General features: G+C 48.0%; 6 protein-coding genes across 10 annotated transcripts; 3 read left to right on the forward strand and 3 right to left on the reverse strand.

Annotated features, from left to right (window-relative positions):
- The first annotated feature begins 372 nt into the window (after positions 1-372).
- Positions 373-4038, forward strand: LAMTOR4 (late endosomal/lysosomal adaptor, MAPK and MTOR activator 4). 2 transcript variants are annotated; one of them, XM_081089138.1, is made up of 4 exons: positions 373-491; positions 1423-1503; positions 3243-3360; positions 3708-4038. In XM_081089138.1, the coding sequence occupies exons 1-4, from the start codon at positions 489-491 to the stop codon at positions 3752-3754; spliced, it is 249 nt and encodes an 82-aa protein (XP_080945264.1). In that variant the 5' UTR covers positions 373-488; the 3' UTR covers positions 3755-4038. The 2 variants fall into 2 exon arrangements, with proteins under 2 accessions (XP_080945264.1, XP_080945263.1); XM_081089137.1 differs by having other exon boundaries at positions 3725-4038.
- A 249-nt stretch (positions 4039-4287) lies between these two features.
- Positions 4288-8824, reverse strand: TRAPPC14 (trafficking protein particle complex subunit 14; the record flags this gene model as incomplete). The annotated part of the gene is made up of 11 exons (XM_081089136.1): positions 4288-5015; positions 5128-5321; positions 5567-5721; positions 6246-6409; positions 6499-6581; positions 7183-7330; positions 7436-7556; positions 7710-7796; positions 7924-8053; positions 8159-8254; positions 8432-8824. 11 exons carry the CDS (start codon positions 8822-8824, stop codon positions 4862-4864), a joined length of 1725 nt encoding a protein of 574 aa, XP_080945262.1. The 3' UTR covers positions 4288-4861.
- A 369-nt stretch (positions 8825-9193) lies between these two features.
- On the reverse strand, positions 9194-13475 carry GAL3ST4 (galactose-3-O-sulfotransferase 4; the record flags this gene model as incomplete). Its single annotated transcript, XM_081089909.1, has 3 exons — positions 9194-10645; positions 12859-13162; positions 13351-13475. The coding sequence occupies 3 exons, from the start codon at positions 13473-13475 to the stop codon at positions 9614-9616; spliced, it is 1461 nt and encodes a 486-aa protein (XP_080946035.1). The 3' UTR covers positions 9194-9613.
- A 2567-nt stretch (positions 13476-16042) lies between these two features.
- On the reverse strand, positions 16043-21802 carry GPC2 (glypican 2; the record flags this gene model as incomplete). Its single annotated transcript, XM_081089911.1, has 10 exons — positions 21616-21802; positions 20806-20964; positions 20170-20492; positions 19060-19140; positions 18203-18365; positions 17831-17961; positions 17444-17596; positions 17202-17341; positions 16930-17105; positions 16043-16275 (listed from the first exon to the last, which is right to left on the reverse strand). The coding sequence occupies exons 1-10, from the start codon at positions 21779-21781 to the stop codon at positions 16043-16045; spliced, it is 1725 nt and encodes a 574-aa protein (XP_080946037.1). The 5' UTR covers positions 21782-21802.
- Positions 21803-23421: 1619 nt separating this feature from the next.
- Positions 23422-49173, forward strand: STAG3 (STAG3 cohesin complex component; the record flags this gene model as incomplete). Its single annotated transcript, XM_081089910.1, has 33 exons — positions 23422-23594; positions 24920-25022; positions 25618-25734; positions 30750-30846; positions 31783-31859; positions 32382-32586; positions 33012-33163; positions 35768-35841; positions 36660-36783; positions 37262-37360; positions 37567-37646; positions 37974-38081; positions 38343-38457; positions 38611-38716; positions 38907-39010; positions 39255-39347; positions 39473-39562; positions 39815-40015; positions 40137-40207; positions 40311-40398; positions 40906-40986; positions 41069-41161; positions 41304-41472; positions 41596-41732; positions 42472-42573; positions 43282-43430; positions 43677-43805; positions 43905-44062; positions 46413-46587; positions 46861-46962; positions 47272-47356; positions 48457-48516; positions 48759-49173. The coding sequence occupies 33 exons, from the start codon at positions 23422-23424 to the stop codon at positions 48765-48767; spliced, it is 3726 nt and encodes a 1241-aa protein (XP_080946036.1). The 3' UTR covers positions 48768-49173.
- Positions 49174-56543: 7370 nt separating this feature from the next.
- Positions 56544-58235, forward strand: PVRIG (PVR related immunoglobulin domain containing). 4 transcript variants are annotated; one of them, XM_081090232.1, is made up of 6 exons: positions 56578-56779; positions 56860-56963; positions 57057-57207; positions 57291-57414; positions 57506-57563; positions 57665-58229. In XM_081090232.1, the coding sequence occupies exons 1-6, from the start codon at positions 56719-56721 to the stop codon at positions 57977-57979; spliced, it is 813 nt and encodes a 270-aa protein (XP_080946358.1). In that variant the 5' UTR covers positions 56578-56718; the 3' UTR covers positions 57980-58229. The 4 variants fall into 4 exon arrangements, with proteins under 4 accessions (XP_080946356.1, XP_080946357.1, XP_080946359.1 ...); XM_081090231.1 differs by having other exon boundaries at positions 56572-56779; positions 56860-57207; positions 57665-58235; XM_081090230.1 differs by having other exon boundaries at positions 56544-56779; positions 56860-57414.
- The last annotated feature ends 10671 nt before the right edge of the window (positions 58236-68906 follow it).

Below are 68906 nucleotides of genomic sequence, written 5' to 3' on the forward strand. Positions count from 1 at the left end.
AACAGTTTTGGGAACAAATCCTTGTATTAAACAGAGAGCTGTCTGGAGTAAGGGTAAGGGTAGTAGTTGAATAGCTTTTCACATGCATGTCACGTCCTTTCACTTTATTCTCTTGCTGTGGTCACCCTCGTGGACAGTCTAGCGAGGGCAAAATATCTCTAACGCTCAGCACACCGGGTCCCATTCTCCTCCCTCCGGCCCCGCCCCTCCAGGTCCACTCCTTCGCCAACACTTCACCCTCCTACTCGCGCTCAGGATCAGAGGGGCGGGGACATGGGTGTTAAAGGGGCTCTGCGACCAATCCGCGTGCGTCTGGGACAGCCCGATGACGTAGCCAAGCTCCAATCCGCATTCTGGGGGTGGGGCTGAAGTCCGACGGGCGCCACGCAAGGCAGGAGGAGGAGACACCCTGGTGGAAGCACGTGACCTGGGTCTGGAGCCGGAAGCTTCCTATCTGGTAGGGAGCGCCCCCATCACCTAAGGCAGCGATGGTGAGTGAGGGCGCATGCGCCGGAGGACGCGCTGGGGGCTCCTTGTCCCTGTCCCCCAGTCTCTTTAGTTGCCCCTTCCTTGGCCGGCAGTCTGTCGTCACCTCCTCTTTGCCCCTGGACGGAGAGGGATTGTTGAGGGCTGAGGAGGGATCTGTGGGAGGTTGTGGTCTGCGGAGGAGGAGCTGGCCACATGGCGAATTGGAAAGGGGGCAGGAGAGAGAGGCCAGTGGGGCTGCGAACGCGTCGGGGGTAGCAAACGGTGGGATGTGAAAGAACAAGGGAGCCCAAGAGCAGGGGTGAGGACACATCGAGGTTCAAGATCAGTGCTGCCCTACCTGGTCTGGCTCAGTGGATAGAGTGTAGGCCCGCGGACTGAAGGGTCCTAGGTTCGGTTGGGGTCGCGGGCACATGCCCGGGTTGCGGGTTGCGGGCCGGAGCCCCAGTAGGGGGCGTGCAGGAGGCAGCCAATCAATGATTCTCTCTCAGCATGGATGTTTCTATCGCTCCCTCTCCCTTCCTCTCTGAAATCAATAAAAACATATTTTTAAAAAGAAAAAATGCCATTCTTTTAAAATATATATATATTTATTGATTTCAGAGCGGAAGGGAGAGAAATATCCATGATGAGAGAACCATTGGTTCAGGCATGTGCCCTTGACCGAAGTCGAACCTGGGACCCTTCAGTCTGCAGGCAGACGCTCTATCCATTGAACCAAACCAGCTAGGGCAAGAAAATACCATTCTTTAAAAATATAAAAAAAAAAAAAAATCCGTGTTGAAGGCCATGTAAAGGGAATGGGAAAAGGGTCTGGAATGGCCCTGGCCTGGGAAAAAGAACGTCTCGGGCAGGTCATGAGAGACTTGGGTTGCAAGTGAAGAGAATCGAGGCCATCCTCCTAGCAGTGCTTCTGATTGCATCTTTCCCCACTAGACTTCTGCCCTGACCCACGGGCTGGAGCGAATTCCTGATCAGCTCGGCTACCTGGTGCTGAGCGAAGGCGCAGTGCTGGCGGTGCGTTCTGGGCAAAAGGGGTGGGGGTGGGGGAGTCCCCCCAAGTACACATGGCCGGGTGATTCCTTCTAACATTGCCCAGTTGAGACTAATTTCCCGTTATTCTTGGTCATAATTGGTATAGTAAGTTTTTAATAATTAAATCTCTGGAATCTCAGTATGGTAGTTATTCTGAGGTAAAAGGGTTTTACCAACTTTACCAAAGTCAGACAACCAGTTACAGGTTTGTTGATAACTTGTATTACCCAAGTATTTATTGAGGAGGCTTTGTATTTTGTTCCATAGTACAATGTAGTGTTAGCTCGCTAGAAGTTTTCAGTCTAGCTAGAGAGACAGGCTTAAGGTCAAAAGCTTAAAGCAATGCCAGTGGTCAAGACAACTGAAAGAGTTCAGAAAATGAAGGATTCAACCCTTAAGGTTATAACTTGTGTTGTGACAAGGAGTCCTTGAAGGACAAAAAATTCAGCTGGGCTTAACGGAAGAATGGTGTGAACAGGCAGAAAAGGAGATGGCTGAGATGGATATATTTGCAGGAGTGATGCCTGTTTTGATAGTGGGTTTATGTTGAAAAGTTTGGAAAGGTTTGGGGTAAGAAAAGGATGTGTAAGAAAAGATCTGATTGTGGAGGCCTTTCAAGACTGGGGCAATAGGAGCTTTGAAGGGTTTTTTAACAGAAACATGAGCTGATAAAATAGTTGAGCCAGACTGTTCTATTAGGTGTGAAGGTGGACTGGAAGGGGAGGAATCCAGAAGCAGGAAGGCTGTTGCAGAAGGAAATCTGTGTATGAGTATGGACTGGTGGCACTGAGAAGGAGCAAGGAGAGAAGAGAATTTAAAGGAAGAATCAATATATCTTCATAATGACTAGAGATAGGTAACAGAGGAGATACTTCTCTATTTAGTCTGACTTTGAACTCAAGCTAACAATGATGGTTCCTTTAACAGGAAATTACTAAAGGAAGTTTACTGAGGAATGGGAGCGGTAAGGGGAATTTTGATGGCTTAACTTTAGACTTCGAGTTTGACATAAAACAACAGCAGTTAATATGTATTGCTAAGAGCTGTTTTAAGCACCTCACCAATATTATCTCACATAACCCTCAAGAGCCCATATGATAGATGCTGTTGTCTCTAATTTACTGATAAGGAAACTGAGGTACAGAGTGTCTAAGAGAGCAAAGGGCACTGAACTTAACCTAGTGGGAGGCTCATCTCAAGGAGGTAAAGAGAAGTTGTGACAGCCACCTGAAAAGAGGAAGCGCAGGCCACTGTGATATGATTACCCAAGGGCAATGTAATGGGGGGCGGGGGGGGATGTGTTTGTGTCAAGGACAAAAGGGATATTTGTTTCAGATTCTGCAGACAATGCAACAAGTGGGAAGCCAGGAAAAGATAGAGCCTTGAAAGTCAGTGATGTTTGAGAATGTGGTTTTATCAAATAAATGGCAACAGGGAGAGAAATCAAATTTCAAGGGATTAAAAAAGAATGGGCAGTAAAGAAATGGATGAGTCACAGCTTACCGGGGGAAGCCCAGTATAAGCATGAGAACCAGTATGACATCTAGAAGGGCAACAACATCACAGGAAAGTTTTAGGTTTGTTTCCAAAACGGCTGACCTCGAGGGTACTAGGAAATGGAGAGGAAGAGGGTACCAATGCCAAAGCCAAAGTGGTTCCTGAAATTCTTTCCCAATTCTGTTCCCTAATTTCTGCCATCCTCCCTCCCCGTCTGCATGCAGTCATCTGGGGATCTAGAGAATGATGAGCAGGCAGCCAGCGCCATCTCTGAGCTGGTCAGCACAGCCTGCGGTTTCCGGCTACACCACGGCATGAACATACCCTTCAAGCGCCTGTCGGGTGAGCCCCATCCCCTGCCCCTACTGGTGGTGATAGGAAGTAGGGTGCTCCCAGAGGTGGGGTGCTGTCCTCAGGGAAAAAGCACTGGTCTCCTATCAACCTCCCACCATCTCCCCCTGGGGTCCCTGGTTCTGGCCACTTTCTTCTCTTTGGGATTCACCCCTGCATTAGAAGTATGAGAAAGTAAGAGAAGGGTACTGAATGCAGACGTCCCATCTTCAGATCTCTGAGTGTCAAACCATCTCATTTCTTTGGCTCTTGATCCCAGCCAGTTTGTGTATGACCCCGTGGAGGCCATTACACCCCACTAACTCTGTCTTCCCTTCCCTCTCCCGGGGTTTGGGAAGGTGTGTCTCCCCTCCAGTGGTCTTTGGAGAACACACGCTGCTGGTGACCGTGTCAGGACAGAGGGTGTTTGTGGTGAAGAGGCAGAACCGAGGCCGGGAGCCCATTGATGTCTGAGCCTGCCAAGGGTGATTGGGTCCGTGAACCTCTGTGATGAGGAAGATGCAACCTCCTCTTTCTCGGCCTGAGGCCAGACCTAAGGCTTTCTGCTCACCCTCTCCCCACACCCCATCACCTGAAAGGGCAGAGGCTTGGTGACTCTGTGCTGTGTTAAGAAGAGGGAGGACAAGGGGGCCTCCCTCTCTCCTAATAAACATGTCTGATGTTCCCAGACCCAGGGATGTGTGTATGGGGGTTGGGAGGTGCTACACCCATGTCTTCTGCCTTTTAAGAGGAAAGTCATGTAATTCAGCCCAAACTGGTGGAGCTAGGCTATCTCTGAGCATATCAAACTGAGAATCAAAAGAAAAAAAATGGGGGAAGGGAGCAGACAGGAGCTATTTGGTATGCATGCTGAAGGGAATCATTCTGAGCTCTGGGCTCTGCTCCTTCCACCAACACACAAACAACAGTCATTCTCCCTCCTGAACAGGCATTTAATAGACTTATTTCAGTTGGAAGCAGTAGTTGGAGAATAAGTTACAGGGACAGACAAAAAACAAAAACAAAACCCACACAACTTAAAGTGCTTCAGGCTGCAAACGTAAACATGAGGGGCAGGAGGAGGCCACCTAGCTATCTCCCCTCCCCTCTGAGACAGGAGGGTCATTGTCTGGGTCCCTTTACCATCACCACCCTCTAATCTCAGCCCTCAGGACGGGGGAGGGGGGATTTCAGAGGCAGGAAAGACAACTTAATAGGAATGAGAAAACACTTTGTAAACTTAGAACCAGGGAGCAAGGTGGGGAATCAAGGGAGCTCTTGGAACCCTTGCCCTGACCAAGGGGTGGGACCAGCCCTCCCAGGAAGTCAGGGAAATACTGTTGGTTTAGTGCTGCAGCCATACCCGCCCATTTCACAGCTTTTCCCTCAGCAGACACAGACAGGCTGCGGCCTCCTCACCCACAGTGGGAGGCATCCCTAAGGAGGCACAGTCTGGAACAAGGACCCCCTCCAGAGGCATTCGATTTCTGGGAGTAGAAGAGCCGCCAAAGTGCTACTTTACAGGCTCCACCACCAGGACTTTGCACTCGCGCTTGGCAATCTTGTCCAGAGAGAGCACGGCCTTTTCTGGGGGCAGGTAGAGGGGGCGGCCGACTGGGGAGGCCACAGGGGGTGTGATGGCCCTGCGCTCCATCACACTGCCGGACCTGGAGGAAGGCAGAGAACGTGGGCTCCAGTTAGACCTCAGGACCGCTTCCTGCTCCCGCTCCAGTGCCGGCCTCTACTGAGTCCAGTGGCTCCCCTCCCTCGGTTCCATACCTCATGAGGTGGCTGCGGGAAGGCTGTTGGTGAGAGAAGGACTGAGAGCGGCCCAGGCTAGCCTGGTGCCTCTCCACCAAGTCGCGGACAGCTGGGCTGCTGGGACTGCTCTTTCGAGAGAGGGGCCGGGCCTCGGGTGGAGGGTGGGACACACTCGCAGTGAACTGTAGCTTCAGTTTCATGTGCTGGCTCAGCTGGGGTGGAAAGACACAGATCAGCATTCCCACTTGGCTTCCAGGCCCCAGACCTCCTTTCAAATCACCTTTCCCCTTGGCAGACCAATATTGGATCTAAATCCCACCTTCCTTTGGCCTGGCTTTAGTGCCATCCATTGTATTTCCTCTCCAGCAGCTAGCAGCCCTGATGCCTCCTATCCCAACATTCTGCATCACCCACCACACCGTCCACCCCGTCTCCAGTGGGCACCTCCCCAACCCACCTCAAAGAGCCCTGTCCTTAGAGCCTGGAAGGCTACACTGAAGGTGAGGGCACTGCCCTTCCGGGAAAAGCCAAGGTTGTTGAGGGGCGTGTGGCAGACAATGGAGTCTAGGGCAGCCTGCATGGCCCGCCGGTCCTCCTCACACAGCTGCTTTCCTGGGGGGCAGAAACAGCGACCAGTAAACATCTGTATAATGTTCCTCAGCAAGGGGCTTCCATGAGCACCGTCTTGATTGATCTTCAAAGTCACCCTGTGGAGTAAACTGAGTATATCTTTTGCCAAATGTTATAAATAACAGCTGATATTTATTGTGTGCTGAGGTCTATTCTAACCACTTCATATTCATTAACTCTTTAAAAATCACCATAACATCCTCATGGTGGGGGAGGGGGGAAGAGCAGTATTATTTTCTCCTTTTTAGGGATGAGGGAGCTGAGGTTCAGAGAGGGTAAGTAACCACCCAGGGTCACACAGCTTGTAAATGACGGAGGTAGAAATCAAACATACCAGGGAGCTAGCATCGGTGCCAGTGCTCTTAAATCATCCTGCCTCGCTGCCTCTCTCAATTTTCTGTCTGTGACACGAGCCAGAGCAGCCTGCCACATGTCACCCACCTCCATGGCTTCTTCCTTTCCCCTCCCCTCCTTCGGGACAAAGGCCCAGCCTGGCGGCACCCTACCAGCCTGTGCGTGCTCCGGGGTCCACACGAGCCTCACAGCAAGGAAGTCTTGGAGATTGTTGAGCAGCGTGTAAGTCACCGTGAAACGCTCATAGGTCCGAACTGGGGACTCACAAGAAGCAGTCATCACAAAGCACGGGCGGTCCAGGCGAATGCTGGGCAGGCTGGAAGCGGTGAGAGAGGAAAGCAGGATGTATGTGTTTTGAAACAAAGATGAACAGGGTGGTCCCACCAAAGGTTCCCACACACTCACCGGTAGTGGGTGTAGATGCTCTGGGTGAAGGGCAGCTTTGGGGTGGACCACTGAACCACAGCAATCAAGGGGACTTCTAGGCCCTGTGGGAGGAGCAGAGGGAAGCATCATGGGTAACAGAGATCCCCTCTCATCTCAGGTAACACCCTGGCCTTTCCCTCACACTGCTTTTTCATTTTTTTGTTAATCCTCGCCCGAGGATATTTTCCCATTAATTTTTAGAGAGACTGGAAGGGAGGGGGAAAGAGAGAGAGAAACATCGATGTGGGCTGTTTCCCATATGAGCCCTGACCAGGGCCAGGGATTGAGCCTGCAAACCAAGTATGTGCCCTTGCCCGGAATCAAACTCAGGACCCGTCAGTCCACCAGGCTAAACCAGCTAGGACCCACTGCTTTTTCTTTTTCTTTTTCTTTTTTTAAATATATTTTATTGATTTTTCACAGAGAGGAAGGGAGAGGGATACAGAGCCAGAAACATCAATGAGAGAAAAACATCGATTCAGCTGCCTCCTGCACGCCCCCCACTGGGGATGCGCCCGCAACCCAGGTACATGCCCTTGACCGGAATCGAGCCTGGGACCCTTCAGTCCGCAGGCCGACGCTCCATCCGCTGAGCCAAACCGGTCAGGGCCCACTGCTTTTTCTTAACCTGTTTCCTTGAAATCACCAGCCCCTTATACTCACCTCCTTGGCCCCTGGAGGTGGCTGCTCACCCACTCGCAGCTGAAACAGGAAGTTGTGTTCCTCTAGGGCACTGAGTGGGCAGGGGAAGCAGCCAGAGGTACCAGGAAGCCGACAGAAGGAGCCCATGGAGACCTCCCCAGATTGGTGACTAGTTCAGAAGAAAGGGGACAGAGCTGGGTCTTTCCAGGCCAGATCTCTCAGCCCTGCCCTCAGCCCCACCACTTTGCAGCCCTGCCCCTTCCCAGGACCTCACCAGACATTGTCCACCAGCAGCACAGAGCCATCGGGCATGACAGGTAGATAACTGGCATTGAAGTTTGGGAGAATACGAATATCCCAGATGGAAATTTCCTCTTGGGAAGAGCTGTTCAGCACTGTCGAAGGTAACCAGCACAGTGATTATCTGGACCCCTCAGATCCCACCTTAATCCCCCAAAATGAACCTTTCCCCCAAGTCTGCACAGGGTATCTGCCACCCAGTCATTGCCCTTGCTGCTACCCAAGACCTTAGCCACCAATCTGCTCACCCTTGAGAACAGTCAAGTGTTTTCCAGCCACAGTGAACTGCCGGCATTTCAGAACTGGAGGGGGCAGCAGAGTCAGCAGGGTACTCACTGCGGGAGAGGGCAGGGGCAAGAGCAAGAATTGATGGGCTGGGCCTGGGCACAGACCTCACCTCCAACCCAGTTCTAACATTTCTCTTAATGCCGCTCCAGCATTTTCTCCCTGCGTTCTCCCCACCTTGGGCCTTGAAAGCACTCTGCTCTCCCCGGAAGGTCTCCCCAGGAAATCGGGTCTGCAGCAAGCGCAGGTAGCCTTGGTCTCTGACCTCTGGTGCCTCCACCTCCCGCTTCCACACAGTCACTACAATCTGAGCAAAAGGGACACAGGGCCACCATCAAGAGGAGAGGTAGCCAGCCAGCCTTAGAGAGGACATCTGGAGGAGGAGAAGGGCTTCACCCCTTGCCAATCTTACCTTGGCCTTAGGTGTCCCGGGGGGCAGTCTATCCAGTGAAACAGTGAGTGGGAAGATGACCTCATCTGTGGACACAATTGGCTCTTCCACAGGCAGCTAGGGGTGTGAAAGGGGTGGAGAGGTCAGCAGAGGGGCAGTTCCCCTTAAGAGGTGCCCAGTTCCCTCCTCATCCATCATCTGCCCCCAGCTTCCCCCCGATGTCCCCCTCCTCTCCGGTCTCTGGAGCCCAGCAAATCACCCCTGGTCCTGTGCCGTGTCACCCCGGGTCCTCACCGTGGTCACTCCCCCTGAGGTAGCAGGGCCCGGGCCGTGGGTGAGAAGGGGGCTGCAGCCTCGAAACAGCCCCCCACCGCCCGGATCCCCGCCCCCTGGGGGTTCGGGATCCTGGTCGCCGGGGCCGCCGCCGGCGCTGACCGAGGCCAGGGCTGCCAGGGCGGTGGCCAGTTCTGCCCAGGCCCCTCGGGAGCCCAAGCCCGGGCCGCCCCCGGCGCCGGAGCCCGCGCCCCCCCGGCAGCGAAGCACCAGCAGGAAGCGGACAGTCTCCCCCAGGTAGAGGTGGTTGCGCCGGGGCAGCGCCCGGTACCGGCCCGGGTCCCCCGCCAGCTCCGCGCGCGGCGGCAGCGGCACGGCCGGGAAGTACATCGAGTAGTCGCACTGGGACTCCATGGGGGCGAGGGCTGCACGGCCGGCGGGGAGGACCGGCACCCGCCGGCCCAGAGACCCCCCGGGGCCGGGAACCGGGACCACGAACCCGGAACCGAGACCCCGCGGGGCCGGAGCCGGGCGCCCTGAGAATGACTGGAGAAAAGCCGGAAGCGGAAGGGAGGGGGCGTGGCCTGAGGCCCCGGAATCGGTGAGTGACGGGACCCTGGAGGAGAGGGGCGGGGTGCGGCGGCGGCTAGATTGCAGCAAGAAGGATTCGGGAGAGACTCTAGACGGGCTTTTTGGAGAATATGAAAAAGAACCCTCTCCACCCCCGCGTCTCGCATGAAGATGCAGCATCCCCTTCCCTTTCTGCTCTACATAAAGCAAGTCCAAGTTTCAAATTATTTATTCATTCAACAAACATTTCATAGTGAAATGAGCGTAGCTCAGTAACAAACATTTCATAGAGACATGGACGGATTATTCCAGTCCACCGTGTCCCGACCGTCCTCTGGCTTAAATCATGGTTTGCTCCTCCAGGGAGCCTTTGAGTGCTACATGGACCTGCCAGGGGGCTGGACAGGGGAAGGGGCGAAGGGGGATGGAGGGGTGCTGCTGGGAGCTGAACAGCTGGAGTCCTTGGCACAGCCTGGAGGACTCTGGGCCCACACCCATGCCAGGTTCCAGTCGTCCTGCAGGGAGCAGACTTGCTTTCTCAGGGAAGCAGAAATGTCCTCTGGCTGTCCCACACTGGTCACATGTGTCCTGTAGCTTAGCTGCTGTTTAACCTAAGACTCAGTGGTCTAACGCCTAGGGGGCGAGTAGCTTTGAAGTCTTGAAGGGCAGAGAGACTTTTGGAGGGAACTGCTTGGCATCTAGCTTGTCCTTGTACTGTAGCTCTGGGGTAGCCAGGCGCTCACACTCCTCCTGGTCTTGGAGGCTCAGTCCGCTCCGAAGTGCATAGCCCAAAACCTTACCTGACCCAAACTGGAAAGGGCGGAACCGACGGTCAGTGATGTACTTGGGGTCTAAAGCCTCACCACCCAGCAGACAATGTTTAGCCAGGGCCTCTCGGCGAGCCCTGAGCTCTGCCACTGCACTCTCCAGCCGACCCTGGCCGTATTGTTTTATTCGTGTCCACAGACTGCGGTTGAAGTGAACATAAAGAGCCCAGTCCAGATTGTTCCAGACTCGAGCCCGTGCAGTTAGTTGCCTGTCCTCAGTGGTCAGTCCACCATTGCTGACAGCATTTCCGCCCTGTTCACTTCCAGCCTGGGCATTGTGCATGAAGCCCACCACATCATCTAGACCCCAGCACAGGGCATCTGCCAGCAGAACCAATGACTCATCAAAGTACTCGGCCACCAAGACCAAGTCAAAGACAGAGTCCAACCAGGCCAGACTCCACTGGACGAAGGATGAAGACCCCAAATCTAAAGCAGCGGGGCTGGACGTCTGGCTGTGACCATCAGCAGTGGTGGGAGCAGGATGGAAGAGAGCATTGGGATCCAGGGTGTGGGCTCGAGAGCCGGTACCAGAAGGCAGGACGTGCAGCTCTGGGGGGTTGGGGTCTCTGGGGAGATGAGGATATCCTCTCTTGGTCCTCATCTCTGGGGGGAATGGGAGGCCAAAGTCAAACCATAGCAAGTTGCGCGCATAATGGTCTCCACGGGCCCCAGGTCGGTAGAAGGCTCGAGGATTAGCTAGGAAGGCAGCCAAGGAAGGTGCCTTGCGGAAGGCTGATGAGGTGGATTTATAGTAGGAGAAGGCAGAGCGGGCCAGAGCCGCTGGGTCTCGGACAATGGAAAAGAAGAAGCTGTCAGAAGGCATGACCTGAAGTACCTGCAGAGGAGAGAAAACAGTCATGGGGAGAAAGAAGTGGACCAGGAAGAAAAGAAGTGTAAGCCCAATGCCCGAAGATCTCCCAGCCTCCTGACAGCTCTAATAGGAACCCCCAACTTTTTTCACTAGCTGACAGATCTTGGGCAAGTTACTAATGTCTCTGAGACTCAATTTGCTCATCTACAAAATGGGGATACTTCTATCTTCCTTCCAAGCTCATTATGGATTAAAGAATATGAAGGAACCTGGAACGTGGGAAGCTCCTGGAGAACATGTATTTTCTTTGGCATTACTGTCTTCCTTGGTCAGTAAAATCTCTAAGAAGCAAACTTTGTGTTCACTTCTCCAACAAAAAAACTATTAAGAGTCTACCCTGGGACTCTTGGTCCCTGCTCCAAAAAAGAAACCGGGCTCAGGCCTCTTCAGTGGGGGTGGGGATCACTGGCAGCAAAGGGAAGAAAGGGGCAACCATAATGCTGTCTCAGGTATAGGTGTCAGGTGGGCAGACAAGCCCAGGATGGCTGAAGGACAGGGCACTTCTGGGGCTCCTGGGCATCTTGGAGAGCAAAAGACACTTCTGGACTGGACACCGGGGAGCCATGGTCACCTCGTAGGGAGTTGCCCTGAGGCCTGGAACATTGGATTTCACTTCTCAGCAAGAAGGAAGGTGGGAAACAGGTTGAGCCAGGCAGGTGCACATTAGAAACCAGCTCCCGGGCTCCCTGAAGGGTTTCTGCCTCTGAATGTGACTGTCATTGAACCTGACTCTCTGACATGATATCCTCCAATCTGCTCTGCTATTATGGTCAAGTCTGCAGGGCAGAGCCAATGAACTGTGTCTCTTTGAAGGAAGAAGAGAACAGTGCAGAGAATAATCTGTGGCATCAGGTGGACCTAGAATAAAATCCCAATTCAGCCATTTACCAGTTAGGTAACTTTGGGCAGTTTATTGAACTTCCGCCATCTATAAATTGGGGTTAACACTTACCTTGAAGAATGTGGAAATACATGGAACGCGATAGGTATTCAGATGAATGATGGTGACAATGAAGAGCCTCATCCTAATCTTTGGAAAAACCTGCCTCAAAGGTCATTGTCATTGCCTCACTCCCAGTAACGGGCCCTCCTTGCCCATTCGATCACACTCATGTTCCTCAGCTGCTTTCTCGAGCTCCTACTTAATCAGCAGTGGGTCTGCAACCCCCACTGAAGTTCTACCACACACACACACACACACACACACACACACACACACACCTTACACACACATCCACACCACCACGTCTTTGCTGATATTTTACTCCCTCTAAGAATGCCTAGTGTTCTTCTTACTACAAAATCATGTCCATCCTTTCCTTTAAAACCTGCCTCTCCAGAAATCCCCACCTCTTTCTGATGAATATTCTCACAATTCCAAATACAAACATGTATATGCACATATGTCACGGAAGGCACTTTGACTTTGGAGCAGATGGGCCTGGGTTCAAATCTGGCTAAGAGATCAATCACTTAGCTTCTCAGAATCTCGACCCCCTCTTCTGTATAATGGAGGCACTCATAATGTCTTCCTGGCAAGGCGATGATAAGATTAGTACCCAGAATTCAGGAAGTATTCAATAAAAGTTAGTCCCTTCCCTTACGTTTTCATTTGCACATTGACTTTCTTCCTCCAAGAACTCTCAGGTTTCTGTGTGTTCAGATGAACACGTGAGTCCATGTACCTGTCTCCCCCTTTAGAACTGAGGCTGAGGGTGTCAGGGCTGGGCTATGGCTTGGCATATACCCGATTCTCAAAATCTGGCAGACATGGTGAGGGGAGTGAGAGGAAGATAGGTCAGAGGGCAGTGGCTAAGCAGAGGTCCTGGTGGTATCAATGGAAGGGGCTAAGAAGGGAAAGGGGCACCTAGAGGGAGAGTTTGGGGGTGGGATTCAGACTTGGCAGAGTGCTGACACCAGCTAGATAAATTGGTCAAGGAGGGAGACTGGAGTATGCACCAGATGGGAGGGGGCAGGACTTCAGCTCTCAGAAACTACTGGGGAAGGGATAGCTGAGGGGAGAATAGGAAACTTCACCTTTGTGGCCCCCTGTCCACCTTCTGGGTGAGGTGACTCCTGGGGGCCCCCCATGCCTAGGGCCTTCTCCACTGATGGTCTTGGCCACAGGCCTGACCCCATCTCTCTCCAGTCCCACCCACACCCTCGACACCTCTCACCTCTTTCAGGTTGAACCTCATGTGATGACAGAGGATGTGGAAGGGGGACTGGGTGCCTCCACCCTGAGGGTGGTAGCCTTTGACCCAAGAGGCCTGGAAAAGCCTTGGGTAGCCAAACTGGTAGCGGGCAGGGAGGGCGAAGCGCAGCCCACGTTGGTCCCCGTAGCGGTGAAGCAGGCTTAGCACAGAGCTGCTCCCAGATTTATGCGTCTTCAGGAATACTAGTCGTTGCCGGGGAGGACAGGTTGGAACAGCCGGTCCTGGGGATGGGGCCCAGGGCTGTCGGAGCTGCAGCCCAGGTAACCTGGGGAGAGACGGGAGGGAAAGTACCCTGTCCCTCACCAGCAGGTGGATGGGCGTCTTGTGGGGCAAGGACAGAGGGTGCAGAGCCTCCTCCAAGTTCCCAGGAGTCACAGCCCCAGATAGAATTGGGAGGAGCAAGTGGGGGGGGGGCGGGGGATCTATCAGGCATTGGGACAAGATGAAACTCACCTCCTTTGGAAGGGCCCACCCCAGAGCTGGAGGGCAAATCCGATGGTCATGAAGACTCCCAAAGCCACCCCCAGGCTCCGAGGCCCCCAGAGGCGCATGGTCCTGGTAGGAGACAGAGGGCCCATGTGGCACAGGGAAGGGTGACAGAGCGAGGGCCAGGCAAAGAGGCAGAGACAGCTGTGCAGCCACAGAAGGTGCAGATTCGAGATTGGGGGTCATTCCCCAGGCCTGTTTGCAGCCCTGGTTGAGTCTGCCCCCTGAGTTAGCAGATTTTTGCCTCTGTCAGCGTCTAGAAGGGAAATGAGGGGAAGGAGGGAGTCTAAGGAGAGGGTAGAGCCTTCTCTCCTGCTGTTACAGCGAGGACTAATTCAGAGGAGGGTGTTGGTGAGGGTGTGTGCTCTCTACACCCAGATCTAGGTGGCCCCACAACTACTCCTCTGCCGTCTGCCTCCAGCTTCTCCAACCGCCTATAGTTTCTCCCCGAGCCTCCGGGATTTGGAAGGAAAGGAGGGAAAGAGAGAGACCCTGCAAGAAAGATCAGACCAATCTGTTCAGGACAGTGAGGTGGACATTGCCAGGCCCTGGCTCCTTCCTGAGCTTCTGTCGGGATGAAGAGTCCCATTTGGAGGCTGAGAGGGAAAGCCATAAGGAGGGAATGTGGGTCAGGCAGATGAACCCAGAGAGGTGAGGCCACAGGAGTGACTTTGTAATGAGTAAGAGTCAGTCATCTGGTCTAAATTCAAGCATCTCTTTTCCCTCTCAGCACAGGGCCCACCCCAGTGTGGGAGGGGCTGGGGGAGATGTAGGGTTATTTACAAAACCCAGATCCCCAGACACCCCCCCCCCCCACACACACACACACAACCCACCCACCCCAATCCCATCCCCACTTTCAACCTCATCGGTGCACCCAGAGGAGACTGAGTGGGTGGGGCTGGAGAAGGAGATAAAGATACTGATAGATGAGCATTCAGTTTGGAATTGCTTCCCAGGCCCCAGTTCCCTAATCAGCTGGGAGTCGGACCCACCCCTTCAGATTACAACCCACAACCACGGGCCACAGCCCTTCCAACAAGCCCGGACAGCCCCCTTCCAGGACAGCCAGGAGTAACTCCAGACAGAGAAACCCATATTTGCTACTTAAAGACCTGCCCCCTCTGGCATCCTTCCCCCAACACAGCCCCCAGGATCTAGCCTTGCACTGGGTTTCTGTGTCCAGATTCCTTCTATCCCTTCCACCCATCCCTGTCTCCTCCTATTACCCTCAATTCCAGCCCTCTGTCCCCTCCAGCTTTGGTGATAACCCCCCTCCCCCAAGACTCCTCCCATAAATTCTGGAGTCCTTCCCCTGGCTGCAGCCTCGATGTCACTTGCCCACTCACCAAGCCTCCTGAGGAGCAGCAGGGTAATCAGGATCGGGCCTTCCCCAGCCACCGCCCGGTTCCTCACTCTGCTAAACTTTCCCCATAAACTTTCTCAGCGCCCAAGCTCCTCCCCTCTCCCTCCCTTTGTCTGGCCAGTCCCGGCAGCTGCTTCAACTTTGATCAAGTCTCTGGGTCTCTCCCTCCCTGCATCTTTTTTTTTTTTTTGGGTCAGGGCACATAGCCTGCCCTTGGAAGACACAATTTCTGCCCTCCTTTCACACTTAAGAATCATTTATACCTTTTCTTTCTCTGCTTTCTGCAGAACAAACTACTCATTCAGAAGACAGAAAGGAGAAAGTAACAGACAAGAGCTGAAAGCAGACATTGGCAAGAACTTGTGACAAGGCAGCCAGAGGCTGACGCGGGCGGAGAACAGGAGCCCCGTTCTGAAGGCAGGGGGCAGCAGTGTGGTTGGTCTATTAATGATGCTTCGTTTTCCAGGAATTTTGCCCGTAACAAGGTGCTTCCTCACACAGCTCCTATCTGGTCCTCACGTTCCTCCCCACCTTACAAAGGAAGGTTCTCAGATCCAGAGGGTGAAGCACTTGCCCAAATTCAGTATCGGGGACGGGATCCAAGAGAGGCGAGAACAAGCAGAAACGAGCCCTTAGAGAGGCTCTGGCGCCTCTGCAAGGAGCCAGGGCTCGGGGAGGGCGGCTGGAGTTACAGAAAGTCACACTCAGGGTCCAATAAATTAGTTGTTTATTTGTAAAATGCAAAACTTGTGAAGGATGTGGATGGCAGAGGGGTCATGATTTTTTTTTTTTTTTTTGCGTTTTAGTTTAAGAAATTGGTACTGAAAAAAAACACATAGAACTAAGGACCAGAGATCCTGATACACATACCCAAGTTCCCTGCCCTGCCCCCTATCAGCACCCAGCTTTGTCCATTCCAGAGACCAGGTGAACCCACCTCTCCCCACTTCCAACTTCCTTCAAACCCTACCCCCCAACCGTCACTCTAAAAATCTTCCCTTTCTCCTCCTTGGGGCTGACCACCAGAGCCCAAACTTAGAGGCTCAGTTGGAGAGACCACAGCCTAAATAAATACCCCCCGCCTCCCGACCCGGATACCAAACGAAAAAATAAACATGTGAACACCCACCCAATCCCAATGGGAATCTCCTGGATTTGGGGCCCTAGCCATTCACCCAAAAAGTCCCTTCTCAACCCTCTCTGCAGCCCCCTTCAATTCCTCCCCAGATCCAGCTGAGAGGGGAGGAGAGAAAGGGCCATGAGCCCCTCTGATGCCAGGGCACCCTTCCCCTGTTATCGAGGTTCAAGCAGGGCCAGGGCTGAGAGGAAGAGAATGAGAACGGGTTGGGTGTGAAAACCAACAGATGTCCCCCCAGTCCTGCTCCTGCCCTGGTTTTGGCGGACGATGAAACCTCCTTTGCGGCCAGGAGGACGAGGAGGCCGGGCTGGGGGGCCCACAGCTGCTGCCCCGGCCATCCAGTCATCTGCATAGTGCGGTCCTTCTCCAGAGCCACTGGCATCCTCATCTGCGGGGTGGGGGTGGGGGGGTGGGGGGTCAGAGCCAGACAGGGATGGGTAAAAGGGGCAGTATGAAACAGACACAAAGAGGGAGGAGAGAGATATAGGTAGGTAGATAGGAGGAGGGAAACAGACAGTGACAGGAAGGCGAGGATAGAGAAGTCAGGTAGACATGAGAATGAGGAAAGGCAATGGGAGACAGAAAAGACAATGAGACAGAAAAGAGAGACAGGCAGATGGGAGGAGAGAAAATTAATGTTCTTGCCTTGCTTCTCTGGCAAATTCTACTTTGGGAAGCCACCCAACCCTGCTTCCTGGGGAGGGGGGGGCGGGGGGGGGGGGGTACCTACCCTCCCCAATCTCCCACAGTCCTTTGCCCACTGTTCTGTAAGAATGTTTTGGAGACTCTTCAACTGGAATATGAACTCACAGACAGAGACCTTCTCTCATACTGGTCTTCTATCCCTAACCTTTGAGGTAAGGGTTCCATACGTGATTGTAAAATGAATGCGTGAATGAATGATAAGATGGGAGGGGAGGGACTCAGAAAGCAGTGGGCGGGTCCAAGGTCCAATCCCAAGCAGCCAGAGGAGGGAGCCCATCAGCGCCCTCCTCCCCACCCCCCACCCCCCACCCCCCATCCCCGGGGTATCAGGTCTCACCCCAGTCCTCCAGATCTAGGTCGCGTCCCTGGGCGGCTGCCCTCATCCTCACTGTAGCTGACCGGAGTTGCAGCCGCTGCATCCGAGTCCGGAGGTCGGGGTTTGAGGTTTCCGCATCCAGCTCGGGATTGTTGAGCTGCTGGGTCAGGGGGCCTCCGACTACCGGCAACAAGTACCTGCGAGCAGAGCAGCCCTAAAGGCTCCCGCCGGCCCTGTGGGTCCGCCCCCGCCCCCGGATTTGGGCTTTGGCCCGCCCACCAAACCGCTCTCACCGGCCCCGCCCGGTTCCGGTCCAGCAGGGCGCTGCTTCCTGGGTGATGTCCAATGCCATGCGGGGGTCCCCGCACACCGCCAGGGGCAGCCCGGCCCAGAAGCCCCGGGCCCGGTCCAGCCGCTCGCGGAGCTCCCACACCTGGGCGTGCAGGGAGAGCAGGTGGAGCTGCCGCGCGTGCCCACCCACCCACCCCACACCCACACGCCTGTCCACCCACCCACCCCACACCCCCCAGCTCACCATCCGGGGCAGGCTGTTGCCCGCAGCTGTCGTGGGCTGCTCCTCCTCCGCCCCTGCAGCCCCGGTCCAGCGCCGGCCCACTTCTTCCATGGGTGCCAGGGCTCGGTGGGCACGGGCCATCGCCTTCGGGGGGACCCCACATTCCTGAAACACCTGTGGCACAGGGATGCCCCACAGGATGAAACCGGCACTGAATCTCCATTCCAACACCTAAATCTCCCAATAGCCCTGTTTCCACCTACAGTGCCTCTCTGACCCCCAACCCTGTCTCACAACCCCAGGCCACTGCCTCCATCCATCCTTCTTCCCCCTGTACTAGAGCTGACCCCCATACCACCCCTGCCAGCCCCCAGGCGGACACTCCCACGCTCCTCGAGTTTCCTGTACCTGGGTGGACACCCCTACACTGTTTTCCTGCAGGTACATCAAACCTTCTGAGATCTTCACCCCAATGGCCTGAGCTGCCAGCTCAAAGGAAAAGGGGCCCTGGATCTTCTCAGCCAGGAACAGGAGACCATCTTGAAGGAGGGGGAGAAAGCCAAGGGTGAAATGGGGGGGGGGGAAGGGGGTGGAACAGCAGGGAGGTACTCATTAAACTAGGAAGTTCCCACAAATCCTGACCCAGACAGCAAAGTGTTAGATGGGGAGACTCAAGATCTCTACCACTCCCTCCCCCCTCAATATGGCTTAAAAACCCCTCCCAGTCCATCCCACTCACCCTTACAGGGACCAGCTTCTCAGGCTTTCCTGAGTCCTCACCCAGATAGGCCCCCCAGTCAGGGTCCAGTCCCCGGCTGCTGAGGCAGCCATGGGCCACGTTGAGGCAGAAGCCCCGGCAAGGCGGCAGCAGGGGGACCCCGCGACAAAAGGGGCAGCCGGTCAGACGCATTACAGCCCGCCTACAGCCTTCGGACATGGGGACCTGGGGGCAGAGAGCTGGGCTATGTGACCCACAGACACCGAGGCTGCCCTCAGCCACACTTAGTGCTGCGCGGGGAGAAACCAGACACCCCACCCTCCCTTCCCATGCCCCGTATGGAGGACCGCTGTGAATGGCTACGGTCGGTGGCCCCATGTAGCAGCAGGGGAGACCCCAAAAGACTGTGGAGGGGAGTTCCTCGGGGCCAGGTTGTAGATACTTCTTTTTGGGAAGGATGGGACAGTGGGGTCTGAGAAAAGGTTTAAGGACAAGACTGGGGAAGGATGAAACTGAGGATGGAAGAGGTAAGGCTGGAGGTCAGGGAGAGAAGGGGTGGTAGAAAGAGAGCAGGAAAGGAAGAGCCAGATGAGTCATCACTGAGGCATCTGGAGGAAACTGGGGGGACCAGTACTCCCATTGCAGAATGTTATGGAGATGAGCAGAACCCCAGAGGCTGACAGGAATATGAGTCATCAGAGGGCAGGAGAGGGTCAGAGGTGAGAGCAGATCATGAATCATGACACCAGGGAGACTTCCCTCTGGCCCACCTCCTTCCTGGTTCACCCTGGGGTTCCAGGGCCTCAAGGCTAATGTGGGAAAGCTCCACGTCTCTCCTGCCAGCTGGCATCTGACTCTTCCTCACGGGGCATCTCCTTTTCCCTCCCTGAGCCCCACCCACACTCAAGCACCCTCTAACCTTAAGTGCTTCACTGACCACATCTCTTCCAGTCTCCAAGCCCTGGATAAAGGCCCGGGCAGCCACCATGGCCCGGGTTATCTGGGGGAGAAGAAAGAAAGTGAGAAAAACCATAGGGTTGTCTTGTCAGTCAAGATCGGGGCCAAGAGACTATACCACCGGGCTGAGCAGTGGGGGATAGTTTGTGGAGTTACCTTGGGGTGGTTAGGATTATCAGGTGGTACAGTAAGGCAGGTACAAGAGGCTCAAAGGAATTATAGTCAAGGTGAGCTGGGCTTGGGAAGAGATGGGAGGGATTGTTTTACAGGGCTTGGAGATAATGGGACTGTGCATCAGGACAAACACTGAACTTACAGCCAGAAGACCTGGGTGTGAGACACAGCTCTACCATTTACTGGCTGTGAGACCTTAACTTCTGGGAGGTTGTTTTCTCATCTGTAAAACAGGAATACTACCATCTCCTCCCAGAGTTACAATGGCAATTAAATGAGATACTATAAAATGAAAATCCTTTTCAAATACTAAGTGCCTAATTCACATTCAGTTGAACCAGAGGAAGTCAAGATATTAGAATGAGGAAAGAGTTGGCAGAAAGTGGCTGGGGGGCAAGAGTAGGTGAGTGGGTCAGGGATGTGTGTGAAATTGCAGCACAGGATGAGAGTGGGAGACATACAATTAAAGGAAACCAAGGAGCACTGGGTCAGGCAGGGGTCACTGGGGCTCTAGATCAGCCGTGGGCAAACTACGGCCCGCGGGCCGGATCCGGCCCGTTTGAAATGAATAAAACTAAAAAAAAAAAGACCGTACCCTTTTATGTAATGATGTTTACTTTGAATTTATATTAGTTCACACAAACACTCCATCCATGCTTTTGTTCCGGCCCTCCGGTCCAGTTTAAGAACCCATTGTGGCCCTCGAGTCAAAAAGTTTGCCCACCCCTGATCTAGATAGTGACCACAAGGCCAGAGATGGCTGACATGCAGGATGTGGGGATCACCAGGTCAGGGGTGACTGGAGCATGAAGGGGCGGTCATTCAGTTGGAGGTGAATGCACAGTTTAGAGGTCACTAGGTCAGAGATGGCTGAAACTCAGGCCTTGAGACCCCTCACCTGCAGGCGGAGGCGACGGGGTGAGTCCCCGAAAGGCTTCAGAGAGTCATCAGCAGAGGAGGCAAGGCGAGTGAGGCAGAACAGGTATTCAGGGGAGAAGATGTACTGTGGGTGCAGCAGGGGGAACATTCTCTCCAGGACCTGCGTCCAGAAATCCACCAAGGCGTCATCTAACCCCTCACCAGACTTCTCATAGTAGTCTCGCAGCCGAGAGAACAGGCCGCTGAATAAGGGGGTATGCTGGGAATACAGGCGGCCATAGGAGCGGTGGAAGAGCAGGGCCAGGGAGTGCTCAGCTGATGAGAGCATCTCCCGAAAAACCTCTGTGGCAAATGCAAAGAAAGCGGAGTGAGGTGGGATGAGGCCAGAGAAGGATGAAAAAGTGAAAGAGCAAAGGCAAGAAGAAAGTGGGGAGAGAAAAGACAAGTGAGTTAGAAACTGAGCAACTCTCAGGCTTGGGCAGATTGAGAATGGGGTGGGGCAGGACCCTGGAGAGAGCCTGGGGTGGGGTTGGGGGGGCTAAGACAGGGCAGGGGTGCCTTAGGGATGGAGTAGGAAGTGAGGACAGGATACTTGCTGGGATCATGAGCACAGCGAGGAGCTGTGTGGCCAGGTTTGGGGACCCCAAGTCCTCACCATCAAATGTTCTAAGCCGGGAAGCCAATGTGTGAACCAGGAAGGAGCCACTCTCCTCCACCAGGCCTCGGAAAGTAGCCTCAGTGTCCCAGGTCAGCCTCTCCTCTATTTCACTGGAACAGCAAGTATATTCTTGGGGACAGATCCGGAGGTGCTCACCTAGACAGAGGAGACACAAGGAATGGTGGGAAGTGATGTGGTAAAATTCCTTCCTTTTCCTGCCTATCTCTGGGGGCCATCCCTCCTCTTTCACCTGTCTGGTTTCTTTTCTATTGTCTGTACACACATTCCTACTTGACCCTATTCCCATCCTATTGTCCCCTCACCCTTCCCCGGTCCACTGCCATTGGGCATGGGATCAAACAGTAACGGGCAAAATTGGTGATCAGAGGGCCCTCGGGCCACCGTCCCCAGCATGGCACCCCCCAGGCCTCTAAGGACTTACAGGACAGCTTCTATAGGAAGAATGGGGTTTGCAGGGGTGGGGTTACTTGGTAAACAAGAAAGTATTATAGAAGTGCTCTTAGAAACAGCGAGGAGAACAAATTGGGCTGTAAAGAAAGAACCAGAGAGATGGGTGCTACTTACTAGAAAGGGATTTGGGGTGGGGGTGGCGTAAAAGAGCTACTATGTGAACAGGAGGGTTATTGTGCTCCTGGTAAGGAAGTTCAGGAGGAGAGGCGATATTACTATGGGATAAAAAGATTACAAAGGTCACTCTGAAAGGGAAGAGTTATTGTGGGGCGGGGAGGACCCACCCTCGACCCCTCCCTCGCCCCCAATTCTCTAGTCTTCCTCTATTCTCCTCACCTGAGATCAGGGCGGGAGGGAGTAGGCTTAAGCTATATCCCCGGGCCCCCAGAATTTGCCGGGTCTCCGTGCAACTCCGGATGACCTTTGCCTCGCTCCCGGGTCCAGGACCAGGACCGGGACACAGAGGTAGCAGCAGCAGCAGAAGAGTTCGCAGTGCGGACATAGCTGCTGCGACCCTGGAACAGCACAGGGGGTCCTACGGAGGGAAGAAGAGCTGCCCGAACTCGGGAAGCCGGTTCTCCGCTGCAGGACCGTCCCGCCGGCCAGAGAAAGAGCGCGACCTCGGGAAACTGAACACCGAGGAGGATTGCTGGGTCGGGCAGCATCAACCGAGACAATGGGAGAGGCGAGTCGGACAGCGGGAGGGGCCCAAGGCGGGGCCTTACCAATGATGGCAAGGAGCCGGCCTCAGGGGCGGGACCAAGGGAGAAACTAAGCCAATGTAGTTGGGGGAACTCGGCAGAGGGGCGGGATTAGGCTCAACTACGAAGGTTGGTGGGGGGCGTGGTCTTTCTCGGGGGCGTGACTATCCGGTTCGAAAGGCGGGGCCAGGGCAGACCCCCAGCCTATGGTAGTTGATAAGCCAGAATGAAGGGGCTACTACTGGTGTACTAGCAAAGCCCGGCCAATGGTGTGTGTGGCGGGTGCGTGTGCGTGCGTGCGTTTGTGTGTGCGTGTGTGTGTGTGTGTGTGTGTGTGTGTGTGGTGGGGGGCGGGGGGGGGGGCGATAGTGGAAGCAGAGGGGCTGGGGCCGGGGTGGAGCACGGTTGAATTGGGCCGCTGGAGCGCCTAAGTCCACGTGACTGGGCAGCACGTGGGAGAGCTGGTGGCCGCTCGAGGCTGCCAGAGCGGCGTGACAGGAACGTGGTGAGCACGAGCTCGCACACGGCCAAGCCTCGCGACAATTACCGTTGGGCTCGCGCCTGCGCACAACGCACCTCGCGCCTTCCCGCGTTTTTCTGGATTCTTCTGCCTCCGGAGGGGAAGCGGCGGGCGCCTGTGTCGCAGGTGGGGTGATTCCAGCGGTCAGAGGGACGGACCCCAGGCGGTGACTTTTCCTCAGCCCCACTCAGCCAGAAGTCGCTGTACGGGGCCAGGCAGTGAGGTTCCTCTTTGGCCTGAGAATACGCCCCCTACCTCGCGGTCCTCCCCCGCCCCCACCCGCGCTCCCCGCCCGCCCTCCTGTCCCCTTCCTCCTCCATGCCTTAGTGGCCTCTCCCATTTCCAGTACCTGAAAGACTGATAGTCTCGTGAGCGTTTAGAAGGTTCCTCAGCCCAAAGCAACTTATCCCAGGGAGGGTCAGAAGTACCATCATCTGGGAAAGTAGAGAACGCGAACTTTCCTTTATTCCTTCAGCATTTCTGGCCCTATTCTAATGGCGCCTTCCCCCCCCCCCGCCCCCTCGCCCCCAATTCGTTAAAAATGTCCCATTCCATTCCGTGTGGAATCAAGTAGTACTAACTTTCTAGAAATTGAACGTCTGGGTGCTTTTCGATTTTTATGTTTGTTTGTTGCGTGTTTGCTGGTTCACTTGCACCAGGCAGTTTGCGCTTCCAAATCGGGAGTGGGGTCCGCTTTCAGCTGCTCTGGCGCGTGCCTTGCTCTGCCCTTGGGAAGCAGCTCCGGCCCCGGGTCTGCATCTGTCGCCTTTACTGCCCTGGTGCCTTAGGTCAAGACTGTCTATTTGTGTGTGCCGCCCACCCCACCCCCTGACCCCCCAGTTCCGAGCGGTTCCCTTGGAAAGAAAAGGGGTAGCTGGGAGGATCGGAGCTATTTTCTCTCTCTCCTCCAGCGGGACCACCATGCCTACCCTTCGCCCTGCCTCCTCCCAGCACCATAGCTCCTCCTCCTCCTCAGGCAGTATGTCCTCCCCACTGCAGCGAGCCATGGGAGGTGGACAGAGGAGCCTGTCTGCCTCCAGTTTGTATGTCAATGTGCCCTGGGATGACAGGGACTCGGACCAGACTTCAGAGGGGTGAGTGGAGTTGGCGCAAAAAATTGTTACCTTGTCTGGCTTTCGCCTGCGCGGTCGGCAACTCTCCCTCTGTCGTTTTACCGACGCCATAGTAGAAGGTGCTCTGCTGGTTCACAGCAGGGCCCCGGTCCAGCGCTGCTGGCAGTTTTTATCTGTCCTACATGTTGCAGGCATCAGGAGTAACACATGCTGGTCTGAGTCTGTCCTCCAGCTCGGCAAACCTTTCTCGAACACGTGTGTATATTCCGCGCGGGCAGCCTCTGGTGGGAGCGGGGACGCAGGGGAAGGGGAAGACTCAAGTTCTTTGTTGCCTGACATGTAGTAGGCAACTACCACTTTGCAGTTGGTGTCCTTCAGTGCTTTATTTGGGGATTTTATATACAGGTCCAACTATCCTTACTTGTGACCATTTTTGAGCTTTTCCTGTGAAGGTTATTTTTTTAATCTTTCCAGAAAAAAATAATCCTATGCAAACATCCGATTTATCCCCTGGTTATTTCAGTTGACTTCCTCCAAATCATTTCTGTTTCTGACAGTACTGCTATTGAGAACCAGATTATATCTATGTTATAAACTTAATGGGAATCAGTAAGACATGTGAATTTGTTTCAAGGGGTGGAATTTAACTTCAGGCCCATGTTAATCTCCTGTTTATGTATGAGTAATCTATGACTTCCCAAGCCATGCTCACTTGTCTCCACACAGCAGTGATCCCTCTGCCTGCTTAAGTAAATATCAGTTTATTTTCTTACTAGAGGCCTGGTGCACAAAATTCGTGCACATGGGATAAAAATTCCACAGTAGGGGGTATGCAGATGGGGTCCCTAGGCCCAGGCCAGCCTATTGGGGCTGTCTCGCCCAGTCCCCATCGGGGCTGGGGCGGCCAGGGTCTGGGGGCCTGCCTGCCACCTGGTGGGGCCTGTCTGACCGGGCCTGCGGACAGGGGGAGGGATGGTGGGAGGTTTGCCAGCGGAGGGAGGTTGGCTCCTGCATTGTCAGTGTGCGTCATAGCGACTGGTCGACTGGTCGTTCAGTTGTAACAGTCGCTGAGGCTTTTATATATACTGGTATAGATTTAGAGACTATTAGTAAAGGGTTTTAGGTTCTCATTCTTCATCGCCATTGCTTTATTCAAGTGAGTTTTCCTTTAAGAATTTGTCCTTACTGGTTAACAGTAAGCTCATGTCTTCCTGAAGAAAATCTGAATATATTTTTCTCATGGAGAAGGGGGTACAGTTAGAAATAAAAAGAAATTATAATTTATTTACCCTTTCCTGTGGAGGAACTGGGGTGTTGTATTTAAGGAGAACCACATTCCCTCATAGGGATAGTGATTCTTTGTCAGCTGATGAAGGCAGTGACTTTGAAGACAGCAGGAGACGCAATATGAAGAAGAGAGCAGCAAAACGACCACTCAAAACAACCCCTGTGAGTCAGTCAATTTTTTGTTTTCAAATCTGGTCTGGGAAGCAGCTAAAGAAAATCTCGAAGAGGCTCAGGAGATATGTTTGATGAAAGGACGACTTGTTAAAGAGTTTTAAGAGCCTGGCCAGTGTGGTTCAGAGGTAGACCATGGACCCAAGAACCAGGAGGTCACGGTTCGATTCCTGGTCAGGGCACATGCCCAGGTTTCAGGCTTGTTCCACAATAGGGGGTGTTCAGGAGGCAAGCCGATCAGTGATTCTCTCTCATCATTGATGTTTTTATCTCTCTCTCCCTCTCCCGTCCTCTCTCTGAAGTAAATAAAAACATTTAAAAAAAGAGTTTTAAGAGACAGAGTAGGAAGAAGGCAACTTTTGAAGAGAAAAGAATAAAAGAGAAGGGTTATTAGGATTCAGAGGAACAAGAATAGGGCTAAGGGGCTTTTTAAGAGAAAATTTTCACAATATAAAAATTATTTCAGATCTAAGCAGTAACTCAAACTCTGCTGTATAATTGGCAGCTTAAGCCTACCTATGTGATGATGAAACCACATGTTAACGTCACTTTTAAAAAATATTCCTTATTTCTTTATACTTATTAGGTGGCAAAACATCCTAAGAAGGGGTCTCAAATGATACGTGGTCATAGCCAGAAAGAATCAGAGCCCCCAGCCAGTGATCTCTTTGATGCTGTGAAAGGTGCCAAAAGTGACATGCAGGTAAAACAGTGTCTCACTCTGTTTCTTCATACCATCACACCCTTTGTAGGGTGAAAAGATAAGGACAAGTGTCTACAAACTTGATTTAACGTGGGCATTTTAGTGAACGTAATCTGTATCCGGAAAGACAGATAAGATCATGAAGTGAAATAAGGGAGACCTTAGATGAGAGAGATTGTTCCTTTCCTAACTATCACAGAGCAGTGAAGCAGGGAGAGGCATTGGATAATCTAGAAAGAGAGCTTGGATATGGGTGGCAACTTGTTCACCCTTATCACTTTTTAGTTTCACTGACAGTTATACCTAATTCCTTTTTCCCCTCCTCACATTTTTAAAAAAATATATTTTATTGATTTTTTACAGAGAGGAAGGGAGAGGGATAGAGAGAAACATCAATGTGAAAGCAACATCGATCAGCTGCCTCCTGCACATTCCCTACTGGGGATGTGCCGCAACCAAGGTACATGCCCTTGACCGGAATGGAACTTGGGACCGTTCAGTCTGCAGGCCGACCCTCTATCCACTGAGCCAAACCGGTTAAGGCTCCCTCCTCACATTTTTTATAGCTGATTATAATTCTGTTATCATCTGAAAGTATATTAAACATTTTTTAAGTATGTAAAAAATTTTAAATGATCACCCAGAACTCCAGCCCTAGCTGAAGAAATGAAATAATAGTGCTATAGAGACCCTTATATATCTTCCTTCTACCCTACCCTCACAGTCCCCTTACCACCCAGAGATAACCACTACAGTGAATTTTCTATTAATCATTTCCTTGTCTTTACATTAAAGTTTTATCACCAGTAAATGTTCTGTAATTTAAACAAATGAATCATTCTTTATATAGTCTTCTGTGACTTAATTATTTTAATTGTTTGAGATTCACCCATGTTAATATGTAATGTAGATTTTTAGTTTTTAGAAGCTTAACATTTTCAAGCATTGCATTTTTCTATTTATATTTTTGTTATTTATTTCTAATGCTACTGCACTGTAGTTAGAAAATAAGGTCTTTGAAACTTGGGGACTAGCTTTATGACAGCATTTAGTCCTTTTCCAGAAACTATTGTACATGTGCTTGAAGGATGTGTGTTCTCCAGTTGTTGGGTCGAGTGTTCTCTTAGGTGAGATCGAAGTGTTAAATGTGATACTGTTTTGATATTTCCACCGTTAGTTTAAGGGGGTTTTGTGTTTTTTTTTGTCTGTTTGATATATCAATTACAGAGATAGTTGTGTAAAAAGGTGACTTTTTCAATTACAATCTTTGTATTCATACCCATCTTTGCCTTAAACATTTTGAGGCTTTGTTTTCTCGTAAATCAAACCTTTTATTGTATTACTAGGGGCCCAGTGCATGAATTCGTGCACCTTGAAAGGAACTGTGGGCCATGAGGCTGTGGTGGGCAAAGAGCAGGTCTCAGCCCATCCTCCATGCCCCCACCTGGCCCCTCCCGCCACGCCCTCGCTCCCAGTGCCGTTCCCATGCACTGATGACGCTGGCCCCGCTTGTACCTGTTGATGGTGCGGAGCCTTTGGGGCTGGTGCCAGCAGTAGGTGCAAGTGGGGCTGGTGCTGGCAGCAGGTGCGAGCTGCGGCTACTGTCCCAATTGCCCCTCAGTGCTGGCAGTTGCTGCTCACAACTGCTGATGGCCCTGAGTGATCAGGACCGGCACTGGGCACTGGCTATGGCTGTGAGTGGGGCCAGCGCCCCCGCTCAACTGTTCCACCATCCCTCCGCGACTGATGCCCACCATGTTCCACATGCTCCTCCCGGTGGTCAATACACGTCATAGCAGTTGTTTGGTTGTTCTGCTGTTCAGTCTGTTTGCATATTAGGGTTTTATATATATAGATATTGACATTCCTTTATCTGTAAACATTAAGACAAAAAATTGTTTTGTATTAACATGTTTACATTAGCTTTATTTTATTTATTTTAAAATATATTTTTATTGATTTCAGAGAGGAAGGGAGAGTGGGAGAGAGAGATAGAAACATGAAGGATGAGAAAGAATCACTGATCAGCTGCTTCTTGCATACCCCCTACTAGGGACCGAGCCCGCAACCCAGGCATGTGCCCTTGACTGGAATCGAACCCAGGACCTTTCAATCTGCAGGCCGATGCTCTATCCACTGAGCCAAACCAACTAGGGCTAGCTTTATTTATTTATTTATTTTTTAAATATTTGCCTAGTGTTTTTTCTACCTCTTTACTTTCTATGTATGTTTGGAATTGTCTTCTGCATACAGCATATATCTGGATTTAATCCATTCTGTCGATCTCTCCTTTCACAAGAGAGTTTAATTCATTTTTATTTATTGTCCCTACTGATATATTTGAATTTATTTCTACCATTTTATGTACTTTCACTTTATCCTGCCTTTCCTCTCTTTTTTCCCCTTTCCTTGCTTGTTTTTATATTTACATCTTCTACAAATACTTAAGCACATTTTAATTCCAATTGCCCCTTCCAATTTACATGCTAGTGTACAGTGTTTTAGTTGTATCTGTTCTTCCTCTCCCAGAAAATGAGACATTACTATTTTATACAATATTTGTTTATATTTACCTACATTTTTATCATTTTCTTTGTTCATCATTCCTTCTAAAATCTCAAATTTTTCATACAAAATCATTCTCTTGTTTTCTAATGTTTATCCCTTAAACTTTCTTTTAGTTTGTTAACGAACTTATTTCTTTGCTTGTATAAAATATCTTTACTTTATTCTTCAAAGATTCTTTGATGTGTATAGAATTCTAAGATGACATTTTTTCTCTTAGCACATTAAAAATATTATTCCACTGCCTTCTAACTTCCCTTATTGCTATTGAAAGTCAGCTATCAGTCTAAGTTGGCATTGCTTATTACAGGGGTCCTCAAACTACGGCCCGCGGGCCACATGCAAATACAAATATTGTATTTGTTCCCGTTTTGTTTTTTTACTTCAAAATAAGATATGTGCAGTGTGCACAGGAATTTGTTCATAGTATTTTTTTTTAAACTATAGTCCGGCCCTCCAATGGTCTGAGGGACAATGAACTGGACCCTGTTTAAAAAGTATGAGGACCCCTGGCTTATTACAACAATTTGTAAGGATGAAAATGTTCTATATTTTCTCCATTATAGTATCCATTAGCCACATATAGATATGGAATTTTAATTTTTATTTGATTTAATTTTAATAGCCAGATATGGCTAGAGGCTAATGCATTTGTGCATATCTAATTTGTAAATGTTTTTGTTTGTGTTAAATGCAAATCCTTTGTAAGTGATCTCTTTTTGTTGTGACGGTTTTTAAGATTTTTTTTTTTTTTTTGCTTTTGTGTTATGATGTTTTATAGGATGTTTTGTCATGTTTGAGATCCATTAGTGTCCAGGCTCTGAGGACTGGTGTCTTTCAACAACTACAGAAAATTCTTTTCAAATATTGCCTCTTCCTTATTCTATTATCTTCTTCTAGAATTCAGGTAGATACCATTAGAACTTCTCACTATATTCTCCATGTCTCTTCATAGCTCCTTCACTATTTCTGTTGGTCTCTGGGCTGGCTGCATTTGGATAATTTCTTTTACTTAATCATCCAGTTTACTCATCTTCTATTCTGCTATGTCCAATTTGCTTTTAATTTATTAATTGAAGTTTTAAATTTTATTATTTTTCTCCAGCAAATTTTGTTTGTCCCTTTCAAAATTAATTGTTCTTTGCGTCTACTTTCAAGCTTCTCTTTTATTTCTTTAATCATAGTAAGCATAATAATTTTATAATCTGATAACTTCAATGTCTAAAGTCTGTGAATATAATTCTGCTGTCTGTTTTTCCTGCTGGTTCTTACTTTCAGTGCCTTGTTTCTTTACTAGGTTTTACTATGATCCACTCATTTTCCATGGAGCTCTGTATGTTGGAATTCTTTAGAGGCCTGGGTTAAAGTTGGGTGTGTTTTTTTAAAATATATTTTTATTGATTTCAGAGAGGAAAGGAGAGGGAGAGAGAGAAACATCACTGATGAGAGAATCATTGATCGGCTGCCTCCTGCACACCTCCTACTTGGGATGGAGCCCGCAACCTGGGCATTTGCCCTTGACCAGAATCGAACTTGGAACCTTTCAGTATGCAGGCTTATGCTCTCTCCACTGAGCCTAACCAGCTAGGGCTAAAGTTGTTTGTTTATTTTTAAATAGATTTTATTGATATTTTACAGAGAAGGGAGAGGGATAGAGAGAAACATTGATGAGAGAGAAACATCGATCAGCTGCCTCCTGCACACTCCCTACTGGGTATATGCCTGCAACCAAGGTACATGCCCTTGACTGGAATTGAACCTGGGACCCTTGAGTCCACAGGCTGACGCTCTATCCACTGAGCCAAACCAGTTAGGGCTCAAGTTGGGTTTTTAAGAGAGGAATCTGCATTTAACTGGGGATACGCCACAATCACTTTTAATTAAATTCTCTAATTGAGATTATTCTGATAATATAGATAGTATGAATATGGACTGAAAATCTAGATCTGAGAGCTGGTTTATGGTTATGAATTCTCAAGGGACAGTTATTTTTTCTCTCCACCTCACACTAAGGTCATAGCTGGCTAGTTTTCTTGTCGTCTTCTGACCTGTAGGTTTATTTCTCATTCTTGCTTTCATAAGGATGTGACTCTTTGCAGGACTTAGCTTTATGCAGGAGCCTCCTTTTTGAAATACTTTTCTTGGAAAGTGCTTAGGTTCAATCTCCTATGCTCTGATTTCCATGTAGCCATCTGGACAGAAAGTCAGGATTCTCAGGGTTTAATAGAAACCTTCAGAACAACAGTCAGTTTGCTTATCTCTAAGGATTGCTACCTTCACTTTATTTTTAGCCATATGGAATTTCACCTTTCATTCCAGTTCAGCAATAAATTTTAAAAGACTTTTAAAACATTTAATCAGAAATTTAGATGCTTCACTTGGGAAGATCACACAGGACTTATAGTCTGTCATAGTGCCAAAAATATAAATCATCCATATTGTTTTCCTAGTCTTTGGTGGATGAGTGGCTGGAGAGCTACAAGCAAAACCAGGATTCAGGATTCCTGGAGCTCATTAACTTTTTTATCCGATCTTGTGGCTGTAAAGGTGAGGAAACTCCTACCCCTTTCTGGTCTCTAGTCTTCTGCTCCTGTGTTATGAAACTTCCATTTAGAAGAGTAGGATTAGGCATTTCCTAAATGAAGAAAGAAGGTTAAAGCATAAGAAAAGTTTCACTTATTTAACTATATTGTTAACTGGTAAATAGAGATCCAGTAAGGAACTATATTGGTTTGGAGACAAGACCTTTTGTGGAAAAATAATCATACTAATAATATTCACAAATTAAAATGGTCCCATCGGATATCTTTTAGTCTTCCTCTCTCTAGATGAAATATTATTTATTTATTTTTGTTAATCCTTGCCAGAGGATATTTTTCCATTGATTTTTAGGGAGAGTGGGAGAGAGAGCGAAAGACAGAGAGAGAGAGAGAGAGAAACATCCATGTGAGAGACACATCAATTGGTTGCCTCCTGCATGAGCCCCGACCAGGGCCTGGGTTGGGAATGAGCTTGCAAACAAAATACATGCCCTTGACCGGATCGAACACAGGACCCTTCAGTCCTCAGGCTGACGCTCTATCCAAAGCCAAACTGGCTAGGGCTTATTTTCTTATTCCTATTTCTCAGCCACTTCAGAGCATATTTCTTCGCTGAAGCTATGGGCCACCAGAGGCCTTGACCTAATTTATTGGGCCAGGTAGTCTTAGGCATGTTGTATTATAAGAATCCAGAATCTGTTTTTTGGGGGGGGAGTGGAGTGGAGGGGGAATTTTTTATAACTGCAGTTTTCCACTGCTTGATTCCTTTGGGTTTTCTAGAATGGTTGCAGATATACAGTTAGATGATAGCAGATTTGGGTCTTCTGATTCCCCACCTAAGTTCTTTTCAATATATTCCCTAGCGCATCTTCAGATGTATATAAAAATAGTCATGGTGTTCAGTTATTTTCCTTGTAAATACCTCATTTCTTCCATTCCTTAGGCACTGTGACCCTTGAGATGTTCAAGAAGATGTCCAACTCGGAGATCATCCGGCACCTAACAGAACAGTTTAATGAGGTGGAAAGAGAAGACCAAGATCATTATGCTACTCATTTCAAAGCACAAGACTCATTATCCCCTTCTTTCGATTCTGGGAAATGTGATAGCTTTTAGAAGTTCAATCTTGTGGGGTCAAAAGGGATCCATAGATATTATCTGAATATGCCTCTAGATTTGAGAAAGCAAGAAATGAGGTATAACAGAGATAATATATTTACTATACATTGGATTTTTAAAAGATGCTTTTATTGATTTTTAAAGAGAGAGAGATAGAAATATTGATGAGAAGGAAAAAAATGAAAGAAATATCAATGAGAGAGAAACATTGATCAGCTGCCTCCTGTGGGCCCCCTACTGGGGATCGAACCCACAACCCCAGGCATGTGCCCTGAGAATCGAACTAGAACCTCTTGGTGCATGGGTCGCTGCTCAACCACTAAGCTACACTGACCTGACTGTACATTGGGTTTTGGCATCCAACGTCCCTATGGCTTCATAGACCTGGTAATAAAGTTCCCATTCTTTTCAAACCCTCTGTAGGACTCAGGAGACTATCCTCTGACAGCTCCAGGTCCATCCTGGAAGAAGTTCCAGGGTAGTTTCTGTGAATTTGTGAGAACATTGGTCTATCAGTGCCAATACAGCCTGCTTTATGATGGCTTCCCTATGGATAACCTCATCTCCCTGCTCACTGGCCTGTCAGACTCCCAAGTCCGCGCCTTTCGTCACACTAGTACCCTAGCTGGTGAGCACTCATGTTACTCTATAAATGTTCTCCTGTGGATTGTTAGGACTTTCTTCTGTTCTCCAGTCTTGGATCTTCTTTTGTACTTGCATCTTAGCTCTTTATTTCAAGGCCATGCTTCTTTTATCCCAATTCCAATTTAGTTTCTCACTAGTGGAGTTGTACAAAAGGGTGGAACACAGTGACCATTTCCAGCTTTACTATGTTTCTCATAACTCACTACTGGGAATATGCTGAGTATTTAAAAACGCCAAATCGGGTTAGGGAGAAAGAAAAGTCCACTCTAGAATAGTCTTGGGATTTGAGGGCCACACTGCTCTAGTTTTTCATTTTCACTGCTTTTTTATTCCCTTATTTTTTTTAACCTACCCTCTCTCCCCTGACTTAAGTAATGATTGCCTTATCTTGTTTTTCCTGACTCAAAGCCATGAAGCTAATGACCTCTCTGGTAAGAGTAGCCCTCCAACTGAGTTTGCACAAAGACAACAGTCAGCGTCAGTATGAGGCTGAACGAAATAAGGGTCCAGCACAGAGAGCACCTGAGCGGCTGGAGAGCCTGTGGGAGAAACGCAAAGAGGTGAGAAGTGTTCCCTGCCTTTTCCCTCCCTCTCTTCCATCTTTCATTCACTGTTGCCACAGCCCGCCTTATCAGTCCCCAAGCGCTTTTCTCTTGGAAGGCACAGGCCCCCAAGCACCCTTTCAGATCATGAAAAATGGAGACTGGCAATAGTTTAATAGACCCATCCTGTCAGAGGTCTTTGCATGCTCATCTTGTTTCTGGGATGTGGGCTCAATTATTATAATTTCTAATTTAGAGTAAATTTTAGAATTCTCTATAATTCCACTTTTGCTCAGTTTCCTTTGTCTGCATTCATTATCAGAAGTGTTTGGGTGTTGTGCCTACATATCATGCAAGGAGTTAAGTTCTTGTCAAGTATACAATAAACAGGTCACCACAAGATTACTAAGGCCAACCACTGATGTGGAGGAGCCAAGTTTTTAAAGAATGGAAAGGGTACAGGCCTTTCAGTAACTCCTGAGTTTAAATTCTGTTCCAATTAGTTACTAGCTCCATGGTCTTGTGTAACACCTCTAAGTTTCAGTTCCTTTTCTTTAAAAAGGGTATAATTCTACCTTTTAATGAAGATTAAATGAGATAAGTAAGTTGCCTAGCCTGGCACTTAAAAAAGACCACTGGAGGACATAAGCCCTAACAGAATCTTTAACACTGATTAAACCTTTAAACAGCTGTATCCATTATGAGGTTAGACACTGATCCCCTGCCACATACACACACACTCCCTTGGTATCTGAGACTTCCCCACCATGAGGTGGTAGAACTCACCAGTCTAACTATACCAATTGATCATTTTCCCAAGCCTGCCAAAGATTTCATCTGTGCTAAATCATTAGAGAAGGAACCTTTTTATTTCCCTCATTTTTTCTTTCAGCTTTCACTGTGAGTATGCTCTTAAATCTTGTATGTATTAGTTCTATCTCAAATCTTAGGCACGTTGTATTATAAGAACACACTAGTGTCTTTTTCTTTTTACTTCTCTATGCTCTTGCTTCATCAGGTATCCCCCTTTTTGTCTTTAATCTCTTTCTCCCCACTGTTTCTTCTCTCCAATTATATGTAGCCCTTGAATCATTCTTTCATTCTACTCTTCTTGAGAAAGTATTTCCTAACTTTATCTTTATATCCACCTAAATCCGTTTTGCTGCCTAGCTTCCATTCTCATTTTTCTCAAACCAGTGACTTTCTAATCCCTATAGCCAATGAGCTTTTCTCAATCTCCCTTTTCCAAACTTCTATATAATTTGGTACTGATGATCTATCTACCTTTCCTCCTTCCCCCCTCCCTTTCCTTTTTCTTTTAAATTTGAAATTTTCAAAAATTCAGAAAAATAGAGACACTGCTAGAACAAACACTATATACAAATTATCTAGACTTAACAACTAATATTTGCTCATTTGTTTTTTTTACTATTTTATGTAAATTGTGGACATACTGGTATTTCTACCTAAAGACTTAAATATATCTTCTAAAAGATGACATAGTTATACATAATCCCAATACCATTTTCACATCCAAAAATACTAACAATGATTCCCTAATAGATTCTAATTCCAATTTATATTAAAATTCCCCCATGTGTTCCCCAAATGGTTTTTATATTTGATTAGCTGTAACCATGATTTAATTAAGAACTATGTGTTATATTTGGTTGTTATGTGTCTTAAGTCTCTTTTAATCTTAAACAGAACCTTTGCCTCTCCCCATTTTCCTACAATATACATATTGACTTATTGAAGAGCTAGTGTTAGTTATCTTAAAGGATGTTCTTTTATAGTTCTGATACCCTGTAATCCTTGTAATTCTCCTTATAATTCTTTTTCTTTGGTATCTATTATTCGTCAGTCTAGGGTTTCTTAATAGTGGCACTGTTGACATTTGCAGGGACTGTCCTGATATTGCAGGATGCTTAGCAGCATCCCTGATTTCTAGCACTAGATGGCAATAGTAACCCCCAGTTGTGACAACCAAATATGTCTTCCAATATTGCTAAATGCCCCTGGGGAGGGCCTTCAGTTCAGAACCATTGATTTAAATTTACAGGTGGGGAACCATTTTTCTGCCAAGGGCCATTTGGATATTTATAACATCATTCATAGCCATACAAAATTATCAACTTAAAAATTAGCTTGCTATATTTAGTCAAACAATTAACTCACCCCTAATGCCTTGGTAGGCAAGACCAAATGATTTCCTGGCTTTATACGGCCGGACTTTCCCCACCCCTGATGTAATCTCTTCCTTCTCATGTTTTGCTACTTCCACATCTTCTATCAAACAGACTACATTTACTAAAATTTCATTTTCTCACTTGTTGTTAGTCAAAAAAATGTAACTACCAGCTAGGGCCTCTGAATAGCCAAAGATGGTAAAAATAGCCAGGTGCAGAGGGGGATACTACTGTTTCCAAACATAAGCCTCTGAGGTAGCAGTTGACTATACAGTTTCTTCCAGAATTAGGTTTAAAAGGAACATAAAATACCAAGGTTCAGACTGTTCTGTAATGAATAGAAAATAGGTGTAAGCCATACTTTTAAAATATTTTTGTGGCCTTGTATTGCTGGCGTACAAGAGAAATTGACCTGTTCCTTCCTGTCCTCCAGCTCCAAGAGCACCAAGAGGAGATTGAGGGGATGATGAATGCCCTCTTCAGAGGTGTCTTTGTACATCGGTACAGGTAGGTTAATGGGCTCTTCTCGTTGAAGCAGCTGGTCCTTGGTTAGAGAGTCTATAGAAGTAACAAGGCCCCCTCCTTAACTCAGAATTATTTGTTTAGTCTTAGAACTAATGCAGCTAGAGCAAAAACTAACAAATATGTTAGATTAGTAAGGTTTAGTTTATCCCCATCTACAAAGGATCTTATAAGCTCTTCTGGGAAAGAAAATAAGGGGATAGGGCTTTGCTGAATATTCTGCTCCAACTTTATCCAATACCTTCCCTGTCTCCCATGTCCTGGGGCTAGAGACTTGAGAGGATAAGAGCAGAGAGAGAAAAGGCAGGGATTTTCTGAGGGTGTACAGCTTGGCAAGCCTTTTCCAACCCCAGCCTGCTGTTTCACTATGCTAAAGGTGGGGAGTTTTATACTGTTTAAAGGCGGGTAGAATTAAGTAAAAAAAAAAAAAAAAAAATTCATCTGTATTTGTTTCTCACTCTTATCTAGATTTTAGCCTGTACCTTTTCAGAACCCTTTAGCTAATTTAATCTTTTCTTGAAGTGGAGGTAAAACACACACACACTATTGGGCCAGTTGTTAAGTTAACTTCCAAAATCAGTTTGTAAAAGGGGCAGGGAGGATAAGATCAACTATTTTATGGGCTGGTAACAGAAGGAAAATGTTTACTTTTTATCATATTTACATCGGGAAGAGTTAATGAAAGGCATGGTACATGGTGTTTAGTCAAGAAAATAAATTCTATGGCAGGGAGATTATCTGGTACGATGGAAAGTGAATTTGGAGAGAAGGTGATAAGGTACAATTTATCTCTCTATGCCTAGGGATGTCCTTCCTGAGATTCGTGCTATCTGTATCGAGGAGCTCGGGTCTTGGATGCAAAGCTACAGTAGCTCTTTCCTCACTGATAGCTATTTAAAATATATTGGCTGGACCCTGCATGATAAGGTGAGAATTGAGTCAGTTGCCTTTCCTCTATTCCCCTCATTCTTTTCCCTGCCCTAGGACACTTCAGCTTTTCCTAGTCCTGCCACTTAGGTGTCTCACTAGTCATCGGTGACCAACCCATCAAGGCCCTGAACCTTGTCTTGCGGAAGTAGGATAAGAAGGGAGAAAGACCTATCCAGGGAATAAAACACCGCAAAACCAGAGTAAAGGGGAGAAAGTAAAGAACATTATTGATGGGTTGGTAATGCAGGTGCTAGGGTGATAACCAGAGATCCTTCTCATTGTGATTGCTGAGTACTGCTGTGATCCTTTTATTTTTTAAATAATAAGATAGCTGTTCATTGTCTTTTAGGTCTCAGAATCCTTGGTATAGAGGACACTGAGGCTCAGAATGAGTAATTTGAGGCAGGGGGAAATACAGAGGCACAGTGAGGATGAGCAGAGGAGTAGTCAGTCATACTTCCGTTTTCCTCAATAGCATCGAGAGGTTCGTCTGAAATGCCTGAAGGCTCTGAAAGAGTTGTACAGAAACCGGGACTTGACTGCACGCCTAGAACTCTTTACCAGCCGCTTCAAGGTAAAATTGGGACAGTACTTGCGTGCTTGATTCCTTCCTGTGGCTCTCATTTCCCCACCTCATCTTTCTATTTCTGTTGCTTAGATATACTAGTATCTGTAGCTATCCCAGCATCTGCTTCTTTCTTTAGGAACCTCAAATTCTAAAAGAACATGATTTGGGGGGTGGATACAGTAAGGTTTCGATCAATGTTTTCCTTCTTGCAGGACCGAATGGTTTCCATGGTCATGGACCGAGAGTACGATGTGGCAGTGGAGGCTGTCAGATTGCTAATACTTATCCTTAAGTGAGTCCTGGGGAGTGGGGAAGCAAGCATCTCAAACTCTTACCTTTCCATCAGACAGGTCTTTCCAGGGTACTGTCCCTCCATCTAGCATAGGTTGACTCTTCCTTATGTGCAAGTTAAAAGACATAGATCATTTCTAAGTTGCAATAATTCCAGGGGGAAATTTTTCTATCTTCTCTCTCTCCATACTCCTCTGACTTCCACACTTCATTTAAAAGTACTTTGTGAGTTAACACTCATTGTTTTTGCATCTTTTTGTTTCTATCCTTAGTTGTGCTAGAAGACTACATCCATATCCATCTGCTTTTTCTCCTTTGCTCCTGACAGGAACATGGAAGGGGTGCTGACAGATGCAGACTGTGAGAGCATCTACCCTGTTGTGTACGCCTCTAACCGAGCCCTGGCCTGTGCTGCGGGGGAGTTTCTGTATTGGAAGTGAGTGGGGCTCCTTTCATGTGTTTCTTTAACACCATCCTCTGTTGTTTTCTCTCCCTCACCTGCTGCTGTTCTTGCCAAGAATGCCCCATACCTATTAAAGTCTCTCTCAGAGTCTTTTTCCCTCTCAACTCCTTAGGGCTTTCCTTAGGTCTGCACCTCTTTTCTTTTCATACCTCTCCTTGGTTTACTAGTATTTCTTCTCTCTATGGTGATTATTTCTTCCCATGCTGTGCCTTTTTCTTGTGTCCATTCAACCAGGCTCTTCTACCCTGAATATGAGGCAAGAACAGTGAGTGGGAGAGAGCGGCGCCGAAGTCCACACGCCCAGAGGACTTTCTTCCACCTCCTGCTGTCCTTCTTTGTGGAGAGTGAGGTGATGTATAGGAAGGAGTTGTTTGGCTGTTGTCCATAAGAGCTGCAGAAAGAAAAGGATGGGAGCTGGCACCATAGGAAGGAGGGACATGGTGCCACTTCTTAGAGTTTTATAATGTAGCTTCAGTAGCTTAATGTATACCTTCTTCCACAGCTCCATGACCATGCTGCTTACTTAGTAGACAGCCTGTGGGACTGTGCAGGGTCTCAGCTGAAGGACTGGGAGAGTCTGACAAGCTTGCTGCTGGAGAAGGACCAGAGTTCGTATCATATGGTAGCCAGGGGTGGGAGGTACCTTTCACCTCCTAGTAGGAAACCAAGAGATATTTCTTTCTTGTATTGTAAAAGGCAGAGATGTAATGGGCAGTGGCGGCATAGGGGTGGGGGAAGACGCGGAGATGGAAGGTGGCTAATCTATGATTCTGTGTTTTCATCCTCCTGCCAACCCAGACCTGGGCGATGTGCAGGAGAGCACGCTGATAGAAATCCTTGTGTCCAGTGTTCGGCAAGCTTCAGAGGGTCACCCGCCTGTGGGACGGGTCACTGGGAGGAAGGTATGGCATGAGGGGTGGAGTGGGTTGATTGGCAATATTACATCCAGACAGGTATTATCCATCTTTATCCTTTCTCTGCCCCTCAAAGAATTTCATTTCCAGGAAAAAAAAATCTGAAGGGAGCTGAATTCTCTTTTCCTTCCTAAATAGATAAGATTGTGGGGAGGAGAGAGACACATACATGCCCTCTGGACCCAGTGTTTCTCCACATCTTTCCCACACCCCCAAATGACTCTAATTCCAGGGCTTAACCCCTAAAGAACGTAAGATTCAAGTGGATGACAAGGTGAAGCTGACTGAGCACCTCATTCCCCTGTTACCTCAGCTCCTGGCCAAGGTAGAACTGCCCCACTGTTCAGCATCTGGGAATGACAGGGTGAAAAGAAAATGGTCTCTCGCAAGGAAAAGGAGTAAGAATTAACAATATATTAGTTAATAAGTTGGTCTCCCTCTCAATCACAGTTCTCAGCTGATGCAGAGAAGGTTGCTCCCCTGCTCCAGCTTCTTAACTACTTTGACCTCAACATCTATTGCACCAGGCGCTTAGAGAAGGTGAGGAGGAAGATGTATTTCCTCTACCTTGCTGCTTCCCTGTTAGGGCCAAAGGTTCTACTGCTAGTATCTGGTTCTTTTCAAAAAGCCTGGGCTTCAGAAAAATCAGTCTTCCCTTTCTTAGGTATCTTGTCTTTGAAGTTTAATACTTTCAACCCAATTTCTTACCTCCCTCAGCTATACTCCCCTCCAGAAGAGTGGTCCTCCCCAACTTTCTAACAGCACTAGCTTCTGCCCCCTTTTTTCTCTCAGCACCTGGAGCTGTTTTTACAGCAACTTCAGGAGGTCATGGTGAAGCACGCAGACCCAGCAGTGCTTGAGGCTGGAGCTCATGCCCTCTATCTGCTCTGTAATCCTGAGTTCACATTCTTTGGCCGAGTGGACTTTGCCCGCAGCCAACTAGTGGATCTACTCACTGACCGTTTCCAGCAAGAACTTGAAGAGCTGCTGCAGGTAGGAGTGGACTGAATGACAGGGACACACCACACTCAAGTGGGAGAGGGCCACAGGCAGGGAAACTGGATCAGTGAGTTCCTGGGGAAAAATCCAGTTGTGGACCTTCTTTCGTCCTCAGTCGTCCTTCCTAGATGAGGATGAGGTATACAGTCTGGCAGCCACTATGAAGCGCCTCTCTGCCTTCTACAAGTGAGCCTCTTCCTTCCTCTTCAATTTCTTCTGTTTTCTACGGAGTTGACTCTTCTTGTTCTGTTCTGGTATAACATTTCCCTTTCCTTCTTTCCCCCTCAAGTGCTCATGACCTAACTCGATGGGAGCTCTATGAGCCATGCTTCCGACTCCTCCGGAAGGCTGTGGACACAGGAGCGGTTCCTCGCCAGGCAAGTAGACAAGTTGGAGATGTGGAGGCAGAGAGGAATTTTTAAGGGCCCCATCTCTTAACTCTCTCAGGAAATTCCAGTTCCAGAGATGTGGATTAGACCACAAAGGAGGAAGATCACATGTGCATTGTCCTTCCATTTCACTCTTGGAAGGTGTACTATACTTTCCAGTGCCTAAAAACAGCTATCCTTTCAGTTTCCTGAGAGCCAAGGATAATAAAACTGAGAGATTATAAAGGACTTCAAATAAATTAGGGAGAGGTGACATTTTTACTCAGGATAATAATATCTGAAGATTGTCTGAAACCACTTCTTTTCTACCAAAAAAAGGAATTAGATCTCCCCTAATCTCATTTTTTCTCTTCCTTCCCCCTTTTGCCTCTTTTTACTGCTTTGTGTGTACCTCTCCCTTCTCTCTCTCCCTTCCTTACTCTATCTTTCCCCCTCCCTACCTTCCCCTTACTCTCCTGACCCATCCCTCATTTTTGTAACATTTGGTTGTTACAGGTGATCCTGCCAGCCTTGACTCTTGTCTATTTTTCCATTCTCTGGACACTAACCCACCTTTCTGGATCAGGTGCTTCCCAGGTGAATATGGGTCTGAGTAGGGGGAATGGGAATGAAGGAGCCTGTGTCTTCATTCTTTCCCCTGAGGCCACTGTCTCCACAGAAACAGCTATTGACTTTGAAGGGCAGGATGGTAGCCTTCTGTGAACTCTGCCAGAGCTGCCTCTCAGATGTGGATCCTGAAATCCAGGAACAGGTGAGCATTTAATCAAGTGGGACCAAGGAGACAAGTCTTTCTATGGTTTGAGGAATCCCTTTCTAAGGAGAAATTAGTTGTGTAATTTTGATCTTGATCAATGTTTTGTCCTTTTTAAGCATTCTTTTTTTCTCCCTAACAGGCTTTTGTCTTATTAAGTGATATACTCATCATCTTCAGCCCTCAGATGATTGTGGGGGGACGCGATTTCCTTAGGCCCCTTGTCTTTCTTCCTGAAGCCACTCTCCAGTCTGAGCTAGCCAGCTTCCTCATGGACCACGTCTTCATCCAGCCTGGAGAAATGGTCAAGGGTATAGGGATTCTTTACTTGGGGCTCAGGAAGGGTCTAGGGCTTGGGCCTGCCTCAGGCAGATAGGACAAGAGGCCTAAATCTATGATTCTGATATTTCCATTCTGTATTTGATATGAGCCAGGTCATTCCCAGGAGGATCATTTACAGATAGAGCAGCTGCATCAGCGGCGCCGCCTCCTGGCTGGGTTCTGCAAGCTGTTGCTTTTTGGGGTGTTGGAAATGGATGCAGCCTCAGATGTTTTCAAACACTATAACAAGGTACAATGAGGCACCAAGCTGATCACAGGCATGAATGCAGACACTGTAGCATTACAGAAAGGAGAGTGGGAGAGATTGTGGTATCACGGTTAAGGGAGAAGTAGGAGGGAAAGGGCAATAGGAGTTTAGAATAAGGAACAAAGAAAAGAGATTTCATAGTAAATAATTATGGGGGGAAGGTATTTGGGAGGAAGAAATTCATTGGAGGGGACATATCCATTTCTGTGAACCCAATCTATGGAATGGGGTAATCTAGGAAGGAAAACAAAGAATGGAAGAGGGACCAATTTTCACATGATATCTAGATGTGAATCTCAAGTTTCCTCAACCCACCATTGCATTGATTTGCACATAGATATGCCAAACACCAGTCCAAACACTAAGAGCAAAGCCGTGAACAAAATAGACAAAGTTCCTTGTTCATGGAGCTTCTCGTCTAGTAGTGTGAGAAAACTAGTAAAGACTTAAAATGCTGGATAAGAGTACGCGCTTAGCAGGCTTACTATTCTCCAAGAAAGGGGCTCAGAGCAGAGTTTCTTCCCTTATTTATTTGCCTAAACTCTTATTTATTTGGGGTTTTACACTCTTGGCTAGAGATAAGGTCTAGTCTAAGTTGTTTTATACGTAGATTTGTTTCCCTACCTGATTGACTTTTGGAAGGAGACATAATTAGGAATGTGAAGAAGAAACGGTCTTCTCTTGTAGTCAAACACTATCTTCTCCATTTCCTCTCCCTCAGTTTTACAGTGACTATGGTGACATTATCAAGGAAACATTAACTAGAGCAAGGCAGATGGACCGAAGTCATTGTTCCCGAATCCTGCTGCTGAGCCTGAAGCAGGTACTTCCTTCTGCCTAGAGTGCCCAAAACTATGACATGCCCTTCCTATAGGATACAGGTTCTCTGTCCACCCCCAGCCCTTTAGGATATGAAATCCTTAAGAGCAGGAACTTTCTGATTTATTTTCACTATTGCTTTACATGAAGGTCTCCTTCATAACTACTAGACACATAGGAAGTTTTTCTTTTTTAATCCTCACCCAAGGATAATTTTATTGCTTTTAGAGAAAGAAAAACATCAATGTGAGAGAGAAACATTGATCAATTGCCTCCACAGTGCACCCCGACGGGGGATCGAACCCAAAACCTTTTGTTGCAAAGGACAGTGCTCCAACTAACTGAGCCGCTCGGCTAGAGCTGAAAGTATTTTTTAACTGACAGGCAGCTTCCACCCTAACTCAATAGAAATTTAACTATTAGTTGGGACTTAGGAGTACCAATAATAAAGTGATAGGGAATTTCTAATTTTTTTAATCTGTTCTCTTTAACCTCCTTTGGTTGCTACACAATTTTATTTATTGTTATAGAGCAGAGGTGAAGGCTCTCTCTGCTGCAGGGGTCAGGAGTAGGGATAGTGTCTGGGAGGAAAGAAAGAGTAAATGTAAATGGCAACATCCAAAGTCCTTTAGAATTTCTAGGCAAAGAAGGGGATGCTCTATTTCTCTATTTCCACCTGTTCCCCCAAATGTATCCTGTCTCCTGGACACAGTTGTACACAGAACTGCTGCAGGAACATGGGCCCCAGGGCCTGAATGAGCTTCCAGCCTTCATTGAGATGAGGGACCTAGCACGGAGGTTTGCCTTGAGCTTTGGACCCCAGCAGCTACAGAACCGTGACCTTGTGGTCATGCTACACAAGTAAGCCAGTATTAGTTGGAAGTCAGTGCTCTTGAATATTCCTAAGAGGGCTAACCCAAAGCCTTTATCAGGGAGAGCTGGGAGTAAGGTCCTGGGGGGAGGATAAGCACGTTGAGAAGGAGCAATCGAGTTGGTAGATGGGTAGCTGTAGGAGACAAGCTGGGGACAGGAGGAGGGTATACTTGGACAGCTCTGTGATGGAAGTGGGAAGGGACTATCTTCCTAAAATAATTCTGCTCATCCAAGGGAAGGCATCAAGTTTTCCTTGTCTGAGCTTCCTCCATCTGGCTCCTCCGGTCAGCCTCCAAATCTAGCATTCCTGGAGCTCCTTTCAGAGTTTTCCCCCCGGCTTTTTCATCAGGACAAGCAGCTACTGTAAGTTATGGATGAGTGGATAAAGAAGTGGATTAGGGAAGAAGGGGATGGTGAGGGCCCAGTGATCACTTCAGCTTCTTCATCCCACCCCTTGCTTAGACTGTCCTACCTGGAAAAGTGTCTGCAGCGTGTCTCCCAGGCACCCAGCCACCCCTGGGGTTCAGTCACCACTTACTGCCACTCCCTCAGCCCTGTAGAGAACACAACAGAGGGCAGCCCTCAGGGCTACCCCCACTCCAAGAAGAGGCGCCTTGAAGGTAAAGTGCAGTGTGTGTATGCTGTGTGTATAGATATCAGGGTCCCCAGCACTACTTCCTTTATTGCCACTACCTGGATAAGAAGCGTATGGTCTTTAGCCTCCTTCAAACTATTGCTTTTGGTTAAATAAAAAATATTTCATTGAACATCTACTGTCATTAAGGGTACTAATTTTTATCGGGGTCTATTTAGCCAACTGAAAATAGCAAACCTCTATGAAAAATCAATTAGAAAGTAATGATGAAACCAAAGATTGAATTAAGAAATCTGTACATTTGCAGTGCCCTTTCCTAACATTTTTTATTCTGTTATTTTACAAATTTCAAATATTTTTACACAACTTGCATGATTTTTTACCTTCAGATCACTACCTATCATATAATTTACCTAAGGTTTTTTCTTTAAACTGATTTTCTTATATAGTCTGATCTTAAGTGATATCCTAGAAATCACAAGTTTGGTGTGCTAGTATGTTTTCTAGTGTACATTTAAAAATATTAGTCATCATTGATTGGACTGTCAGGCCTTGGAGGGAAGGTAGGGGAGGGTGGGGGTAATGGGGAGAGATCAACCAAAGGACATACATGCAAGCATATAGGCCTAACCAATGGACATGGACAACAGGGGGGTGAGGGCATGAGCGGGGGGATAGGAGGTAACGGGATAAGGACACATATGTAATATCTTAATAAAAAAATATATATATTAAAAAAAATAGTCATTCTTCACTCTCCCCATCCCCCAACCCTAGGCAAGACCACTAATCTACTTTGTATCTCTGAATTTTCCTGTTTTAGACATTTCATGTAAATGGAATCATATAACATGTGGCCTCGTGTGTCTGACTTCTTTCACTTAGCATAATGTTTTCAAGGTTTATCCATGCTTTAGTATATATCAGTACCTCATACTTCTTTATGGCTGAATAACATTCCATTGTATAGATAGGCCACATTTTATTTATTCATCAGTTGATTGACATTTGGGTTGTTTTCACTTCTTTACTTTTATGCATAATGTTGCTGTGGACATTCATGTACAAGTTTTACATGGATATATGTGTTCAGCTATACCTAGGAGTGAGATTGCTCAGTCATATGGTTACTCCATGTTTAATGTTTTGAGGAACTACCAAACTGTTTTCCAAAGTGCCTTCATCATTTTACAATCCCAACAGCAACATATGAGAACCCCAGTTTCTCCACATTCTTTCCAATACTTGTTATTATCTGTCTTTTTTATTTTACTTATCTCCCAGTGGTAATGAATTGCGGTTTAATTTTCATTTCCCTAATAACTAATGATATTAAGCATGTTTCATATGTTTACTGACCATTTGTATTATTTAGGGAAATATTCTAATCCTTGCTTCTTTTAAAATTGGTTTATTTGTCTTTTTATTGTTGAGTTGCAAGAGATCTTTATATATTTTAGATACAAGTCTCATATCAGATATGATATTCTAAAATTTTCTCCCATTCTGTGGGTTGTCTTTTCATTTACTTTATGGTATCCTCTGAAACACAAAAGTTACTAATTTTCATGAAATGATAGACTGGAGCAAGGAGGAGAAATGGCCCGATACTGGATATATTTCTAAGATGTCACTAATAGGACTTCCTGACAAACTGGATGTGTGATGTAAGACAGAGGAGTTGAGGATGACACCCAAGAATTTTGGCCTAACAGTTGGAAGGATGGCATTGATAATAAGTGAGATGGGAAGGCCATGAGTGAGATCAGGGCTTTGGTATTAGCCATGTTATTACAGGTGGAGATGTTGGACATTCAGCTGGGGATAGGAATCTGGAAATCAGGGGAGAGGCAAAAGCTGGAATGAATTTGGGAGTTTCTATTTAAGATGTGAACTTGAATGGCTAAGGAAGCCAGTGAAGGTGGAACAGAGGAGGTGCCCAAGGGTTGAGTGCCTCTATTAATAGGCTGGGGAGATTAGAAGAACCCATCTGGAGGCCCAAGTTTTCCTCTCGGGGGTTACAAGCTCATGGGTGTGGCTCTTTCCTGTTGTCCTCCACTTAAGCTAGTAGCAGTTCACTTTCCAGGTTCTTGGTTTCTTTGTGCAAGCATGGCCATAAGAAGGAAAGGTAATGGAGATGTGAATATTTACATGGTGGCAGCTGGAGATGGAAAGAGCTAGATATGTGTACTTCTGTAAGCCTTGTTAGTACATAGGGCTGCACTCATATTTTAGTCATAACATAATGAGGCCATATAGGTTTTCCATTCCCTTCTTAACTTTTTCTAACCAAATCCTGGGCAGGTCTTGAAAAGTAAGAACATTTGTGGCAGTACCTGGTCTACAGTTAATATATGGACATCTGCTTTTTTCAGGCTCCTCCAGGCAGCACAGAGAGGACATCTCTTCATCCCATGAGGAAAGCCTACAGCTGAACAGCATCCCCCCCACACCCACCCTCACCTCCACAGCTGTGAAGAATAGGCAGCCCTTGGAGGGGCTGGAAGAGATGGAAGAAGAAGGCAACTCAGAATCAGAGTTTACCCAACGGTGAGGACTGAGGGAGAGAATCTGGGTGTCTGATTTGCCACTTTGGTGTCTTGCCATCTCTGTCTTACTGTTTTTGTTCTCCCCTACAGCACTCCCTCATTCTTGGGTCCTTAGCAATCCTTTCCTCGTCCTCCTCCTTTTTTTTTTTTTTTAGCTTTACATTTTATCTTTTTCCCTATACTCTGAGCTTTTCTCCTCTTTAATACTGGCCACCTTACCTCTTTTTACCTTTACTTTTATTTACTGTCATTGATCCTACATTATTCCCAACAGCCAACTCCTTTCAGGCACCCAGAGGTCAAAGTTCTTGAGTCCATGGCATTCCCAGACTCCATTCAACCCTTCAGGTCCTGGTCTGGGTAACCAACTGACTCGGTGAGCTTTTCTTTTCATCTTCTATCTTCACTTCAGATCTGTTACCCACAATGAAGGGATTCTCCCCTTATCCAATGCTTCTATGCTGATGCTTTTTGGAATTGTTTTAGCCACTGAACATTTCCTTCTAATATAATGTGGAACCCTAATATGTAAAACTAATAAGGGTAGGGCTGCTGATTAAAGCAGGAATGGGAACCTAAAGCCCTGCTTTATTTACTGCTTACCCCTGCTCCCCTGGGGTGCCTCTGAGACACTCTCCGGGCCCTTTAAAGAACACTTTGGAAACCTCTATACCATTGCCCTCAGACTCAGCCTTATGGAAGAGGACGAAGACAGAGGAGAGGTAGAAACTCAGCATGAGTCAGGTGAAGAATGGCAAGATCTAGACAAGGTGAGTGGACCCAGCATTCCCTTCTCCCTCTAGAACTAGAGGCAAATATGAGAAAGAGAAACTAGAGTGATTCTGCTCTATCAGTCCTAATGATGCCTTTGTCTCTGAACGTTACTTAGGACTTTTTGAAAGTATCACAGAGTAAAGGAGGGAGGTTTGTAAGTTGCTTTGCATTTTGCTAGGACTTTATCTTTATTAAAGAAATAGAGAAAATAAATTTTAAAATACCAAAAAGTACTGGAATAGCATTCCCCCTCTCAATCTCCAAATAAGCATTCTTCCTCTGAATCTAAGAAGTGAAAGGAGTTCTAGAACTAGAGATAGAAGGTCACCTAGTCCAACCTTGCAGCCCATTCAATAAGTCTCTTCATAATGTATGAGCACAGGCACGGCAACTTGGGCATCCTACCTTCCTTCCTGTCTTCTTAGAGGGCTGCCCCAGTCTGTTCCTCCACTCACTCCCTTTTTACCCCAGCCCGATTGCTTCCCCAGGAGGAAATGCTCCCAGTCTAGTAGGAAAAGCATGGTTTCACCACTTTATCAAGTTAGCTCCTTAACCCCTCTGAACCTCCTCATCTTTAAAATGGAGCTTTTACACAAAATTCAAAATGGAAAAAATACAGAAAGGATTATAAACTGAAAAGGATATGTGTCCACTGCTGATATTATTCTGCTCTCTTATCTGTTCTTTGAAGAGGGAGAAAGAATGGAATTAAGCAGAGGAACGGAGGTCTTATGCTCAGGAGGAAGAAATAGACAATGACATATTTAAACCAGAGACTAGAGAGCAAGGTGTCTATTAAAATTCTGTAGTCTTTCCTAAAATCCCCTCAGGGAAAATTCCATTCTCAGGTTCCAAAATGGAATGAATTTAAGGGACTTAGTCTGCAGGTCAGAAGAAGAGGCACTTCTTTGATGACTTTGGGAAGTCTAGGTTTGAACCTCCTGCCCACCCTGCTTTTGCTAATCTTCCCTTCCTGGCTGCTTCAGAGACCTATTGCAGCCCTTGCACTTGTTATTGGACAGGAAACCTTGTGATTGTTTGCAGTGTGATGGGACTAGGGAAGGACCTTTCTGACTTTTGACCACATTCTCTCTAGCACTCTCCCCCCCATGAGCCTGGGCTGGACCTCTTAGATTCTACAGAGCTGAACATTGAGGTGAGTGGCCCCAAAACAGACTGTGGAAGGCAGGGTAAGAGGAGTTGTGTGTCCTTGGGAGATTCTGGCAGGTAACTTGTGTATCTGTCAGATAGATGGAAAGGCCACAGCCCATGGCCTGCCCGCTCAGCTGTGTCCAGAGCTTTAGGAGTAGCCCTGGGAGGAAGTCAGGAGGGCAGTTGTCATCTGTAGGACCATGCAGTCATATCTTTGCCCTGTGCCTTTCTTGTTTCTCACTACAGGATTTCTGACATGACTCTGCGCCCCTCTCCATCTCCACCCGACACCTCAGCAATATAACCACTTGGAAAAGGCAAACAGGAAAAGGAAGCAAAAGGAATCATTACTTCCAGGCCCTGCCCCTGGTCTCTGAGGGAAATAAGAGATGGGCTTTGCCTTTCTAACCTATGCTTTCCCTGATGTTGTCATAGAGAAGCCTTAAGTCCCATCCTTCCTAATGCACCATGGCTCTGTCCCTCTATGTTTGAGCGGAGTGCCTATTCCCTGCTGTGTTTAGAGGGGTGGGGGCTTCACCTCAGTGAAGGTATTTGAGTTGAATGGAGAGAGCCTAACAGTTTTCCTATATTTTTGGAACATCTTTCCCAGCCTCTTTTGTGCCTGATTATTAGCTCAATAAATATGTTTGCATCAGCTGGTTCTCAGGTGTGGCTTGAGATTATTAAACTGATGGAGATCAGGTCTTTGCTAGTGTCTTAAATGGCCCTGCCCAGCCCCATGGCCCAATGTGTAAATATGACACTGAACACACCCCAGGTGCTCAGTAGTAGTATACTGGCTCTCAAGGATCTGTTGCTTGGTAACCGAGAAACTGGGTGGGGCAGAGAAGTTCGGGAGAGACTGGCTGCCTTTGACTAAATTTATCTACTGAGAACAGTTTAGGTTGAAGAGGAAAGGTAGTAAGTATCCTGATAGGCTGGAGGGTGGGCCTTTCTGTCCCATCTACTCTGAAGCCAGGCCAGCCCATCCCACATATCTTGGCATCCTTCATGTAAGCGTTCTTTCCAGGGGTAATTTCATGTCCTCATCCCCAAAACACCTGTAATAATTTGAAATTTTATAGACTCTCAAACTGAGAGATAGGAGGTAGCTTAGAAGTTATTCTAAATGTCCAACCCTAAAATCCAAGCCTTTGATATCACCTTCGCCTTCATCCTTGCCTTCCCCAGGTAGTTCTCATCAAGTCCTGTCAAGTCATTCTCTAAAATGTATCTCTGATCTATTTCTTTTTTCATTGCAGCCATCATCTCTCTCCTAAACTGCCATAAAATAACCTTTGGAAATTGGCCTCCTTGAAACTCTGACTTGTTTGTTCTTGCCCTCTGGTCTCTCTTTTCCCTCTGACAAGCAATCAAATATATGAAGACACTGTCACTTTCTACTTTGCCTATTTTCTTCTGTGGTTTAAGAAACCCTTCCGTCTCTCCTTTTATTTTTATGCTTATTTATTTATTTTTAAAAATATACTTTTATTGATTTCAGAGAGGATGGGAGAGGGAGAGAGAGAGAAACATCAGTGGTGAGAGAGAATCATTGATTGGCTGCCTCCTGCACAGCTCCACTGGGGATCGAGCCCGCAACCCCAGGCATGTGCCCTGACCAGGAATCAAACTGTGACCTCCTGGTTCATAGGTTGATGCTCAACCACTGAGCCACGCCAGTTGGGCCAGTCTCTCCTTTGAGGTATGATTTCCAGTTCTTCCCTGTCCTGGGCATCTGCTTTAATTTCAAGTTCTCACTGTGGTCTCCTAGGCTGAAGACTGCCATCCAGCTAGTGGTCTCTGCAAAGGAACCATGACTTCCTATGATCAGGTCACTCAGCTAAACCCATTTCTTCCATCTTCCCCTTTCCTTCCCCCTACTCTCCCTCCCAGATAGAAGCTGGAAATTGGGTTTGTGAGTCTCCTTTGGAAAGACAGCCTACTAGTAACCTGAGGGCAGAGAGGGGGGAGCACTTGACACATTCAGAGATCTTTAGCCTGTGTTCAGTTGGAACAGCTCCAGGGAAAGGAGCCTTTTCTATGGGATCTGGGAACAGAGTGGGAAAACTGAGTTGATGATATAGAGATCATTCAGGATCCAGGAGGGGAAAGATTCCTGAGTTATTTAAATACCAGCCAAGCTGAGGTACTTCACAAGATCAAAGGAGAAACCTGAAAGCTCTGTAAATGTGGAAATATGTGTACAGCTGGAGAGCCCACTGTAATGGATTGAGCTCCAGCCTTTGGGTCTGTGTGGTATACCATGCTCCACAAATCCTTTACCACTATTGATAGGCAGGGTTCTAGGTCCTCTCCCCTTGAATATTGGATCCATGATTGCTTAATACAGCCGTGGGCAAACTATGGCCCGCGGGCCGGATCCGGCCCGTTGGAAATGAATAAAACTAAAAAAAAAAAAAGACGGTACCCTTTTATGTAATGATGTTTACTTTGAATTTATATTAGTTCACACAAACACTCCATCCATGCTTTTGTTCCGGCCCTCCGGTCCAGTTTAAGAACCAATTGTGGCCCTCGAGTCAAAAAGTTTGCCCACCCCTGGCTTAATAGAATGTGGTAGATGATGCTGTGCCAATTTCCAAACCCAGGCCTTAAAGAAACGGGCAGCTTCCACGCCCTATTTCTTGAGATAATCACTCTTGGAACTTGGTTACTGTGCTGTGAGAAAGTCCCAAGCAGCCACATGGAAAGGCCATGTGTAAGTGTTAAATCAGCAGCTCTAGCTGAGGTCCCAAACCATTTTCAGCGTCAAGCACCAGAGGTGTTCACATGTGAATCAAATGATTCCAACAACCAGCTTTTGTCTTCGAGCTGAGGCCCCAAGCATCACAGGCCAGAGACAAAACACCTTTCTGTCTTCCAAATTCCTGACCCATAGAATCCTTGTGCATGATGAAAGGATGGTGCTTTCACCATTAAGTTTGGGTGGTTTGTTATGTGGCGCTCGTAACTGAAACAGAACCTTAGAGTCTTAAGTATCCAAATATTTGGGCATCTTTATCAGTTAAAATTTTGTATATATTATATAAATATTTACTACTTGTTTTACTTACACATTAAAAATATAATGGATGATTTAGTGATGAAGTAAATGTTTCTAAATATTTTATTGGTTAACAGTACAAAATACCTTTATGTGCTAAAAACATCATAGTGAGAGCAAAGTGAGAAACATTTTTTAAATAATAGCTTAACATTTCTGATTCTAGCTGAAGTTTATTTTGATAGTTTTAATGACCTTCATAACTGAAGAGTACATCTCAAAAACTTGGAAATCCAAATGGAATTGGTGCTGCTTTGGCTGCATTTACTGTTTTAATAGGTGAGCCAAGCCCTGGCCAGAGTGCTCAGTGATTAGAGCATCAGCCCATGCACTGAAGGTTCATGGCTTCAATTCCCATTCAAGAGCACATATCTGGGTTGTAGGTTTAATCCTCGGACATGTCTCTCTCTCACATTGATGTTTCGCGCTCTCTCTCTCTCTTTCTCTCTCTTTCTCCATCCTCCCCCCCCCCCACCTCTCTTCCACTCTCTAAAAAAAAAAAGTAATGGAAAAAATGACCTTGGGTGAGGATTAAAAACAATAATAATGAAATAATACATGAGCCAAAATCCACTGAAATTCTTTATTTGGAAGACTTGTAACAGGTCAGAAAATGATTTCCAAGTACAAATAACAGCGTTCTTAGAGGGGATACACATTGTTTGGGACCACAGAACCACTACATACTATAGCACATAAATTGCAGTCCATCATAATAGGCTGTGGGTTTGCCTCTTACTGTAGAATGCTGATCTTATTAGAGGTGACCCATGACATTTGGATCCCAGTGAGGGTGTCACTTAATAGTAATAAAAGTTAATTTCATTTATCTTAAAAAATTAGAAATGTTAATCATTTTTTCTGCATGATACCAGTGGATATTTTGTATATCACCCGAGGTAAACACACCCCACCTTGACGACCACAGTTCGAAGGATTTTGTGCCAGTCAGCTCCTTGCCAGCAGAGGCAGAGCTGTGGGCTTCATGAGCAGCAGCTCGAATTGGTTAGGCCCAGGCCAGGCTGGAACTGGGCTGAGCCAGCTCAGGCAGCGGGGGTGGAGGACCCTGCACAGGCTGAAGCTGGTCTGGGTTGATAAGTGACACCAAGCAGTGCTTTTCAGGAGAGTATCACTGCATTGCCTGTTAGCTTACAACCGAATAAAGGCTTTTTCAACTCATATTGTGACCATGAACTCTGCCAGAAGGTGAGTTGTTGGTATTCTCTCCTAAATTATAAAGTGAAGGGTTGTTTTTTTCCAGATTGCTGAGAAAAGCCTTCAGCTAACAGTAAGTTACCATCCTTTGAACTCCAAACAACACTGACTCCAGAGGTTACAGGATGAAAGAAGAATGTGTTTGGATGACATAAGAGGATAAGGTGGTGGGATGGGGCAACATTTATTTTCATACATAGACATCAATTCTTCCTTGAGCTCCATAGTTGCTTCTCTGGGGATAGGGTTGGACATTGCGATCCTGGACAGAATACACAAAAAGAGTCTGAAGCACAGAACAGCCTGTGTGTTGAGTTGGAATCGCTGGAGAAACAGGCACTAAAGAATGGTCAGAACGGAGCGGAGAAATAGAAGAGCGACAAACCCACCAAAAATAAATTCCAGGAAACTAAAGAAGACCTCCAGTGGGCAGATGAGCCTAGAATCCTGGGGAACTTGAGGGAAGATATATTTAATTTGATAAGGTAGACTAGAGCCAGCAGTTGGACCGAGTGGTGTAGGGAATGCCGAAAAATGAAGCATTTGTGTGGTTGCAATAGCCTCTCACATCAGAGGATGGGGAAGCTGCCAAATCTAGGACCTGTGCATAGGTTCCCCACTGATGGGGAGGAGAACTGCTTTTTGTTTGTTTGTTTTTGTTTTTTTCAAAAACCTTATAATCCAGTTGAAATTTTTAAACTATGTGTGGGAAAGGCAGCTCAGCATGGTTGTTAATATTGTGGGTTCTGGGGCCAAAATTTTTGTCGAGTTCTAGCTTCATGGTGTATTAGCCTGTGGCCCTGGGCAAGTTATTTCCTCATAAGATGATTGTAAGTGTGAATCGCTCACAACAAATTTAGCACATAATATACACTCAGATGTTACCTCTTAGTTTTTATATTACTTTGATGCAAGAACTTTGATGTTGACCTTTTCACAACATTTAAAATAATGTAAAAATAAAATGGAGCAGCTATGAGTCTCACTGTACAAACTCAAATGAGGATTGTCTCATATGAAAGGATGGTCACCAATACTCAGGGCTACAGCCAGGCATGAACAAAGTGCTACACCTACTTAACTACCTACGCCTCTCAGTTACACTGTGAAGCACACTATGATTTCCTGTGGGGAGATTACTTTCCTGGGAGGTTAAATCACTTTGTCTAAGCTTGCAGAGCTGGGAAATCGTAGCTCCAATTCAAACCCTCCTGAGCCTCATTCTAGACACTGACCACAAGGGCTGTTTTCACTGCAACTGGACTTGGGTTGTGGCTGAAGGGATTTCACCAAGAAGGATTAGAACAAGAAGTGGCTACCAGACTTGTGTTACCTAAGCTGTGCCTCCAGCCCAAGAGGGATGAGGCCAACAAAGCAGCCTGATGACTCAGCGCTTACGTTGCTAGGCTTAATGACCTTTTGCATCACCAGAGCTCAAAACTCAAGAGTGTTCGGGATAGCCAAGAAAGTTCTGAAGAGGACAAGGGCCCTAACATATATCACAACATAAAAGCATTCTACATAAGCAGGGCCATGTGATAATCAAGCAGGAATAAGAAGGGGGGACATCTTGGAAAGAGAATCCAGAAGTAGGTCCACCTGAATGAATTTATGATCAAGATAAGCATTAAGAAACAGTGGGGCAAGAGACTATTCAATAAGTGGTTTGGGGACATCTGCCTTTCCGCCTAAATGTTACCCTATTTTACAGCACCCCCACCACCCCAAGTTAAACTTCTTTATGGGCTAAAAATAAACCCTCACAGTCAAGAATAAAAAAGCTAAAATTATTTTTATAATTTGGCCTTTCTAAGTAGTACATAATATTTAGAAATGATAAAAGATTGACAGTTTTAACTTCGTGAAAATTAAAATGGAGAGGGGAATGGGAATGAACAGGCTGATGAAGGAGAATTTTGATGTTTTCTAGTCTATATTGTTTGAATCTTACACAATGAGAGCTTACTGAGGGGACATTGTGGCTTACAGATGGAAGAAAATGGAAAATGTTGGTGAGTAGTTAGCTTTGTACCATGGCTTTTAATCCATCGATCACCAAGTATCAACGCCCCCTTATGTTCTTAGACTGTGTGGGGTTGAATAAAGGAGCCACCACAAGAGCCTGCCATCTGAAAGATGTTTGTCCAAGAAAGAGCTGTTCCTTCAGGGACAGCTTCCTGGAGGCGGTAGAATTTGAGTTGGGCCTTGCAAAATGGGGAGGATTTCAGAGGGTGGGAGACAAGAATCTTCCAGGCTGCGGAGGCTGAGGCTGGCAGGCCAGGTGCCTCAATGCTCCGCACCCACACTGGGCTGGGCCACCTTAAAGTGAATCAGCTTTGCACAGGTCTCCCACCCGGTCAAGGGAGCAGTAGTGGAGGAAGTGGTGAGAGCAGGTCTGAGTCAGGTCAGGAGACAGCCTGAGAGAAGGTCAAAGGTTTGAGAGAATGCTAATGGGGCCGGGAGCAGTCTGGGGCCCTCCTGAGCTAGGCGCTGAGGTGTGGATGGGGTGACAGAGTTTACCCAAAAGACTGACTTGATTTATGGCTAACATCACAGGATTAAACATGCTGAATCAGGCAGGTGGGCAAACCAGGCCTCAGAGAGATGACAACAGCCCTGAGCATGGCCGTCTCATTTCTTTCTTTTAAAATATATATATATTGTTGGTTTTAGAGAGCAAGGGGGAGAGTGAGAGAGATAGAAACATCAGTGATGAGAGAGAATCATTGATCAGGTGCCTCCTGCACATCCCATACTGGGGTTGGAGCCTGCAAAGTGGGCATGTGCCCTGACCAGGAATCAACCGTGACTTATAGGTTCATAGGTTGACTTTCAACCACTGAGTCACACCGGCTGAGCTCACGTCTTACCACACACTGGACAAGAGAGTCCTCAACAACCCTGTTGGCTGTAGCCCTGTGCTCAGCAAAGTACTTTCATCCCAGAGTCAAGCTCAGCACAAGACAGGATGCCATCATTTTTATCACTTGTCACTGCTTATACAGCAGATTTCTGTAAATGAACATAAACAGAGAAGCAATTTGGGGGGGACACTGTGGAAAAAGATGGCCTGAGTCAGGGAGATGGCAGCAGGAGTGGTGTGTCAGGTGGTCGAAGCCCTCGGGATTTCCTGATGGGCTGGAGAAGTAAGAGGAGTCACAGATGACTACGCTTTTGACTTGAGCAGTTGGAAGTCAGTAATCCTCAGCTGTGGGTGGGGGAGGCTGCAAATGGAGCAGGGTTCAGTTTGGGGCTCCTTTGTGGAGTTAGGGGAGAGGGAGGTCTGGGCTGGGGATTTAAACGTGGGATGGGCTGGTATATAGACAGTGTGGAAACGCACTTTGGGTGTCCTCAGTGGATAAGCGATGGGTCGGGTGGGCTGGGCTCTTAGGTAGCCCCGGCTGGCTTTCCTGCTTAGAGGTCTTCCTCTTCCCATTTTCCTCCACAATTCCTCCCCCTTAGCTGGGGAGGGTCTGGGTCAGAGCCTTCTTCCTAAGGAGAAACTGGGGCCCCTCCCTTCTGAGGAAATGAGATTCATTTCAGGTCGCTTTGCAGTGTTCTCCCCTCCCCACCCCCACCCCACCCCACCCCAGCCTGTGCCCTTCCCCAAGGCCTGGAGTAGGTTGTTACCCACAGACAGGGCTGTGAAAGGAACCTGAGCCGCCTGCCCTGCTCATACTGAAGCACAGAATGGGGATAGAAAAAACCTTGTCACTGTCACTTTAATTGTCCCGAGGGAGGGGGTCCGCGGCCCTGAGTTCACCAGCTGAGGTGGACGGAGAAGGAAGTGGATTGGGTTGCGGAGAGCGCTGAGCCCAGCTGCTCCTGGGCCTGCTCACACATGAAAACTTCCTGCCATGAGAGCGGAAGCACAGGTGCCGTCCCCTACACGACAGCCCCCTGCGCCTGGGCCAGAGGGGAGCCATGGGCAGGCCCCGGGCCCTGGTCCTGCCCCTGGCACTGCTGGCGCTCTGCATCACTGCCGGTGAGTGGGGCTGGAGAGAGCAGCGGCCATGGGGGTGCGTGGAGACCCAGCCCGGGCCTTCCTATGTCTGTGTTCCACAGGGACGCCGGAGGTGTGGGTGCAAGTTCAGATGGAGGCCTCCAAGTCCCTGCCCCTCACTGTTCGCTGTGGATTCCTGGGATCTGACACTATCTCTCTGGTGACTGTGAGCTGCGTGGGGGCTGATGGTGCTGGAGGGACCAAGCTGGCTGTATTGCACCCAGAACTCGGCACTCAGCAGTGGCCTCCTGCCCACCAGGCCCGCTGGGAAACCAGAACCAGCGTCTCCCTTACCCTGGGAGGGTCTGAGGAGAGAAGCCTTGGTCCCAACACTACCTTCTGCTGCAAGTTCACTTCCTTCCCCGAGGGCTCCCAGGAGGCCTGTGGGAACCTCCTCGTCACAGAGCAAGGTGGGGCTGATGAGGGCTCAGGGAGGGCAGGGAGGAACTCGGGCCATCGGCCGGGGATCAGGTATGTCTCTCTTTGTGCACAGGGCTCCCTGCCCCTGCTTCAGCCCCTATTCTGCGGGCTGACCTGGCCGGGATTTGGGGAATCTCAGGGGTCCTCCTCTTTGGCTGTGTCTACCTCCTCCACCTGCTGCATCGGCAGAGGCACTGGTGAGACCCAGCCCCCGCCGGGCCCAGTCTAAACCCTCACATCATTGGGCTAGCCGTCTGCTTGTGTCTGACCCTCCTGACTCTCTCCCAGGTCTGTCACGAAGCTTCAGCCAGCCCTCAGCAGCCCCCCGACACAGACACAAGCAACGGTGAGGATCAGGGATCGCTTTGGAGCAGGGACCTGAGTGGGCTGGAGCTGGGGGCCTGGGGTGAAACCTCACTTGGGCCTTTTTCTCTGCTATCCCTGCAGGCAGCCAGCCAAGCCTCCCTGGCCTCTCTCCACATCCCCTACGCCACCATCTCCACCAACCACCTCTGCCAGGCAGCTATGGACACGGTCCTTCCACCCCAGCCATTGTCCAGGTGGGAGCCGATCCCCAACCACACTGCACAGCATCCTGCCCGTTGGGCACCTCTGCCAGCCTCTGCTCGCAACAGTTTCATCTCCGTTGAGAATGGACTCTATGTTCAGGCAGGAGAGAGGCCCCCCCACATCTGTTCCAACCTCATCCCTTTCCCTGACCCTCTGGGGCCCAGAGCCATGGAGGGGCGTTTAGGAATTTAATGAGAGGGCCCCCAAGTTCACTCCACCTTCCTCCCCTCCCAGGCCTCTGGGGCCCCTTCCATTGGTGTTTGCGCCTCTTACTAAGCCTCCAGTAAGTCCACACATACCCAGCCAGGGCCCACTTGCTGCGGATGTGGCCAGTGTGTGCATGAGAGGTGACAAAACCCATCCCAGCTTGTTTCCTGCTTTCAAGCCCCCAGCCCTCCCAGGTGATGTCAATAACTATGTCAACAAAAAATGGTTTATTTGACCCGGGTCTTGGCTGGGCCTTTTCTTCTTTGGGAGCAGAAGAGGTTAGAGGCAGTTTCAACCCCTGGGAGGCAGGAGCCAGGTCAGAAACAGAGGGAGGAGGCCCCGGGTACGGGAGATCTCTCCCCTACCCCCACCCCCACACCAGATAGGAGTTTCCTGGGGCTGGGGAAGCCCTGTCAGGCTCGTGGCTCCTGGCCCTGCAGACCGTGCTGAGGTGTCTGATGGCCCGGCCAGGACAGTCCGTGTTCACATCCCACCATGTCCCAGGACAGCACAGGCACTCTGGGGCTTCAGCCTGAGAAAGAGCCTGTGGTCTGACCTGGTGTCCCTACAACAGGGCTCCCTGAGATGGCCTGGGGATGAAGCCCTGGTCCCCTCCCCTCCCCCCTCCCCTCCCCTCCCCCCTCCCCCTCCCCCTCCCCTTCCCCTCCCCCTCCCCTCCCCTCCCCCCTCTCCTCCCTCCCCTCTCCTCCCTCCCCTCCCCTCCCCTTCCCCTCCAGAGTTGATACTCAGAGGCAAGGGGCTCATCTCCTATCTGCCCACAGTAGCTTCCTCTTGCTCCTCTCCTGCTACTAGGGCACCAGGACGACTCGCCACTGGCCCCTGGCAGACAGGCCCCTTCGACACAGGGACTGAACACACCCTCCCCACCCACTAACCTTCCCATCCAGGAGGGGGCGCTCCTTCCGTCAACAGGCCCAGCAGCCTGGCCTCATCACGTTTGCCACATGAGACAACGTGGTGAGAGAGCTCTGGAAGCCAAGAGGCTCCACGGGAATGTGGCAGATTCCTGGGAGGCGGGGGGACAATGTAGTCCTGGAGCCAGGCTCAGCCTACACCCCCAACCAGGGTGAATACTAGTTCCGAGGGCGGCGGGGACACCTCGCTCGGCCTCTTCCTTGGTCTCGCATGTGGGAATCCCAGGCAGTGTGCGCTGGCAGGCTAGGAGCCACCCCTCTGCCCCTGTCTGGCTCAGGGAGGAGCCTGCCCGGAGGCTGTGTCCAACCACAGAATTTTCTAGCAACCAGCGTACTCTTCCAGACATGCTCGGAAGTGGCCTTCCCAGAAGCCAGGCCCGTCTAGCCACCAGCTCCACACTGCACTAGGAGGAGGATGGACCAGACAGAGTGAGGGGGTGGGAAGGGGTCATTGGGCCTGTCTCCCTCAGCAAGTCCCCATCCTCCTCCTCCTCCTCCTCCTCTGAGAAGCCCTCGGCACTGGTCTAGCCGGCTCAGTGGTCCCTGCAGGGCTGGGATTTGAGGGAGAAAGGTGGGGTTGCGGCAGAGGTCCCCAAGGAGGTGAGAGAGATGTCAGTGAGGGAGGGAGTAGCTCAGGGCCCAGCAGTCTCGGGATCATGTTGGGAGCAGGGACGGAGGTTTGGGGGGCAGTGAGGCTTGCAGGAAGGGAATGTTCATGGAACAGGGGAGCTCTGAGGGACCCCAGTCCCCAGCCCAGCTCCTAGCCAGACCACTTGCCTAAAATTGCGTTGGGGGAGAGGTCCTGACTTCCACAAACACGCTCAGGAGGCCACAGCCAGCCTGCTCCCGGTGGCACGTAGAACCCAAACCCTGCGGACCCAGGAAGTCTTCACAGCTGGCTTGCTCCCCACTGTCCACCCCAAGTGCAGACCCAGCAGCATTGAAGGGACCAGCTGGGAGAACCACGTGGCCCTGCATCAGCCCGGGGGGTCAGCAGTGCAGGCTCCCTTCTCAGACCCAGTCTGGGAGAACAAATGTGGAAATCGAGGCCCCAGAGAGAGAGAGGACCTGCTCCAGGGGACAGGCCTGGATCGGCCCCAGCGCCTCCACAGACAGGCATCCGGGAGGTGCCCTCGGCCATAATCCAAGGCTCGCTCTTGGAACTGACCTGGGTTTGAACCCCAGGGCCTGTGGGCTTAGCTAACCTCCCCGAGGCTCACTGTGCCCTGGCACATATAAGGGTGATAAGGCTGACGGGAGTGAAGACTGTACACCAGGGCCAAGTACCAAGCAACTTGGCCCGGAGTGTCTGGTTCAGGACTTACACAGCCCCGAGGGGTAGGTATTTTCAATAAACCCAGCAGACGCGGAGCCTGGACGGCTGAGGAGGGGGATGGGGCGGGGGTTGCGGGGGGCGGGGGGGGGGGGTGGACGCGGGGCTGTGCAGAGCGACTGACAGGGACCCGTGCAGTCCAGGCTGCGGGATGTGAGCTGGCCCCGCTGGCACCGCTGGAGGCGCCCACCCGCGCGGCTGCCCTCGAGGGCACCTGGGGGTCCTTCTGCGAAGACGCGCGCTCTGCCCAAGAGAACGGGATCCTGGGAGGCGTCTGGGGTTTGGCAGAGCTGTGACCCACTGGCCACCGCGATCCCCACCCCCTCCGCAGCCGGTGTCGCAGCCCCGCCCTTGCCCAGCAGCGGGCGACCGTCTGCACCGAGGTCCGCTGCTCCTCCAACCCCAGCGCCCGCAGTGCGGTCCAGCCGCCCGCCCCTCCGCGGTCTCCGAGCCCTTTTTTCGGGGTACAACCCCAGCTGCTCTCGGGCTCCTTCCCCCCACCCCACCCCCCGCCACAGCCCTCCCCCAGGTCCCGGCACCGGTCCGGGAGCTTACCCCCTGCCCCTCGCCTCGGCTCCCGTTAGTGCCCCCTCCCCCCAACCCACTGCTCCGTGTGGTCCCTGCGGTCCCTGCTGCTCTGAGCTCTGAGCCCCCAGCTGCCATCGCCGGTCCGGAACCCCAGGTGGCGCCCAGCAGCCGCCTTCCCCGCCCACAGGCCCCTCTGGAGACCTGCCGGGGAGCCCCAGGCCCAGAGGGGGAGCTGGGACCTGGATGCCAAGACCACCCGCCCGGGATGCGACCTCAGGCCCCTGTGTGCCGGCGGATCCTCGTGGGGCAGGGTGCGCTGCAGACCCTGGGCACGTGGTGACCTCACCCCCTGCCCCTTCGGGGCGCCCATCCAGCTCGAGCTGAGGTGGCCAGGAGACTGCGACAGTGAATGGCATGGGTCTGGGGCCTGGAGAGAAGAAAGAAATCAGAGAAAGGGGTGTCTGAGGACTCAGCCAGCAAAATGCAGGAGAAGACTTCCCGGCTAGGAGGAGGTCGGGGCTAAAAGGGGCAGAGTTGAGCTCAGAGTCGCCTGGTTTGGACCTCTCCCAGACCCCGGAGAGAAACCACAGGCGGTGGCCCCAATGCCAATTCTTACGGGAGGAGACACACAAATACACAAGATTCTAGATCTGTGGGTCCAGGCTGGTCAGGGGAGACCCTCCAATTTCCAATCTGATGATGCAGCTGTGCCATCTGGAATTCCCATAGCTGGGCCCTTCAACAGCTTCACTTCAGCATCTGTGAAATGGGTCGGCTAGCTCACCTGGAAACTGGGCTGTTTGGTAAATAAACAGACAAACATTACAATTGTTAGAAGATCAGGGTGCTATGAAAAGGAATAATGGGACCTCTCCGTGTAGACATTTAAAATAAAACCTGAGGGTAAGTGGGAGCTGTCTAGGCAAAGATTGTGAGGAGACCATTCCAGGCAGGGAAAGACGAGCAAAGGCCCTGAAGCTGAAAAGAGCTCAGCATTGCCAGGACCCAAAGCAGCTCAGTGTGTTTGACACAAGGTGAGTGCGAGCAGCAGGCAAAGCCTACGGAAGGGATCATGATTTTATTGTAAGAGCATTATTATAAAAACCTGGGTGGGTTTTAAACAGAGCAGTAAAATGATCAATTTACATTATTATTATTATTATTATTATTATTATTAATTACTTTTTTTTAAGACCAATCTGGGTAGAAAATGCCTGTGTGGGAGGAAGGGCAGAAAAGTGGGAGGAGGAACAATTGGGAAGCTACTGCAATCATCCAGGTGGGAGATGGTACCCGAGTCAAGGATGGTAGAATGTATAGATGGAAAGAAGTGGGTGAATTCAAAATATGTTTTGGAGGCAGAGTTGTTCCTGGCTGCTGGGAGAGGGATCAGGATGCTCTCAAGGGTGATGCCCAGTTTTTCAGCTTGAACATTTAGGTAGAAGAAATTCACTGAAATGGAAGATTGATAGGAGCATATTCCAGGGAATGGGTGACAATCAAGGAGCCAATTAAGAGACAGCTTAAGTCGAGACGCCTGAGATACAGATGAGGTGGGGGCATGTCAATGTCTCCTCAGAGCTCAGGCCTTGTCTTAGGAAGGGACAAGATATTTATATGAAACTAGAGGCCCAGTGTATGAATTCGTGCACCAGTGGGATCCCTCAGCCTGACCTGCGGGATCAGGCCAAAACTGGCTCTCTGACATCCCCCAAAGGGTCCTGGATTGCTAGAGGACGCAGGCCAGGCAGAGGGACCCCACCGGTGCACAATCGGGGCCTGGGAGGGATATGGGAGGCTGGCCAGCTGGGGAGGGACCACGGGAGGGCTCCTGGGCATGTCCAGCCTGTCTTGCTCAGTCCCGATTGGCCAGACCCCAGCAGCAAGCTAAGCTATCAGTTGGAATGTCTGCCCCCTGGTGGTCAGGGCACATCATAGCAAGCAGTTGAGAGGCCACATAGCATATCATTATCATATTATGCTTTGATTGGTTGAAAAGACGACCAGACGACCAGATACTTAGCATATTAGGCTTTTATTATATAGGATCTTGATAAGAGAAATCAAAAGTTACACATAAATAGAGAGCTATATCATGTTTATAGATTATAAGGCTCATTGTTAAGAGGCCAATTATCCCCAAATATATCTACAGAATCAAAGGCTTCTTAATCAAAATTTATTTAAGTAGGTTTCTTTGTAGAAATTGACCAGCAGATTGTAAAACTCACAGGAAAAACAAGAGTACCTAAAAATACTAAAACAATTTTGAAAAAGAGCAAAGTTGGAAGACTCATACTATTGGATTCAAAATTTATATACAGGTAAAGAATTCCTATAAAGAACAAGTAAATAAATAAAACTATCTTTATAGAAAAAAAAAAAAAAGAATTCCAAGGGTTTGAGGAGATGTGAGCCAAGAACTGTGGATGAAGACCAAATATATTTTGCTTGTTTGAATGACCAAATGCATACTTTTTAAACTTATTTTTTAAAGTAAAATTTTATTTTTCAATTAAGTTGATATACAATATTATATTAGTTTCAGGGGTACAACACATTGATTAGACATTTATGTAACTTATGAAGTGACCACCCTGGTAAATCTCATACCCATCTGACACCATATGTAGTTATGCCAATATTATTGACTATATTCCCCAGGCTGTACCTTACATCCTCATTAGTGTTTTTATTAACAGGCAACTTTCACATCTTAATCCCTTCCCTTTTATCACCCATCCCTCTAACCCCCTTCCATATGGTAATCATCAAAATGCTTTTTGAATATACGAATGAAATGTTTGTTTGTTAATTTATTTTGTTTTTTAGATTCCACATATAAGTGAAATCACATGGCATTGTCCTTCCCTCTCGGACCCATTTCACTTATAGTACCCTCCAGGTCCATTCATGTTGTTGCTAATGGCAACATGTCATTTTTTTTATGGCTAATATTCCATTATATATATGTGCCACCTCTTCTTTATCCATTCATCTATCATTGGATACTTAGATTGTTTCCATATCTTGGCCATGGTAAAAACAATGGTGCAATGAACATAGAGATGCATATGTTTTTTTTAATTAGTGTTTTGGATTTCTTTGGATAAATACCCAGAAGTGGAATTGCTGGGTCCTTCTTTGTCTCTTCTTATAGCCTTTGTTTTTTGTTGTGTTTTTTTTTCCTTTTAATTAAATCTTTATTGTTCAGATTATTACATTTGTTCCTCTTTTTTTTCCCCCCCATAACTCCCCTCTTCCCAGTTCCCGCCCCACCCTCCGCCCTCACTCCCCACCCACTGTCCTCATCCATAGGTGCATGATTTTTGTCCAGTCTCTTCCCGCATCTCCCCCACCCCTTTCCCCCCCAAGAATAGTCGGTCCACTCCCTTTCTATGTCCCTGATTCTATTATAATCACCAGTTCATTCTGTTCATCAGATTATTTATTCACTTGATTCTTAGATTCACTTGTTGATAGATGCATATTTGTTGTTCATAATTTGTATCTTTACCTTTTTCTTCCTCTTCCTCTTCTTAAAGGATACCTTTCAGCATTTCATATAATCCTGGTTTGGTGGTGATGAACTCCTTTAGTTTTTCCTTATCTGTGAAGCTCTTTATCTGACCTTCAATTCTGAATGATAGCTTTGCTGGATAAAGTAATCTTGGTTGTAGGTTCTTGGTATTCATCACTTTGAATATTTCTTGCCACTCCCTTCTGGCCTGCAAAGTTTCTGTTGAGAAATCAGCTGACAGTCGTATGGGTATTCCCTTGTAGGTAACTGAGTTTCTTTCTCTTGCTGTTTTTAAGATTCTCTCTTTATCTTTTGCTCTTGGCATTTTAATTATGATGTGTCTTGGTGTGGTCCTCTTTGGATTCCTTTTGTTTGGGGTTCTCCGCGCTTCTTGGACCTGTAAGTCCATTTCTTTCACCAGGTGGGGGAAGTTTTCTGGCATTATTTCTTCAAATAGGTTTTCAATATCTTGCTCTCTCTCATCTTCTGGCACCCCTATAATTCTGATGTTGGTATGCTTGAAGCTGTCCCAGAGGCTCCTTACACTATCCTCGCATTTTTGGATTCTTTTTTCATTTTGCTTTTCCGGTTGGGTGTTTTTTGCTTCCTCACATTTCAAATCATTGACTTGATTCTTGCGCTCCTCTGGTCTGCTGTCGGGAGTCTGTATAATATTCGTTATTTCAGTCAGTGTATGCTTAATTTCTAGTTGGTTCCCCAATATAAGATCGAGGGTCTCATTAGTTTTCTTGCAGATCTCATTAAGTTTATCGGCGGCTTCTAAACAGTTCTTGAGAGACCTTAAAAGTGTGGTTCTGAACTCTATATCTTCCATTGACAATTTTGTCCTGTTTCTTTGTCTCCGCATTTTGTTATGCTTCCTTAGTGCACCCCCTAGTGGTCTTTGTGCGCAGTCTTATAAACCTTGATTGTTGTAGCTAATACCAGGGAGGGTTTGACCTCCAGGCCAAGTGGCTATGAGAATCAGCTGTGTCTGCAGTGAGAGAACTTCTGTCCTCTAGGGAGGTGCTAATCTGGCGTTTGCCTGAGGCTATCCGGCAAATGCCTGTGTGCAGGGCTTGGGCGGGGCGGGTCGCACAGGATCAACAGGGTGGGCCTGAGAGAGCAGTTATGGCGGCTCTCAGTCCTGTCCCCAGGGGCTCTGCCTCTCTGAGTCCCAGCACCCGCTGCAAAGCTCGGAGAGAAAGCTGCACTCGCTCTGACCGAAGCCAGACAGTCGCGCTTCTCCCGTTTGAGTCTGGGTCCCTAAAGACTCGCCCGGATCTGGAGCTCAGAGTCTGCGACTCCCTCCCGATTGAAAACGCCAACCGCGCCCTCCCCCGCCAGCCCGCTCCGCGCACTCTGCACCTCAGAATTTGACTTCAGCACTGCGCCTCCTCTGAGTGTCTGTATGCGTTTCTCTTTCCTCCTAGTTGTAGGACTTCCACTCAGCCAGCGTTCCTGTGGTTCTGGGTGATGTCCGTTCCGTTTTTTAGTTTCACTTTTGAAGTAGTTGTTCAAGGCAGCAAACTCCGGCGTTAACCTATGCCGCCATCTTGGTTCTCTAGCCTTTGTTTTAAAGTCTATTTTGTCTGATATAAGTATTGCTACCACAGCTGTTTGTTTGTTTTTGTTTCCATTTGCATGAAAAATCTTTCCATCCCTTTACTTTCAGTCTATGTGTATCTTTCATTCTGAAGTGAGTCAGTCTCTCTCTCTGAATTTTTATGAATTTATTTCAGCCAAACTGAGGATATATGCCAAGGAGCAAGATCTCAAATGCTCTGAAGTGGGTCTCTTATAGGCAGCATATGTATGAGTCTTGTTTTGTTACCCATTCAGCCATCCTGTGTCTTTCGATTGGAGCATTTAATCCATTTACATTCAAAGTAATTATTGATAGGTATGTAGTTGTTGCCATTTTTATCTTTTTTTTTTTCCTTAAAACAGGCCCATTAACATTGCTTGTAATACTGGTTTGATGGTAATAAACTCCTTTAGCTTTTTTTTTTTTTTTTTTTTTTTTTTTTTTTTGCTAGGAAGCTCTTTATCTATCCTTTGATTATTAATGGTATATTTGCTGGTAGAGTAATCTTGGTTGTAGGTCCTTGCTTTTCATCACTTTGAACATTTCATGCCAATACTTTCTGGCCTGAAATGTTTCTGTTGAGAAATCAGCTGACAGTTTTATGGGAGCTCCCTTGTAAGCAACTACCTGCTTTTCTCTTGCTGCTTTTAAGATTCTCTCTTTGCCTTTAGTCTTTGGCATTTTAATTATGATGTGTCTTGGTATGGGCCTCTTTGGGTTCATCTTGTTTGGAACTATCTTCATTTCATGGACTTTTCTGTCAATGTCCTTCACCAGGTTAGGGAAGTGTTCTGTCATTATTTCTTCAAACAGGTTTTCAGTCCCTTGCTCTTCTCTTCCCAGTACCCCTATGATGCAGATGTTGGTATGCTCCATGTTTCCCCAGAGGCCTCTTAAACTATACTCATTTTTTGGATTATTTTTTTCTTTTTGCAGTTCGCATTGGGTGTTTGTCTTCCAACTTGCTGATTCAATCCTCTGCTTAATCTAATCTACTATTGACTTCTTCTAATATATTCTTCATTTCTGACTGGCTCTTTTTTATGCTTTCTATCTCCATTTTGTGCTTTCTATCTATATTAATAGATCATAAATGAGTTCATCTATTCTCCCCTTAAGTTAATTGAGCATTCTTAATACCAGTGTTTTGAACTCTGCATCTGATAGATTGCTTGTATTCATTTTGTTTAGTTCTTTTTCTGGAGTTTTGTTCTGTTATTTCAGTTGGGACATGTTTCTTTGTCTCCTCATTCTGGCTGCCTTCCTGTTTTTATTTTATGTATTAGGTAGAGCTGCTGTGTCTCCCAGTCTCGGTAGAGTGGCTTTATGAGGTAGATGTCCCGTGGAGCCCAGTGGCAGAGTCTCCCTGGTTACCTTTTCCTCCCTTAGTAGTGTCTCCCCAGTGGGTCCTCAGGAAACCAAACTTCTGTCAGTGCTGATGCAGCCTCATGTAGTTCCAAACCCACTGCAATGTTTCTCCCTGATATACTGAGGATGCTGACCTCCTTCAGCATGCAGGAGAAGCCACATTCATGGGCAGAATCTATATTTCTTGTCAATCACAATATCACAAGAGTAAAAGGCAAGTTGCAAATAAATGTATCCTGGAATATACCTTGCATCCATCAACCAATCCCTAGGAACCAAAACATAAAGATTTTAATGGGCCTCAAAATCCTCAGTAATAAAAGGCAAACCAGGCCAGAGCAAGCTGTAGATCAGATGAGACCTCTGCACAAAGCCAGGACCCTTAAAACACTAGACCCTCAGATAGGGAGCTAGAAGAAAAAGAAGAGGAGGTAATAGAATTGAAAGAATGAAAAATATATCCCAAGAGCATCCCTAACCAGTCAACACACTCTCAAGGGTTTAGGCCAGAACTCACAGTGCCTGTGAGGCTTGAAAAATACAAAGCCAACAATGTCATTTAATGTGACCCTCAAAGGGTATCACACCTGCGCCTGGAAAATATACATAAACACAGATCCCCTCTGGAGAAAGGCACTTAAATCTAGGCTGCAAAGAATTTCACAGTTTAAATTCCAAGCAAGATGAAATAGCAATTAAATAATTATCAAGCACAATAAAACAAGTGATCATAGGCAAGAGAATAGCAGAAACAATTAACGGCAGATGTTAAAATTATGTGGCATATATCACAAAATAATATGTTTAAAGAAATAAAAGAAGATATTGGAAGAACAAACTCGGAATTGAACTGATTTTTTCCCCCATTAGAGAGAGAGAGCAGATTTTTCCCATTAGAGGACCCCTCCCGGGGGGGGGGGGAGTCTCCTTTGGGACACCTCCCCAGGGGGAGTCTGGTTTTCTGATGTCAATCCTTACCCGAGGATATTTTCCCATTGATTTTTAGGGAGTGGAAGAGAGGGAAAGACAGAGAGAAACATCGATGTGAGAAAAATACATCTACTGGTTGCCTCCTGCATGTGCCTTGACCAGGGCCCAGGCTGGGGAGGAGCCTGCAACCAAGGTACGTGTCCTTGACCAGAATCAAATCCGGGACCGTTTGGTCCACAGACCGCTGCTCCATTCACTGTGCCAAACCAGCCAGGTCCCCAGGGGGAGTCTGTATAAACTTACAATAAACTTCTGCAGTGGTTGCTTAAAAATCTTTTAGTCCGTGAATTTTATTCTTCAAACTTCGTAGGACAAGAACCCACAGGGAGAGTCTACACCCCGAACTCCATGTAACAACAATAGTGGCAGCATAGCAGCATCAGCAACAGGCATGACCACAGTGACAGAAAAACTAGGAGAAAGAAAAAATCCTTCTCTCAGACCATAAGAACTGGCAAAGGGAGCACTTATGGTTGAAAAAGTAGGGGAAATCCCCTCACTGCCTTTCCTCCCACTGCTTCCCCCCAAGAGGACGATGCAGTCACAGGAAGTGCATAATAAGAAGTAGGTGAGAAAACTAAAACCCTGACTTTCTGTATTTAAAAGGAGGAAGTTTGACACCAATCAGAAAGAATGTACGCACCCCATAT

The sequence above is a fragment of the Myotis nattereri genome (genome assembly GCF_964212035.1).
Source record: "Myotis nattereri genome assembly, chromosome: 4".
Classification (NCBI taxonomy): domain Eukaryota; kingdom Metazoa; phylum Chordata; class Mammalia; order Chiroptera; family Vespertilionidae; genus Myotis; species Myotis nattereri.

Coding starts and splice junctions, on each gene's coding strand:
- PVRIG (XM_081090230.1), top strand. CDS start 56,719: ATGGGCAGGCCCCGGGCCCTGGTCCTGCCCCTGGCACTGCTGGCGCTC. Junction 56,780..56,859: donor GGCGCTCTGCATCACTGCCG/GTGAGTGGGGCT, acceptor TGTGTTCCACAG/GGACGCCGGAGGTGTGGGTG. Junction 57,564..57,664: donor CGACACAGACACAAGCAACG/GTGAGGATCAGG, acceptor CTATCCCTGCAG/GCAGCCAGCCAAGCCTCCCT.
- LAMTOR4 (XM_081089137.1), top strand. Junction 1,504..3,242: donor GCGAAGGCGCAGTGCTGGCG/GTGCGTTCTGGG, acceptor GTCTGCATGCAG/TCATCTGGGGATCTAGAGAA. Junction 3,361..3,724: donor ACCCTTCAAGCGCCTGTCGG/GTGAGCCCCATC, acceptor TCTCCCCTCCAG/TGGTCTTTGGAGAACACACG.